This window comes from Cervus elaphus, chromosome 31 (assembly GCF_910594005.1).
Source record: "Cervus elaphus chromosome 31, mCerEla1.1, whole genome shotgun sequence".
Classification (NCBI taxonomy): domain Eukaryota; kingdom Metazoa; phylum Chordata; class Mammalia; order Artiodactyla; family Cervidae; genus Cervus; species Cervus elaphus.
In genome coordinates, this window is record NC_057845.1 from 35,228,323 (window position 1) to 35,300,411 (window position 72,089).

The 72,089-nt window shown below is 36.9% G+C and overlaps 1 protein-coding gene and 1 long non-coding RNA gene across 3 annotated transcripts; both read right to left on the reverse strand.

The window, feature by feature from the left end:
* Positions 1-259: 259 nt before the first annotated feature.
* POU1F1 (POU class 1 homeobox 1) lies at positions 260-16,206 on the reverse strand. 2 transcript variants are annotated; one of them, XM_043892957.1, is made up of 6 exons: positions 15,943-16,206; positions 12,432-12,503; positions 5,013-5,237; positions 2,394-2,558; positions 1,585-1,645; positions 260-738 (listed from the first exon to the last, which is right to left on the reverse strand). In XM_043892957.1, the coding sequence occupies exons 1-6, from the start codon at positions 16,082-16,084 to the stop codon at positions 528-530; spliced, it is 876 nt and encodes a 291-aa protein (XP_043748892.1). In that variant the 5' UTR covers positions 16,085-16,206; the 3' UTR covers positions 260-527. The 2 variants fall into 2 exon arrangements, with proteins under 2 accessions (XP_043748892.1, XP_043748891.1); XM_043892956.1 differs by having other exon boundaries at positions 274-738; positions 12,432-12,581; positions 15,943-16,204.
* A 34,390-nt stretch (positions 16,207-50,596) lies between these two features.
* LOC122687271 lies at positions 50,597-63,051 on the reverse strand. Its single transcript, XR_006339091.1, has 3 exons — positions 62,926-63,051; positions 51,632-51,720; positions 50,597-50,784 (listed from the first exon to the last, which is right to left on the reverse strand). It is a non-coding gene; the product is annotated as an uncharacterized LOC122687271 (long non-coding RNA).
* Positions 63,052-72,089: the final 9,038 nt, after the last annotated feature.

Here is a 72,089-nt window from a genome sequence, read left to right on the forward strand (position 1 = left end):
GTTCTTAAGTGCAAAACTTTTAGTTCAAACAAACTATTAAAGCTGATGTCAAGCAGAGCATCAGTAAAGGAATTTTCTAATTGGATCTTCTCTGGTGATATTCTTTATGTGACATAACTGACTAAAATATTAAAAAGCAGATATACAGCCTTTGGGAAATGAATCTTTAAACTAAAAGACCACATGTGCATACTCCTGTGTGTGTGTGTGTGTCTGTGTGTCTGTGTGTCTGTGTGTCTGTGTGTCTGTGTGTGTGTTAGGGAGAAATATAGCGAAAGATATAGTGAGAGGGACAGAATCATTGTTTTAATCCTATTAGTCTTTGGCTTAAAATGTATAACGTGCCTTCTGAGAATAATTCATTAACATAATTTAAATTGTATTTATTTTTAAAGTAGAAAAGAAACACTTCTGCAAACATTACTGATGTGATTTTTTGAAGCTAACCAAACAACTAATTTCTATTTTGGCTGGAGAAGAGAAAGGAATGAAAAATGGAAAAGCTAGCTATTACACAATAGGAGATCCTATCTGCATTCAAGATGCTCCTTAGAAATAGTAAATAAACTCTGATTCAGGCTTGTTTTCACCCGTTTTTCTCTCTGCCTTCGGTTACAAAACCAAACCCTCACCACTTCTTTCTCCAGGTTCAGTTCTTCAGCCATCCGCAGGATCTCCTGAGAGGAAGGCTTATTCTGTTCTCCAAAGTGTCTCTCCAGGGCGTCTTTAGCTGCAATACTGGGAGGTGGGGAGTTGGCAGGAAAGAAGGGAGATGATGGTTTAGGCACATCGAAATCAAGTTAGGTTAAATTTCCTAAATATTAGTATTAACATTAACGTAAAAAGGAAACCTAAAGGCTCTGAAAACACCTTCAAAGCTCTTCAACAATAATAAATGTGAAGTTTTTTTGAACATTTAGATGCTTGTCTCATGTAGGCTCCTTTTACCAGAGTCACAGGAAGAAATTAAGGAAACCCAGACATTGTTTATCCACTTTCTGCCACAAGAGGGCGCTGACTAACTGAGAAGAAAATAAACTATGCATTTCTAAATGTCCCCCGAACTCAGGTTATTGAAATGTTCAGTGTACAGCTAACCAACCAAAACAAAACCTGTATTTTAGCAATTCCTCCATGAGCCTCACGGAAACTACAAAAAGATAAATGAGCAATCTGGCTTGAAATGCTAGAAGTCACTTTGAACTTTAAGCAACTAGAATACTGGCGACCAGTTTTGTTATTTGTAATAACATAGATAACATATTTCCGGAGCAAGACTTACGTCTAAAAGGACAGTAGAAACAGTCATTCTTTTTAGCTGTGATTGTACAGCTTCTGCTTTATCCAAAACTTGCAGAGCAAAACTGTTTTGAATCAAACAATACATATTTTTCCATCAAATTTTAATTTCCAGCTGTTTCTCAGCAGTAATTTATTGAATGTTGTGCTTTTTCACCTAGCTTATTTTCTCAACTGGCTGTATTCATTTTTATGTTATATTGAACATATATTATACTCAAATGCTCATTCCATTTGTAAAATATCATTTCTTCTCCACTAACTTTTAATATCTCAAAAGTATACCTGATAGTTGTTCTCCGTTTCCTTTTTCTTTCATTTGCACCAACTTTCTCATTGTATAAAGCTGTGATGCAAACACAATGAATAATTACAAAAACAAAGCAGGTTTTTTTTTTTTTAACTATCAGATTTGGATTTAAAGTTTCTTTATAAAACAATACAAAATAAAATTACCATACATTTTGTTTTAAATTTTTGCAGTACACATCATTTTAGCTTACAAGCCCTAGATTAATATGTTAACACAGAAAAAATATTAACTTATAAATATTAACAGTTGTCTTTAAATCATACCCTATCTTTGTTGAAACAGTTGCTCTAAATGCTATCAAACCTTGCTCTTTAGCCAGCCTTGACATTAACATAAGTAGATAATTTTATCACAATAAATTGTTCATCTAGCAATTGCTTGTTATTCACTAGAAAGAATGGTGTGTGCAAATGGTCTGGCTACACTTATATTAGGTTATAAAGATGATTCATGTATAATTACTACAGTATATAGCCCAGCAGAAAAAAATCTGGATACATTAAAAAGAATCATTTCACCACTTTACACCTATGCCACATTGTCTAGAAACTTTCCCTATATATTTTATTCTCTGCCTATTTATCTTTTCAATAAATTTATTTCTACACTTTCACTGGCTTTGCTTTTCCTTTTAGTGTGATGAAACAAGATACTTATTTTTCATGTCAAAGAGAAAAATCAAACCAAACTTCAAACCTCTTGCTTTAGCACAAATCCAGTGGAGGGAAACCACTGTTTTTAGGTTAAAACATCATTGTTTCCAGAAACACAGCTTTTGTACCTCCTACTTGCTCGGCTTCCTCCAGCCATTTGGACAATATCGCTTTTAGTTTGCATGCGTTTTTGAAGCTGAGCTGCAGGTTTTCAAATCGGCAGATCGTTGTTTGACTGAATTCCGAGCCGTGCACAGCTGCCAGAGCTTCCCCAACATTTGTTTGGGTGTATCCTGTGAAAGAACAACAAGGCCATCAGCTTCAGTTTTGCAAGAAACACTGATTTTGGCCCACTATTGTACACATTTGTTCATGTATCTTTGTCAACTATTAAATATTGCTTTTAACCATATATCTGTTGGCAATTTAGAATAACAGTAAGGTTATTCAGTGTAGAATTGTCTAGTATTTTTAAAAATTCCTTCTAGTTAGTAAGTTAATATTTTAGAAGTCAAAAGAATTCAGATAAGAACATTTGCCATTCATATTTAGCCAAATTGGATAAATGTGTCATACACACTTTGCAAAAATATTTAAGAAAAGTTTCTAGACAATGTGGCATAGGTGTAAAGTAGTGAAATGATTCTTTTTAATGTATCCAGATTTTTTTTGCCACTGTGCTATGTACTGTAGTAATTATACATGAATCACTTTTATAACCTAATATAAGTGTGGCCAGACCATTCTTTGCAACCCCATGGACTATACAGTCCATGGAATTCTCCAGGCCAGAATAGCGGGGTGGGTTATCTGTTCCCTTCTCCAGGGGATCTTCCCAACCCAGGGACTGAACCCAGATCTCCCACATAGCAGTCAGATTCTTTACCAGCTGAGCCGCTGGGAAGCCGAAGAATACTGGAATGGGTAGCCTATCCCTTCTCCAAGGGATCTTCCTGACCTAGGAATCGAACTGGGGTCTCCTGCATTGCAGGTGGATTCTTTACCAGCTGTTCTACCAGGGAATCCCTCATACACACTTTAGAAGACATTTAAACATTCTCTCTAATCCTTATTATTAGACATCTGTTGAAATATGCTCAAAATCTATAGATATTAAAATATAATACATAAAATATATGGTGATATATCACAAATATTTTTATATCAACCGTAAGAGTGAAAAATTCAACATGTTGAAGTTACCAAATAAAACTAAGAACTGTGTTTACTTTCCCTAAAAGCATGCTTATTATTAGACTTTGGTCACACAACATTTTATGTATATTACCAAACATTTATTATGTTATTTGGTAATGCTTCTATCTCCAGGCAAAAAGTTTTCATAGATTGTCTCAAACATTCTCAGAATATAAGTTGATAAATGTCATCAATGTAGAATTTGAAACATTCACAGTCATATAAAAAGTAAATTGAAAATGAATGTTATAAAGATGCCTACTGCTGTGTTTATGACAAATAGTAACTACGTATTAATTCAGGGCCCAAGGCTATTTACCTGTATGCATAAAATGATTACATATGATACCCATCAATTGATATCATTAAAAGTCACCAATGGCTCAGTCCACAAAAGCAGAAGTTTGTACTCAGTTCAATCCATTAAAAATATATTTCATGCATTTAAATCAAGGTTAATTATATGATTATTTACATTAAAAACACTTCATCCTAGAAAGTGAGCAAAGCCTATGAAGAGATAGCTCACAGAAAAGGAATTACAAATGACTGTCCAACACATGAAAGAACTTCTTTCACTCTTCGCTCATAAGGGAAATTTAAAATGAAACTACTCCTTTCGCCTAACTGATTTGCAAAGGTCCAAAAGATTAATTGCATCTTTTTCCTTCAACAACTAATTTTTATTCTACATGCCAGTCGCTGTTCCAAGTGCCGAGGATATGCCATTAAGGAGAAAGCAAAAGGAAATAAACAAAAAACAAAAGACTTCAGCCTTAACAGAATTCATATTCTGAAGAGTGGCAAAGGAGATGCTCATGGTGGCAACAAAATGTGTTAGAACTTACACAGAGACCAATTTGACATCTATTGAAATTACAAATACACATACTCTTCAATAAAGCAATTTTGCTTTTAACACTTTTCCTACACATACATTTTTATAGGAGCAAAATGTTATTTATGAAGTTAATCATTGCATCATTGTCTTCAGTAACATAAGATTGAAGACCATCTAAATTCCATCAGTAGGAGACTGGTAATATATTCATAAAATGGAACTGAGAGATGCATTAAGAGGAAGAGCTCTCTAAAAAACTAATACTGAAAGCTCTCCAAAATAGTCAAATGAAAAACGTCTATATGAAGAAATACATGTATTTGCTTATATGAATATGCATAGAATAGAAGGATACACAGAAACTAATAACATTGATAAACAGGAAGGATAAGCAGAGGGATACAATTCACACAGCTTTTTAGCCTTTGAATCACACAGAAGTATTTATTCAAATAAAACAAAGCTATTTCTAAACTTATGTTTGAAAAAGAGACCATTAATTTAGAAATCTATGTATTTTGGCTGCTAAGAATTTACAAGGAAATGAAGGTTTCTGTAGGTTTTTATAATTCAAATAACTTACATCCACAGTAGAGATGTAGAATGAGAACTGTCTTGAATTTCTGAGCAGCGTGTAAGAGCCTAACAGTAATACAGTCAGACTTTGCAGACGGGGTTGTGTGTCCCACGGCTGTCAACAAGCACCTACCTAGCTTAATTCTTCTCACTTTAAACTCATTGGCAAACTTCTCAAGTTCTCGGATTTCTGGAGAATCCATGTCTATTGGCTCTTCAACCAATTTGCTTTTCCGCCTGAGCTCCTGCTTGAAATCAGCGGCAGTGGGGTCCTCTGAAAGGAGAGGCTGATGCATGGGAGGAAACCCATGGCTCAACGTGTGGTCAGGAAACTTGTAAAGACAAGGGGTTAAGCTCCCTGTAACAACAAGAAAAGGACCATTTGTAATCATCCCTCATTTTGATACATGGAAAATTTTGGCCCATCAAATTATTCTGTGACGGCCAGTCTCAGTTCTCAAAGGTTACCTGACATTCGGTTTTCCGAAGTAGAAGTCAATGTAGCTTAATAGAAATGCGATCATTTTTCCCACCTTCCTGGGAGCAGCAAAAACAAAGATAATGCAAAGCCAAAGGAAAGAACCAGGGACTTGCAAATAATTAAAATAGAAATAAGCAAATTTCAAAGAAGTGTGAGTTTTCCATCATTGTTTTTCTCATAAAAGACATCTAGGGACTTCCCTAGCGGTCCAGTGGTTACGACTTCATCTTTCCAGTATAGGGGACATGGGTTTGATTCCTGCTTATGGAATTCAGCATGGCTCCCCAAAAACAAACAAACAAAAACCTATTCATCCGTTCTTGTGAATCTGAGGTTCAACTCTACCAGAATGTATATTTTGATCTCTATTTTCTTAATTATAGAATCAAGGTTTATGTTAAGTGCTATGCTGGGAAATTTTCATAGCATTGAAAAATTGATTTTACAGCATTAAGAAATCCAATGTTTTATCAGTAAATGCTTAATTTAGTAAAGGCAGGTAAAAAGAAAATTATGAGAACACAAAACACATTAATAAGGTTTAAATAGATTTAATGTTAATGATGAATGTTGACAAAAAGTAACTTTTAAAGATCTATTAGAAAGTCAGCAACAAGATTCTTGCAAAACATACTATGATGGAATCATTTCTTGATTACTATTTAAGAAGAAAAAGTAAGTGTCAAGGAAGGGTGCAATTCTAGATATGATACATAATCCCTCATAAATGATGAAGTACTGAATCCATTGAGTTAGTTAAATGAGAAATCTCAAAAAACTACATGATTTAATTGTTTAATTGCTTCTAGATTTCACTCTTCATTTGGAAAGAAGAGACTGTCTCAGTCCGGGAGTATGGGTGACAGGATGGTATAAGCCAAATTCCTACACATTTTATTTCTGTTTTCTTCAGCAGTATATTACATTTTTATTCTTCAGGATTTCACTTTATCTTAAATGACACGGGTGTAACCAAGACATTTTGATATAAATAAAATATTCAATAATTAATCATTTTTCTTATGAGTATAAATTAAATATAAATGACTATAGAATATAGGCAGTAATCATTCTTAGAAACTTACTAAAAAATACATCAGTTTTATGCCATTTATAATTTCTCTATAAATACAGTCACAAATCAGACATGAGTAATAGTGTATTTTGCCAGAATATATAAATCTTACATTAATATATCAATATGTAATGAGCAGAGAATATTGCAAGTCAGTAAATTGTTGGCTCATATTATTTATATGAGAAAATATAATTTTGAAGTGTACCCCTATCCAGTAGACTATTATTTTTCTGAAGCAAAATACATACAAGTGAGAAATTAAGCAAAATACCATAAAATAAGTTTAGCTGTTTCATGGATATAAAAAATGTACAAAAGAAACTGTTTCTGTCTAAAGCAATTCATATTGCTTTCAAAAATCAAAACTATCCAGTTTTTTTTTGTTAATCATCCACTTTTTGCTTTAGTGGGTAGTACATTGAATAGACCAGATAAAATTTTAAAAAGCAATTTTATCAATTTTTAATTTATTACAAAATTCAATTTTTAAAATGTTTGTTATATTTTAACAAAGCTCATTTTTTTTCCATTTATTTTTATTAGTTGGAGGCTAATTACTTTACAATATTGTAGTGGTTTTTGCCATTCATTGACATGAATCAGCCATGGATTTACATGTGTTCCCCATCCTGATCCCCCCTCCCGCCTCCCTCCCCATCCCATCCCTCTGGGTCTTCCCAGTGCACCAGCCCTGAGCACTTGTCTCATGCATCCAACCTGGGCTGGTGATCTGTTTCACACTTGATAATATTCATGTTTCAATGCTGTTCAAAGCTCATTTTTTAGAGTTCATTTTTGGCCTAATATTAGTTTTAGATTTCTACTAGTTAAGTAAAATACTAATATATAAAAAAATTGATCACCTTTATGTTAACATTTACTTAATATTTATCTAAGGACTTCTGCTTTATTTTCAGGGGAAAAAAGTGTATTTATTTATTCACAATTTAAAATTTATATAAAAACAAATAACTCCTTGGGTGCTAAGATGAATTCACTATACAATTGAAACTAGAAGTGAAGCCCAGTGAACACCACAATAAGCCACATCAAAATAATCAGTTCATTTTTCAGGTAATCTGTACTCAGGGAAATCAAATGACTCAAAGATTTCCACATCTTAAGTATATTTGGCTACATTAAACAAATGCTTTCCAACAAAAGTATTATAAATACTTACTAAAATATTGGAAGTGTGCCATCTCTATTTATGGAAAAATTTAAAACTAGTGTATACATTATAAATACTCTGGAGAAATGGACATTTAGAAAATAAATTTGAACATGAGTCCATAAAGAGTACACAAGAAATACCATGTTCAAAAGTTCAGCATCCAGAGGAGAAAGGAAAACACGTGTGCTGCGTTATTTTTCATTATCTGAAAGTATCCACAGTTATCTGCAGGGACACAGTTTTCCTGAAACTAATGTTAAACAGAAATTTGGGACAGTCACAAGCACAGTCAGACAAATGATTTCTATTATATGATCCTATATTTGGGGGAAAATGGGGAGTGATTGGTACGGCATATGTGACAGGGTATTTTAAAAGGTTTTTCTAAAGCCTAGAATATTAAGAAGTCGGGATTTGAGCAGGGAGAGAAAAGATGCAGTGAGTTGTGTGCCACAGAAGTTTCGTGAACAATTTCCAAAACATTGATAAAGCAAACTTGTCTATAAGCCTAGAACAAATGCACGCCTAAATAGCTTGGAAGGGTTTGTATGTTCTTTACAGTCCAAGATGGATTTTCACCCTGCAGATTAATCCACCATAGCCTCTTTAACTGCTCTGCATGGACTTCTGGATGGTAGAGGAGGGAGAGAAACAGAGGGTAAGTCTTTTAAAGCAGATGATGGGAAGCTGAGGTCCACCTTGCCTTACAGGCACCTGATTCAAGGTCCTGTGATACTGGGCAGACTGCTTTTCTGCAGCACGTGGCTCAGCCAGATGCTGACAACATCTGAGGTTGTGGGCTGGAAGCTTTAAAAGAACAGACAGGGGAAGCAGAAGGACATAGTAAAATACCCCCACCTTGCTGTAGACATGCACAGCAAAGTTCATTTGAATATTTCCATTTATTTTCTTTTTTTACGTTCATGCTGACAATGTGAAACAAATCATAAATGTGAATTGCGATATTTTTTTCTCTTTTGTGCATTGCTACATCCTATCCACATATAAACAGGTCTTCTGCCTAGTTCTGTAAATTAGGTTGATTTGGAGCACAGCCATGGCCATTTGTTTACAGATTGCCTGTGGCTGCTTTTGAGTTGTGAAGTTGAGACAGATGCTACATAATTTAAGGAAAATACACAGCGTCCATGCTACTGCAGGTGCCTTTCATGATCCAGGGGCAAAAGATGGTCAGAATTACTTCTTCCTTTAGTGTCAACACATCCAGAATAAGTGAGGCAAAAATAAAACTAAATCAAAAAAGAAAAAAGGAAATAGAAAAAAAGACAACTTAAGAATGAAGAGATGGCCTCCAATGCAGACTGCTTTCCTCTGTAAATAGGAAACATATTTCTGGTACCTTTTGTCCTAGCCCAGGTGGAAAAGACAGCTTTCAGCTATACTCATCTTTTATTCTTATTCTTCACATCTCATAAAAAAAGAGCATTCATCTCCTTGAATAATTTTGCTATTTTGCTTTCCTCTTAAGATCAGTTTTTAATCAAGGACTCTTACTGCACATCTTGGGTGGCCATTACAACACATGACCTTGCTGGGTTTAGCCATCATTACCATGTAGCTGATTTGCCCAGTTTACACAGGATGGTGGACAAGGTACACAGCTCATTAAGTCTGTTTTCCAACTTTCACCCAGCTTTACAAATGAGAACAGACACCACCTTGTATACCCAGAAATCAGAATTTTGAAAGGTTTTTGTTTTTAGTTTTCTTTTGTGTTTATCTGGAAGAGATCTTTGAATAGTATTTGTAATTCCCTGTTTCCTATTATCCTTCCTGTAGGCTGTTGAATTATTTAATTACTTAGGAGAGAAGAGGTGGAAGAAGAAATTTAACTACAAATGTATCTGAAGAGACAATCAAGGAGAAAACCAGGGTGAGTTGGTAGAAAGCTGCCACAACTCAATTCCGATAGAGCTATGTATGGTATCCGTCACAACTTGGATATGAAGAGACTAACACTTTGAGATGCTAACTTGAACGAGGTTTATAATTAGTTCCTGGTGTGGCTAATTCATTTTACCCCACCAATCATTCTCTTTGATATCCCCACACCTGGACTATGAGGCACAGAGGATTCATCTGATGATTAGAATCCTTCCTACCAACCTTAGCTTAAAATACGAGCTATAGCTCTTGCTTTCCAGTGGGTTATTAATTTAATGAAATGCTCAGACTAAATGTAAGCATCAGAGCACAGGGATAAAATAACCATATTCAAATAAAGCAATTTCACACCCTTTGAAATATTGCTCTTTCTGTAGCTTCACTTTTATATGGAGTGTGTGACAATGAACCTTCCTTGTTGGTGATTAGTCGCTTCTGTGGATTGTGTGGAAGTGGCTGATTTGATGAACGCCTTGAGACTTCTCAGAAAATTCAAATGACATTACCAGGTTTCTCTGGTGTATTTTAAACCTTTTCTGAATTCCTGAATACTTCTGAATCCCTGTGTTTTATAACTCAATTTGTGTAGCTTCTCTGGGGATGACGGCAGAAAGGTTCAGATTCTCTGAGATTTAATCTGCCGTGATGCAAAGGCTAATACTGAATATATGTCAAAATGGTGACATTGTAACAAATTACAAAACACATCACATTTTAACGATCTCCCTCTCAAAAATATTCAAATATAATCTCTATGCTTGCCATGGTGAATTTTTCTTTCAGCAACAAAATATATGTAATTTTGGTTTAAGACTACAGTGATACCTACAAAGCTTAGGACATCCATTTTTTTTCATTATTATCATCAACCCAAGCTTTGAATCATTTTAAAAGGTTTTCCCAAAGACCTCTCCTTTTTAACTTTTAATGAAGATGAGAGTTTGCTGAGGGCCTGCTGAGGAACCTTGGACCAGCACAACCTGAGTTGCCTGTGGACTCTCAGTGTGGACCTGGGCTTGTTATCTGCAATCCTGGAAACGGGAAGGATGTCAGATTTCTCAGGCCAGCTGTGAACTCAGCAGCTTCTGTCTAGATCTGGTGGGAGGGAGGTAGTAGTAAAAACCATCTCACAGTGCTTGGTCTGAGTGCTCACCTCCACCCATTGCTGCCCTTGCTGGGTGCAGAGATGACTTCAGTTGTACCTGGGTTCCTAGGAATTACTATGAAGGAGCAGCAAGGACTCTCTCCTCCAAGAAAGAGCAGCACATGTCTATGAGCTCGTCATTTCTTGTCTCTGTAATCCAAGTGTGGTGGGGGCCACAGAAAGCATTTGACTGGCAGCTCTAGTGGCTAAATGCACATTGTTCTACTATTTTTATAATGAAAGTAGTTCATCTTCAACGAGAGATCCTCTCATTAACCATGGATACTGATTAACAGCTAAGTACACAAATCATAAATGGTCCATTTTCACAGAGGAAGAAAAATATGACTTTCCTTATTTTTTAATTATTGAAGAGAGACATTAGGATTTAAAGGTAACCATTAAGAACATCAGTTTTCACTTCATCATAAAGGTGAGAATATGAGTTTATGCAGAATACTTTCTAACAGAATGTAGGGAAAGCTTATTTGTTCTGGAATATATCATTTTAAAGTTTTAATGTTTTATTTAGTGTTAATCTGAGAAATTTTTAGAAATTAAAGGTTAGTGAACTAAATTCTGTGTTCAATTTAATTTCAAATTTATAGGCATAAAGCTATGTTTGATTTTTTCAATTACCTACGCTAGATAACAACTATCACACAAGCATGCACATACACATTTGTATTTTTCACATAGAACATTCATAGTTTATTGTCACTGAAATTATTTCTTACTGCAGAAATAAATATAAAAGATTAAGAGATACCTAAATAATTTCTGTGCACAAAAAAATTATTGTATAGCCATGGTCTAAAATTAAGTCATAAATTTTGTGATGAGTGGATAAGGGTCAGATTTTGTTTTCCTTAAGAAATTTGCTAACAATACCTTCATTTAAGTGTCAACAAACAAGATAGTTTATCTTGATCTAGTGATGCTTTCTTTATCCAGAGGGAAATATGTATGTAACTTATACTATTTCAATCTTTTCCAAGACTCAGAGCATCTCAGACAGGGCTGCCAAAGATTCAACTATTGCTAAAGCAGCTACAAATCTCTCTTAGCCTTCAATGTCTTCTTTATCTTTACAGACCGAATGGCCAAAAGAAATACTGGATGAGGAAAATGCTCTATAAGTTAGTCTATCTGCTTTGGTAGCCACCAAAGATTATTAAGCACTTTCCTGTTTCATTTTTTAAATTCAGGAACCTAAGGAACAGCCAAAATCTCAAGGGAAATGAGGACTATTAAGTTCCATACCTCATAATCGTTAACCCTGTTGGTATGGAGGTGGGCAATGAAGTGGTCATTTAAAGATTTTGCTGACTTGCTCGCTGTTGGCAACTAAGGAATTTTAAAGCTGACCTTATTTTGGTTAATTTACTTTTAAATTTAAATAGTTACATAAGGCTAGCAGCTACCTTATTATTACCAGAGGCAAGCCCACCAATGGCATAAACAAGTGACAATTAGCAGTTTGGCAACAGAGAATTAGAATAAAAATCATACAAAGCAAACACAAGAGTTAAGAAGCATAGCAGTTCATTTCAGGCTTGTGGAGAACAGCGGTGATCAGGTATAACTATTATGATCTCTGAAGGTGTCACAGATCAGGGACCATTATAGTAAGCGGTGGATTTAGCAGAAATTTCTAAGGTTAGGAGATCTGAATTTCATGACACACTCTGGTCAAGGTTCCCTTCGACCCAGAAAATGCATCCAAGCGTCCCCAAACTCAATCTTACATGTAAAGACAATTTTTCTTACCTGCCATCACGCCATAGGTTGATGACTGGTTTCCATAATGACAGGAAGGAACAGAATAATGAAGTCCTGTCGCTGTGTTTCCCAATGTTGTCACCACAAAACATGTGCACAGACATTTAGGAGTTTGGATCAAAGACAAAATAGACGGGACTGGTAAGAAAATGTATGAGGATTCAAGACACATTCGTTTCATTTCAGAAGTACAGATTTATGCTGTTCTTAAAGTTATATGCCAATAATTTGTTCTCATGTGGGGGCAGTTCTCTGATGAGTACACTAAAACTAGGGGTTGAAATTTTTCTCAAGTAACGAGTTCATGAATCATCACAGTGGACTAGAGCCTTCATTAATTATCTCCAGTGCTCTGGGTTGGCGTGACTGACCAGTTTTAACCTTGGTGGGCTACAGTCCATGAGGTTGCCAAGTGCTAGACATGACTGAGTGATGAACACATGCACACACTGGAAGCTGCAGAATTCTTGCAGGTTTCACCCAATATAGACATTGCAAAGAGCTGACCAGAGGATAGTCTCTTAAAATTCCTGAATAACCTGGTACTATAAAATTGTCTTTTTCTGTCTTTACTTTTACTTCTGCTTATTCACCTAACAAATTTCTTCCATCAAAGAGGAAGTGGCAGAGCCACTAGCCTTTTATTGGGTATGATCATAAAACTCCATTAAATTCAGAGGTTTACGCAAACTGTGACAATGTACGATGTATTTTAGGCTGGTATTGAAACCATGAGCTTGTAAATTTTCTGCACGCACACAATTAATTGAACAATTCTAATGATGAAGCTGGTCAAAAAATAAGTTCATTGATCATTGAGTAACTAGAGGTTTATAAAGGTTGAATCTAGCATATAACTTGGAGAAGGCAATGGCAACCCACTCCAGTATTCTTGCCTGGAGAATCCCAGGGACGGCAGAGCCTGGTGGGCTGCTGTCTGTGGGGTCGCACAGAGTCGGACACGACTGAAGCGACTTGGCAGCAGCAGCAGCATATAACTTAACTTCACTTGTAAATAGCTACAAGTCTCATTGAATTAAGGTGTACTTTGAAATTAAATTTGATTTACCTAACTTTTATCAAGCTTTAAACATGAATCACAATGAACTACGAACAATAAAATGACTAATCAATGTTTTCTTATGTATCTTATTTTCTACTTTTTCCCATTATATCCTGAATAGAGTGATGGATTTTCAAAAATATAATTGTATCTTCTTGAATAATATGAGATATTAGAAGAGATTTATAATCCTTTTTGAAAATACATAGTCTATCAATTAAAGACATAAAGTAAAACATTTTCTCTAACTATAACTCATTTTTAATATTTTAAAGTATCTATATAAATTTTCATTTTACAACTGACACATAGAGAGAATTGAAGTCATTTTGTGTTATAATGATTTCTATGCATTCCAAAATTAAACAAACATGAATTGCACTGAATATCCAATTTCTCCTCTCATTATAATCATTTCTAATTCTTTACCTAGACAATTAGATATATATAATTACAATTTGATGGAGAAATGATAAAATCAATGCTATTGCCATTTAAAACAATAACAATAGCCATGTAGGACATTTTTACTAATTATGAATTTTTTTACTTCCAAGGTTTAAATTCCTTTTGTTTTGCTGATTTGGGGAAGTCGTATAAATGACAAGTTAATTTACTAGATACATTATTTACTTTTAATTTTATTTATTTTAAAATAAATAGGGTTTGAGCTTAAACCTGCTTAATTTTAACCTCAATTCCAATTTTTATTCTAGCCAAATAGTATCCATGTACAGTATATTGTGCAAACAATGCATTATCCTTCTCATTCTCAATCTATTTAAATGCCCATTACTTAAAATATACAATTAGCTATGTGATAGTTGTATGGACAGACTTCAGGAGATAGTGAAGGACAGGGAGGTCTGGCATGCTGAAGTCCATGGGGTTGCAAAGAGTTGGACATGACTTAGCGACTGAACAATACAACAATATGTGATAATTGTTTAAATTTACTTATGCCACACCTCTTCATAAAAATACTGTGTTACATTGTTTTAAAACCATGTTTGAGGGTATTTGCATCAGTACACGTTTAACTAAATTCTGAGACTCTTCAGTAGATAAAAAACATCTCTACATTAATAATTTTCCCAAAATCTAGATGTATGATCTTCAGATACTTGAAAATTCTGTTGAAGATTAATACCAAACTTACATATAACTTTCAAAGCTGCTTAATTATAACAAAATATAAGGCTAAAATATTTTAAATTGGCATATAAATGTATCAACTCAAATTTGATTTTTAAATTTATAAAATTTAGTCCATATTTAGATTGCTTTACAAGTGAAAAGTGCTATTAAACAGAAATCTACCTAAGACTTTGTTTATTAATCAAAACCCTTTGTTACTAAATAAAAAGTGGACACATTAACAAAACATACTTATTTGCTTGGTTGTGTTTGAGACCATATATTTGAATTAAGCTTAATTTTCATCCACGAAAGTTATATAAGAAAATATAAAAACTTGGCTAAAGGTTGAAATCTCTTCAGAACTAAATTTTGAAAAAATTCAAATCAGCTCATGGGTTCTAAATATTATATTGCCTCTAGCCTAGATGGGAGGGGAGTTTGGGTAAAAATGGATATAGTATATGTATGGCTGAATTCTTCTGCTGTCCATCTGAAAATATCACAACATTGTTAACCGGCTATACTCCAATATAAAATAAAATGTTTTAAGAATAAACAAATATTATATTGCCTCTAGACTTGATTTCTGAGTTTTTAATTATTCTAAAGAAGTTAAGTGTATTTAAAGTGAAAGTGTTAGTTGTTCAACTGTATCTGACTCTTTGCGACTCCATGGACTGTAACCTGCCAGGCTCCTTTGTCCTTGGACTTTTCCAGGAAAGAATAGTGGAGGTTGCCATTCCCTTCTCCATGGGATCTGCCTGACCCAGGGATAAGACCTGGGTCTCCTACATTGTAGGCAGATTCTTTACTGTCTGAGTCAAGTGTATTTAAACATCTAATTATTTTATTCTTTGAAACGAACTGTTATTGGTATTAGGAATCATTTGGTTGTGTTTACTATGTGTATGCCATTTTTTAGACATGGTAGTAAATGTAATAAAAAACCAAATAAATCTCTAAGATGAAAGAAAATCACCTTTTAAATTATTTTACACTATTTCTTTAGTTTTACTCTTTATCCATACATGTTTGCATAGAAATGGTTTTCAGGCTCACTGTTTACTTATATAGAAGACAGAACTTTATGATAAAATCAACAATACTTGAAATTACTACACTTACTAATATTTCTTGAATATTTTCTTAGGCATTGGCTTCTTTAATATCCTGAATATTTAACTTAATAAACATTAAAATTTAAAAAAAAATGAGATTCTAAACTAACAAGATTCAAAGCACCCATCCTGACATCTTAAGGCGCAGCCGCATGTAGACCGTTATTGAAGTTAGTACCTGTGGACATCACGTTGGTGGCGTGGTTGGAGACCGGTAGACACTCCGCAGCACTGGGATGCATTATCAGAGGCAGAGTTGCAGAAGACTCAGAATTCAGAGGTATAAAGGTATCAGTCGAAGTAAAAGGTTGGCAACTCATTCCCACAAAAGAATAGAAAACGGAGGCGAGGTGCCACTCCTCAAGTCAGTTTTATTATATTACCATCTCAAAGGGCCGTTTCAAATCTCACTACCTGCATATATACATCAGGGAGGCTCTGAAGCACCAAGAGAGCGCATGCTGGTATTTATACTGCAGGGAAATCCCTTTATACATGTTAATCATCTTTTCCCAGGGGTATTGCTTTATCAATCTGGACAGTCTTCCTTGTTACCCAAACATAATCCATGCCCAAGAGGGGAAGCTGGTTCTTGGGTAGGGACTGAAGGCAAAGGAGAAATCTGAAACTTAATTTGACAACTTCAGTGATTCAGACCTTTCAGAAAGGAATCAAGAACTTAAAAAAAAAGTGTCCCTCAAAGAAATAATGTTGCAATGAATTGAAAAATACTGGGTGCCTCTTTGCTATGAACACAATGACAAACTTATATGAATGAGATTTTTTTTTTTCTGATAACTTCATTAAATCTGAAAAATAACATAAAAGTACAGGACACAATTTTAAGAAGCAGACTCTTTTTAATTTGAAAGAAGCATAGAAGATTAAATGTGAGAATGACTATATTACCAACTACTGATTCATACACTGTCCAATCCTGAACAACTGTAAGAACAATTGAACTTTTCCTATACCATAAATAGGTAATGATAAAATATTAAAGTTGGAGTCATTTGTAGACAAGATGAACAGTATCTCTCCCTTGATTTCAATTTGCTCAACCAGATGTACTTACTTAGTGAGCTTTTGCTAGATGTCAACACTGTTCTAGTCACTTTCCACAGTTATGTCAGCAAATTTCACATCTTTGTGAGATCTGTACCATTCTCACTAAGCTTAATTCTGCCAGAGCCTCTGATCTTAGCCATTCTGCTCCAGAACCTTCACTGGGCAGAAACTTTCCACACAAATTATTTTGACATTATAAGACTAAGAAAAAAAAATACTATAAATAATTGTTTTGAAGATATTTATCTGTATGACAAGTTCACAATGATCATGGTTTCTACATACAAGTAAATGAATGCAATACTATCTTTAGAATGTATACTAGGGACCATATAGGGATGAGATGTAACCTGACAAGCATAGATATTATTGACATAATCAAGAACTTGTGCTCCATTTGACTTATTTTGAAATTTTATATCATGGAGTTTTTAACTTGGAGTTGGCTGCTTCGTGCTAAATTTAATATTAATGTTGATGAGAATACTCTTTAAAAACTTGAAATTTGAATGCTTTGTCATTAACCAATTATTTTGTAGGAAAAAAAGATCATTAGATATTGCATGAAAAATATTTATTCTAAAAATGACATATTTTTCATTCTGAATTCTCTTTTAAGTTCCATTAGTCTTCACTAATGAGAGAAGAAGGTTACATAAAATCAAAACTATTTATTTTACTCTTGCATAATTCTTGCAATTTTTAGACTTCACATATACAAAAATGTATTTGAAATACATTTTAATTTAAAAAATTTAAGAAAATTTTTATAAAGAGAATTTGCTAAGAAAATCTAGTTAAAAACTTAAACTAAATGGTATTTAGAAAGAATAGCACTTACTTCAAAATTTCTCCTAACAATTTTGCTATAGTTTAGGTTATTGGAATATGTCAATAAGTTATATCAACCCAATAATAAAGAGGAGCACTGTAAAACTTGCCTGGAACAGCAACAAAGAACTTCACCAGTATTTGCCATGCTACCTAATATTCTAAAATTGCCATTTTATACATAATTTCTTTAATAATGATTTATTACTTTTTGACTATTTTTACTGTGAAGTGAAAACCACAGTTACAGTTAAAATTGTGTATAGCCAGGAAATAGATGTTCCCATTATAATCTTTATTTAGCACTGTAAATTATTAACTTATAAGACTTTTTAAATCAGCTTTTGTAAATAGTGTTCCTTTTGCTGATTATTGAACTATATAAATCTATTACAATTTAGCCAGTTGTCTACTTCTTTACTATTTCTTTATTGTTTGTATCGCTTTTTGCTTTCACTTCTGTATGTGTGTGTCAAGTTGCTTTAGTCATATCCAACTCTTTGTGATCCTATGGACTGTAGCCCACCAGGCTCCTCTGTCCAAGGGATTCTCCAGGCAAGAGCACTGGAGTGGGCTGCCATGCCCTCCTCCAGGGGATCATCCCGACCCAGGGATGGAACCCAGGTCTCTTATGTCTCCTGCATTGGCAGGCAGGTTCTTTACCACTAGCGCCACTTTTATACATAGATAGATAGATAGATAGATACACACAGACACACACATAACAATGCAGTTAACTCTTTGTCCAAAATCTTTTTTTTCACAATGCATTTTTACAATTTATCTGTAGGCTTGTTTTGAATATCCCTCCTTTAGGATGGGTTCTTAGAAATGGAATTATGAGTTTGCCTTACGAGATTTTTACAGTTCTTGAAAACAATCTCAAATTTCTATAACAACAAAAGATTTTTTAAAGGGCAATTTTAGGTTCATAGCAAAGTGGAGCAGAGGGTACTAAAGGTTCTTGTACGCACTCTGCCCCCACACATGCACAGTCCTCCTCACTATCAATATCTTGCACCAGAGTGATATATTTGTTACAACTGATGAACTGATGTGTTGTAACTGATTTGTTACAACTGATAATGGTACATCATTATCACCCAAATCCACAGTTTATAGAAACATTCACTCCTGTGTCTTCTACTATCTTGAACAAATGTTTAACGATGTGGATCAACTATTGTAGAATCATACAGAATAGTTTCACTGCCCTAAAAATCCTCCCCTTGCTCTGCCTGTCATTCTTCCCTTCCTCCTAAGCCCTGGCACACTGATCTCCATAGTTCTGTCTTTTCCAGAATGACACGTGTTTGGACTCAACAGTATATAGATTTTTCACATTGGCTTCTTTCACTTGGTAACTATGCATTTATGTTTCCCCTAGATCTTTTCAGGGTTTGTAGATCCGTTGTTTTTAGCTCTGAATAATGTTCCATTGTTCGGATGTACCGCAGTTTATCCGTTAACCTCCTGAAGGACATCTCCTTACTTCCAAGTTTTGATGGTTATGAATGTGTGCGCCCAGTTGCTTCAGCTCTTTGCTCTTTGTGTCCAACTCTTTGCTACCCTGTGGGCTATAGCCCACCAGGCTCCTCTGTCCGTGGAATTCTCCAGGCAAGAATACTGGAGTGGGTGGCCATGACCCTCCTCCAGGGGATCTTCCTGACCCAGAGATCGAACCTGCATCTCCTGTGTTTCTTTCATTGCAGGCGGATTCTTTACCCACTGAGCTATGACGGAAGCCTGGCAATTATGAATATGGCTACTATAAACCTCCGGCTTCCCTTGTGGCTCAGCGGGTAAAGAATCCGCCCGCAATGCGGGAGACCTGGGTTCGATCCCTGTGTTGAGAAGATCCTCTGGAGAAGGGAAAGGCTACACACTCCAGTATTCTGGCCTGGAGAATTCCATGGACTGTATAGTCTACTGAGAGACTTTCACCTCCACTTTCACTATAAACACCTGTGTGCAAGATTTTGTGTGCACATAAGTTTTCAGCTCTTTAGTGTACATACCAAGGAGGAAGATTGCTGGATTGTATGGTAAGAATGTGTAATTTTGTAAGAAACTGACAAAGTGTTTTCCAAAATGGCGGTACCATTTTTCATTCCCACCAGCAATGATGAGACTTCTTGTTGCCCTACACCCTCACCAGCATGCAGTAATGCCAGCATTTGGGATTTTGACCATCCTTTTGACATGAAGTGGTATTTCCTTGTTTTATTAATGTACTGTTTCTTTTGTTGAATTTTACGGGTTCTTTATATATTTTGGCTAGCAATCCATTATCAGGTATGTCTTTTCTCAGCCTGCAGCTTGTCTTTCAAGCTGCTTTTCAAACAGCTTGTTCTATGATGATTTGGTTCCTTTCAAATATCAGGATCAAGTTGAACAAAAAATAGTGGTTTGTTATTAAGTAACACAGAGGTTTCTTAGAACTCACAGAGGCGGGGCCATAGGGAGACACGGAACAGGAAATGAAAGTCATCCGCCATGTCGCTCTGATTCTCCTGTTTCCCGTCACTCTATGTCTCTCACCTTCCCACTCTTCACACCACAGCCTAGGCTGAGTACATCTACGGCCACCGCACAGATCTCCAGATCACACCTTAAACTTTTAACCAAAGAGATTATTCTCTGTTCCTCAGTCTACCTTTATGAGAGAGACAGTCTGACTGGCCAAGGCTTTTGTTGCGTTCCAAAAGAACAGCATAGTTCCCTCTATTCACATTTGTGAGTGGATTGGTTTGCCCCGAAAGCTTTCAGGCATTTGTAGACAATGAGGGATGGAAGGATTGTTAACTGGGAAGACATCCTCAAAATGTGACTGATGCTGTTCCACAACTTCAAAATAACATTAGTAAAATAAAACTTACACTTTTGCTGCATTCTCAGTGGTATTAATAAAGTTTAATCACTTAGCTCTATCTGTCTCTTAAGACAGTAGCATTTTATTAATTTAATTTGTATTTATTGCTAATATGCTACTTTTGCATATTTATATTAGCTATATGTATTTATTGTTTTGTTAACTAACATGTTATATTTGCATTTTTACTTAATATTTACTTTATTATCAATTTGTGATTTTAATATATACTAAGAATATTAGTTTTGATTGTTTCCATCATTTTACGGTTAAATTTTTTAAAAATTTCCTGTGTTTTACGTTTGTTTTGAGCATTGGCATAAATAATGTTTTTGCACTTGAACTAAATACGTTGATCATTTCCTTTGTGCATTTCTTAATGATTTTAAGTTTTAAAATTCATTTTTTGTCTAGAGGCTTTGTTTTTGTTCTTTTTATTATTATTATTTTGAAGGCTTAAAAAATTCCTGTAATATTTTAAGCTGGCACATGCGTTATGTTTCTAGAGTTGATTGATTTAAAATCTTTTTTTCCACTTTTACTGAGATACAATTGATATATAGCACTGTATAAGTTTAAGGTGTACAGCATTATGATTTGACTTAAATATAATACATAGTCAAAATACATAAGTCAAATCATAATGCTGTACACCTTAAACTTATACACATGTTTACCACAATAGGTTTACTGAACATCCATCATCCCATATAGATATAATATTAAAGAAATAGAAAAAAATTCCCTTGTGATGAGAACTCTTTAGATTTACACTTTTAACAACGTTCATATTTAACAAATAGCAGTGTGAATTATCTTTATCATGTTGTACATTATGCTCCTACTATTTATTTATTTTGTAACTGGTAGTTCGTACATTCTAACTGTGTTTGCTATGCTCAGTTGCTCAGCCATGTCTCTTTGCAACCTCTTGGGTTGTAGCTCACCAGGCTTCTCTGTCCATGGCGATTCTCCAGGCAGGAATAATGGAGTGGGCTGCCATTCCCTCCTCTAGGGAATCTTCCCAACCCGGGGATCAAAGCCAGGTCTCCAGCATTGCAAACAGATTCTTTACCGTCTGAACCACCAGGGAAGCCCTACGTTCAACCAGTTTCTCTTTCCCCTAACCCCCACCTCTAGTATCCTCAACCCGATCTCTTTTACTATGTTTTGTTTGTTTTTTAAGTATAATTGACCTGCAACACTGTTGGTTCCTGGTATACAACATAGTGATTTAATATTTCTATGCATTTCAAAATGATCACGTTGATAAAGATGGTTATCATCTGTTACCATGCAAAGTATTACATAATATTGACTATATTTCCCATACTATATATTTCATACCCATGACTGACTGACTTTGTAACTGAACTGTGCACCTCCTAATCTCCCTCACCTATTTCTCTCCTCCCTCCACTCACTGCCCTTCTGGTAACCACTTGTTTGTTCTCTGTATTATGACTCTGTTTCTGCTTGAAGTGAAGTGAAGTCGCTCAATCGTGTCTGACTCTTTGCAACCCCATGGATTGTATGTAGCCTACCAGGCTCCTCTGTCCATGGGATTCTCCAGGCAAGAATACTGGAGTGGGTTGCCATTTCCTTCTCCAGGCTGTTTCTGCTTAGTTCTGTTCATATGTTTTGTTTTTTAACTTTCACATATAAATGAAATCATGCAGTATGTGTCTCTCTCTGCATGTCTTATTTCACTTAGAATAATACACTCTTGGTCCATTCATGTTGCCACAAATGACAAGATTTCATTCTTTCTTATGGCAGAGTAGTATTTGACTGTATACAGATACCACACATTATTCATTCTTCTAATTATAGACACTTAAGTTGCTTCCATATCTTGGCCATTGTAAATATTGTTGCAATAGAGTTCATTTATAATTGCCTAGATACAAATAAAAATTACAACATAGTTTGAAAACTATCAGGTAAATAAGAAAAATTCACTTCAAATTAAGGTAATAAAATGGAGTAGATACTTTGGTCAGGCATATTTTTTAGTTTGGGTCATTCACTGTGGCTTCTCTTCAATTGAGTAAACAGTTATTTTTTAAAATACCTTAAGTTTTGACAGAATAATCGTATTTTGAAAAAAAATATATAAACCTAGAAAAAATGCTATTAGGAAATATTTAAACCTATTTACTTCCAGGTAATAGAATTTAAATAATTTTTTCCAGTTTCACATCTTTGTTTTTTTACTTGCCTATATTCTTGCATGAGTTGAGAAATGTAGTAGTCATTCAGCATGAATTGGGTTGGCCAAAATTTCTTTCAATTAGTGAATGTGTTGTTCAATAAAGTTCTTCATTTTTCTCCACACCCTCTCGCCATTCATTGTTTATAGATTTTTTGATGATGGCTATTCTGACCGGTGTGAGGTGATATCTCATTGTAGTTTTGATTTGCATTTCTCTAATAATGAGCCATGTTGAGCATCTTTTCATGTGTTTATAGCCACCTGTATGTCTTCTTTGGAGAAATGTCAGTTTAGATCTCCTACTCACTTTTTGTTTGGGTTGTTTGTTTTTCTGGTATTGAGTTGAATGAGGTGCGTGTATTTCGGAAATTAGTCCTTTGTCAGTTGTTTCATTTGCTATTATTTTCTTCCATTCTGAAGGTTGTCTTATCACCTTGTTTATAGCTTTCTTTGCTGTACAAAAGCTCTTAAGTTTAATTAGGTCCCACTTGCTTATTTTTGTTTTATTTCCATTACTCTAGGAGGTGGGTCATATAGGATTTTGCTGTGATTTATGTCATACAGTGTTGTACCTATGTTTTCCTGAAAGAGTTTCTGATCTTAATTTTAGGTTTTTAATTCATTTTGAGCTTATCTTTGTGTATGGTGTTAAGAAGAGTTCTAATTTCATTATTTTACACATAACTGTCCAGTTTCCACAACACCATATATTGAAAATATTATCTTTTCTCCACTGTATATTCTTTCCTCCTTTGTCAAAGATAAGGTGCCCATAGGTGCATGGGTTTATTTATGTGTTTTCTATCTCGTTCCATTGGTCTATACCTCTGTTTTTTTGCTAGTACCATACTGTATTCATGACTATAGCTTTGCAGTATAGTCTGAAGTCAGGAAAGTTGATTCCTCCTGCTCCATTCTTCTTTCTCAAGATTGCTTTGGCTATTCAGGGTCTTTTGTGTTTCCAAATGAATTGTGAAATTTTTTGTTTTAGTTCTGTGAAAAATACCAATGGAAAGCTATGACAAAGCTAGACAGCATATTAAAAACCACAGACATCATTTTTTATTCTTTTTTCCCAAAAATAGAGGCATCACTTTGCTAACAAAGGTCCATATGGTCAGAGCTATGGTTTTTTCAGCAGTCATGCATGGATGTGAGAGTTAGACCATAAAGAAGGCTGAATGCCAAAGAATTGATGCTTTCAATCTGTGGTGATGGAGAAGACACCTGAGAGTCCCTTGGACTGCAGGGAGATCAAGCCAGTCAATCCTAAAGGATATCAACCCTGAATATCCATTGGAAGGACTGATGCTGAATCTGAAGCTCCAATACTTGGCCAGCTGATGTGAAGAGCTGACTCACTGGAAAAGGCTCTCATTCTGAGAAAGATTGAGGACAGGAGGATAAAGGGGCAACAGAGGATGATATGGTTGGATGTCATCACTGACTCAATGGACATGAGTTTGAGAAAACTCCAGGAGATAGTGAAGGACAGGGAATCCTCATGTACTGCAGTTCATGGAATCACAAAGAATTGGACACGACCTAGGGACTATTGTATTTGGTAGTATAGTCATTTTCACAATATTCATTCTTCCAACCCAGGAACATGGAATATGTCTCCATCTATTTATGTCATCTTTGATGTCCCGCAATGTTGGTGGGAATGTAAATTGAAACAGGCACTATGGAAGGCAGTATGGAGTTTCCTTTAAAAAGCTAGGGGAAAAAATATCATATGACCCAACAGTCCCACTATTGGGCATATGCACTGAGAAAATAATAAGTGGAAATGACACATGTACCACAATATTCATTCCAGCACTATTTACAATAGCCAGGACATGAAAGCAACCTAGATGTCCACCGACAGATGAATAGATAAAGAAGCTATAAAGAAGCCATACACAATGGAATATTACTCAGCCACAACAAGGAACACATCTGAGTCAGTTCTAATGAGGTAGATGAACCTAGAATCTATTATACAGAGTGAAGTAAGTTAGAAAGAGAAAAACAATATTGTATATTAATGCATATATGTAGAATCTAGAAAGATGGCACTGATGAACCTATTTGCAGGGCATAGGCATAGAAAACAGACTCTTGGACACAGGTGGGGAAGGAGAGGGTAGGATGAATGCAAAGAATCATGGAAACATATAGATTAACATGTGGGAAATAACCAGGGGGAATTTGCTGTATGGCTCAAGGAACTCAAACCAGGGCTCTGTGACAACCCAGAGGGGTGGAATAGGGTGGGAGGAAGGTTCAAGAGGGAGAAGATGTATTCATATCTATGACTACTTCATGCTGATGTATGGCAGAAACCAACACAATATTTTAAAGCAATTATCCTTCAATTTGGAGAAGGAAATGGCAACCCACTCCAGTATTCTTGCCTGGAGAATTCCATGAACAGAAGAGCCTGGCAGGCTGCAGCCCATGGGGTCACAAAGAGTTGGACACAACTGAGAAACTTTTACTATCCTTCAGTTAAAAATAAATCAGTTTAAAAATAACAAAGTTCCTCATGAAAATGAAAAATGTCTTTTCTTTTTACTTAAAACAAAAGGAAGTTTTTGGTCAACTCAGTAGATACATATTAAAGACAAACTCTTTGACCTTGAACTCAAGATTGACACCTTAATATCTGTATAATGACAGGGAAGTAACATCACCTTACAGTGTCTCAGTTTACCTTTCCTGCAAAATGGATATAATACTAGCATCCATTTTATTTAAGATAATGCCAGGCAGCTAATTAGTTCTCAATAAATGTTAACAATTATTAATCAATGAATTTTGAAGTAATAAATATTCATGTTTATTAAGCCTATGTGCTGTATGGATATTACTTCATTTGATTCTCACATTAATCTATTTAGCTAGGCAACATTTTACAGACTGGGAAACTGAGGAATAGAAAGGGTGAAGACTTACCAAAAGTCATACAGTAAGTAGTGGAGCTGATCTAGAAATCCAAGACCTTCATTTGAAGCTACATAATACCGTCTTTTATTATATAAGGGAAAGGTATGATTTTGAGACTTATTGAACTCTAGTTCGCTATCTCTAGTTATGTATCTCTATATCCAGAATTTTGCTTGCCACATGACTTCAGGGAGAAAACATTGAAAAAGAGCTAATTCTCTATAAGATGCAGTTTTCTCATCTTTTCAATATGTGGATCTCTCTTAAAACCTATATTGGGTTTATTATTATAGTATATTACCAGTATGTGCATGTGTGCATGCTAAGTCACTTCAGTCATGTCTGACTCTGTGACCCTATGGACTGTAGCCCACCAGGCTCCCCTGTGCATAAGATTCTCTAGGCAAGAGTACTGGAGTGGGTTGCCACGCCCTCTTCCAGGGGATCTTCCTGACCCAGGGATCGAACCCAGGTCTCTTATGTCTCTTGCATTGGCAGGTGGGTTCTCTACAACTGGTGCTGCCTGGGTAACCCCATATTACCAGTATACTACATGACTAATATAAATATTATTTCTTGTTGGGTAATGGACTGGCACTGCTGAGTAATTTAACCCTATTCAATAATGTGTTCAATTGGTGTTAATATTCTTTCTTTACCAACTTGTAATTTAAGTCACTCTGAACTAATTAGAATTTGTAGATATATGTTACATACATATATATATATATATATACACACATACATATGTATATATAATATATATAGAGGGAGATTTATTGAGAGCAGTGAGAGAAAGGAGTTAAGACAGGGGACTCCCATCAGGATATGAAAATGAATCTAAATTAATTTATTCAGTTAGTCTAAGTGAAAGTGTAGTATTCCCACAACTGAAAAAGATGATAAATTTTACTCAAAGCAGTTTTTAAAGAAAAGATTATACAGCCATATGGCTTGAAAAGAAACTTTGCTACATTGGAAGCAGACATTATTCAAAACATGCATCCATCATGCGTGTCATATTTAGCTCTTTATTGATAGTGAAAGCAGCAACGAATGTGTGCATTATGCACTTTATTCTCACTTAAATCCTTTCATATCTAGAAATCAAGGTTCTTTATGGCCCAAGGAAGAGATAATGTCAATGACTTGCAGCCTTGCTGAAGATGAATGCTTTCTTAATACTGTCTAAAGGGTAAACTGGGTACTTATGGAAAATAAACGTCAAGGTGAGACACTGACTTAGGAATGATGGTCGCCCACAGAGGTAGTATCCCTGTTGTACTGCCGTTTATGGGTAGATTTATTATTTCCCTCACTCACTTAAACCAGAGTAAGTCTAGTCTAAACAACGGACTGCTGTGCTTGAATTAATTTAGTTGAAAAATCTCTTTGCTCTGAGTTTAATTATACCATATTAACACACGATGCTTGTACATTTTAGAGTGAGTAAATCTTTCATGAGAGATGTTTGCTATTTGAACCTAAATTAGAAGTTATATTGTTATTCCTTATACTCACGGTGTTAAAAAAAAAAAAAAAAAAGATTAGCTCCTTAGTAGCCTTATTGGGTGACACAAGGATATCATGTGGTGTAACAAGAAATGTATATAGAGCACAACAAATTAATTGATACCGTGCCGAGTAAGTCTGACTCCTTTTTTTCATTTAGGCATCTCTGAAGATGAAAGCAGCAAATGCTTTCCTTAGTTACCGCAGTGAGATTATTTAATTATCATCATCTGGCTGCGGCTTAGTTCATGACACAAGATAATCTATTGTAGGGATTCTAAAGGGAGGACAAGGTAAACAGGGGTACAAAGTAGGAGAAGCCAAGGTGTTTCATTTCCTCTGATAGAGATCAAAGGCTCCCTTTGCTTACTTGGGATAGCCTCAGTGTTTTGTGCTGTTTTTGAGGGGGGCTGAAATATGTCCACTGAAAAATCCAGTCATTTATGTGTAATTCACAACATTTGCTAAAAAAATACTTCCGTAATGTCAATGTGGTAATCATTTCACAGTGCACATAAATAGTCAAATCATTATACTGTACACCTTAAACAGTGCTGTCTGTCAATTATATTTCAATAAAACTGGAAGAAAAATGTTCATAAAAGTGAAGGTAAGCAAGGTATTACAGATCATGATGAAAAATTAGAAGGTTTTCAAAAAACAAATTCATACTATGTGCTGCTTTAAGACTACCTAGACTGAAACATCAACTATACCATCTCCTCTTATGCTTATCCTTGTTTTATTATTATTATTTTTTTTACTACCATGTTTAGGCTGCCTTTATATTCTCTACTTATCAGATAGTGGAGGACAGTGAAGCCTGGCGTGCTGCAGTTCATGGGGTCACAAAGACTCATGCATGGCTTAGCAACAGAAAAACAAAAACGACTTAGCAGGCAGTAATGTCATGAGCAGATAAAGTGTTTTCAAAACTTTCATAAATCTATACTATTCTAAATCAGATGTGGCTAAATCTTTCAATTAATGATTAAAATGGGGGAAAACTGAATGGCTTAGTGAATGTGGAGAAATAAGTAAATTTACTGAAAAACCTCCATGTCTGAGGGCCTCTCTTGGCCCAAGGGCACATAGTACTGCTTGGAGCCCAATTATTAGGATAAAACATTCTTGTATTGTAAATAATAAGACTTTTTTCTAATTTGAATTCAGATTCAATTATTGTTTATTGTATTTTGTGACCCATTTGTGCTGTGCTTTGAAGTATGTTTTCCCATCATAAGTTATTTAAATGACTGTAGTTTTATAATATCCAAGTGATTTTTTATTGATCTCTGTTCTATATTTTCCCAACATTGTCAGATATATAGATTATTAAATATAAATTTTCTATTTACATTTCTTTAGTTGAAAATATTTCCTTTATTTTTTTTTTTAGTGTTACTATCACAGAAATATCCAAATATTCTGATTTGTACTTGCTTTGACAATCTTAATCCCTTCATATATTTTCATCAAGTACAAGAACCCTTTCAATGTAGTAACTGAACAAGTCTGTGGAGGTAATTTCAATTCTTTATTAGGCTTCTTATTAAGCAAGTAAGATGCACTTTTTTCTTCAGGGGAAAATGGAGACAACAGATTAAAACAATTTATAGAATTCTTTCCTATGCCCTGAAAAATAGCAATTTAGCATATATGTGTGTGTCATGTGTATGTATGGGTATACACATATATTTTTATGACTTATTAGCTGCCTAGATCTTAGATCTCTGAATAAAAATGAAAGTAATTACATGACTCTTGACAGGAACCTAGAAGTTTAATTACGAAAAATGAAGGTTTCAATAAAGGGTAAATAAAATTAGAATTTCTTTCAGTGAGACACCTGCCCTGCACCAGACTGATTCTGCAAATGAAAACCACTCTGTTGTACATTAAAGAAAGGAGCTATCTCTGAGGATAAAGCTGTTCTTCCCACGGTTCTCAGAGAACATGTGAAGTATAAACAAAGTGTTTTGACAGAATTTTTTAAAGCCAGATCAGCTAAATTTTGCATTTTAAATCATGATAAATAATGAATCACAGTACAACAATAACTGACCTGGATTGTTTATGACTATAAAGTTGAACACATAAAATAAATAAAACCAATAAAAGTTATAAAACCAATGACACTGATATTGTTAGGATCTTTGAAAATTAAAAAGTGAGTTTTAATGGAATCATCTATGAAATTAAATATGGTCAGAATCACCTAATTACTTCACTCTATGAAATAAGATCACTTAAAAATACATTATACATTAAACTGAATGTGATCATTATATTTATAATGAAATTGAATCAATGATTGAAAAGTCATGAATGATGAGTGATAAAAATATTGATAATACATACAAGACATAAAAAATACATGACAATTATTTTGCACAATAGATATACCTTTAATAAACAAATGTATTGACTAGTTGATATACAGTGGAATAAACATGTTTCTTACTTGTCTTTCTTTAACTCTATATATTTTCCAAGGGGTCAAATAGGTTGGAAAGGGTGAGAGGAAATGTGAAGGGGATGGTAAGGAAGAGAGAGTTAGGAGACGGGAGATGGATGGACCAGAGACGGTTAATGATAAACTATGTGTTTAAAAGATCTGCTCCTATAATGAGAGAATCTAGTGTAACGTTAGGTAGAAACAGACACATGAGGCATATATAGCAGGGAATTCTGGCCATTCTTCACATTTGATAAATATTAACATAAAAGATAAGTACATCACATCATATGATTCACTTAATTATGATATAGTAAGCATAATGTAAAATATTACAAAGAATTTTGTCTTTTAAAATTTTTCTTAGTATATCCTTTACTAGCAGTTGATTTCCATAATCTAGATAGAAATTTTAGGGAAATAAGAAGGATGAAAATAGGAATAGAACACGTTCCTAGAATTAGCCAATTGCGCAAATTTGCAAAGCTAACTAACTACAGAATTCCAGTTTCAAAATGGTTAGTAATGAGAACAAAAGTTCTTCAGAGTTCACAGAAGCTTTGTAATATTTTAATTGCTTTTTTATATTGAAGAACAAAGTACAAATCATAAAGGTATTGAGAAATGATGACCTAATGGAGATTAACATGTAAGCAACAGAGAAAATCCATTTCATTTTTATTCATACCTGAACTTTGGACACATATTTCTGTTTAATGAATATTGGTGCATTAGGCAGAAAAACATCATCTGTTCAAACACAGTTGGTAGTTTAAGGTTTCATTTTTTTATCAAACATCTCTCAAACCAAGTGATTTCATCAGCATATTCAACTCAATACCCATCACCTGTAAAAGGTCACTTGTAACACTTTGAAAAATAAAAGAGAAGGTAAGATTTTTAACCTAAAAACATTATAATAGAATTATTTTCTGATAAAACATTTTTAATATTTTATATTTACAATAATTTGTCAAATTCTATTAATTTCAAAATCATTTATATATAATATAAATAATCAAGTATCAACCTGAAAATTTTGTTTCTGATGTTAGATACTTTACAAATCAGTAGGGAAATAAAACAGTATTTAATAAATGGCTCTGTGACACGACTTACTTTTGAAAAATATGTTGGAAAAAGAGCTTCACTCTGAATCATTTATCAAGTAAGTAAACATGGACTAAAGTGCCTATTATTTTTAAAAATGTAGTCTTACAAGTAGAATATGTAAGTGATTATTTTATCTCATGATAGAAAATTTAAAGAAAAAATAAAAGGATCTTTTAAAGACATTCAGATTTATCTTTCTATACATATATAAAAGTCTGTATACAAAAATCATCATAAATACACTAATTTGAATACTTTCAGTTCTGAAAAAAATGGTACCGAACCCAGAAAAATTTCTGCCACAGATGGAAATGCTATATAAGGGTTTCTTAAACATATATAACTAAGATTGAGAGAGAGAAAGAAGGAAGGAAGAGAAATAAAGAAAGAGAAAGCAAATCTCAAGATAATAGCAACAAACCAGGATAAATGCATTGTTGATGCTATGCCAGACTTGTGTTGCTATTATGGTAAAGTGAATGTTTGGCTTCATAATTGTTGGGACCCTGGGTTTAGGGACCACACTAAACTATTGGGTTGGCCAAATGTTCGTTTGGGTTTTTCCATAACATCTTACAGGAAAAATTGAAGGAATGTTTTGGCCAATCCAATACATATATTCACATAAGGAACAGAAGGTATAACCATCCAAAGAAATATTGAAGTTAAATTAAAGAAAATAAGGATGTTGGGCAAGAAAAATCAGGAGTTATCCAACACAAAACTGGATCACTTAGAGTGAAAGAGAGATTAGAAATAGGAAGCAGAAATTCAGACTTTTTAAGAGAAGTTTTATCCAATTAAAAAAAAAAATCCTGGGGAGAAAAAAAACGTTTGGAGTAGAGGAAAGTAAAGAAACTGCATGGTAATTGGTGTAGGTGAGGATATTCATCAACAGCAAACCACATAAGAGACTCAGGATGGGAGCCTAGAAATCTTTGAGCTATCACTCTTCCATGTTTCTCTTCCACTCCACTCTCGCCACAAGGACCCACCTCCACTTCGTGCATTTGGAGGTGGCATGATCTGGGAGACACTTGCCCACTACTTCCAGGAAGAACAACAGTACCTGTGACATTGGGAATGGAGCATCTCCAAGGCAAAGTCAGTTCAATCAAAAACAGCAATCACCTGCCAGAACAAAACTCCAGTGAGCACTTCTTCTAAAAGACTTCTCTCCCCACCCACATCACCTACTAGAAGTTGGAAGAAATACATTCGTGGGGAAGGGATCTGAGATTTGGCCTTATCCATGTAACATAGAACAAGAGATCAAACACAACAGGTCTGGAGAGGTTAAACAGCGTCATCAAATTCTCACAATGAGGAAATGGCAGACCTGGATTACCACCCAGGTGTCTGAACTCTGAAGTTGGTGTACTTCCTTCCTCAGGATGGGACTTAAAGCATCAAGGAATTTGTTAGAAACTGCTTCCCACTAGCTCTACTTTAATGTGAAGAATGATAAGGCACAATTTCTTCCCAAACAAGGCTCTATAATACAATTTCAAACAATACATTTCAAACAATTTCAAACTAAACAGTACATTTCCATTCAGAAATTCAGCTGTACAAGAAAGACTGTAATTGATCATTTCTGTAAGTAGTGTCCTTTTAAACTCAAAGATCTCATCTCATAAGGCTGGAAGGAATGTAATTTAAGACATTCTTGAAAATCCTCACCCCCTCTGTTTTTCAGAGGTCCTTAGTCCCTGAAGATGTGATCATCCAATCACACTGGTTACTGTGTAGATATGTTTTGTTCCAATCTACATGGTCACTTCAAGTCTTCATTGTTACACTTATGTCATTACTGAGAAACAGAAATCTTTGGTGCAGAGCTCTGGATATGAACTGAACCTCTTCAAGCACTTCTGTGTATCCTTCCTGATGTCCTTGGCTCCCACCAGAGACTTGTCTGCAAGTCCTCTTTTCAATACCAACACCACTCTATTCTCTTGGCCTGAAGACTTTGAAGGCTCACCTCTCCCCTCCCGCAAATGCGTAGAGTTTTGGAAACATAACCCACAAAGCTTTGCCATAAAAGTCATGGAAGCACCTGAAGAGATGTTAGAAAAAGATGGAAAATGTAAGAACAATACAAATTCTTCAAAAAGTATTTCAGTCTAAATTCTAAGACTTACTCACAGGAGATTATGAAAAGAAAATATTGTCCAAGTTGAAGTCATTATGAAAGTTATATATGGCTGAAATGCAGCATTAAAAATGAGCAGTAATTGAACTGGAGGAAAGGCAATTAGGATACCATAACTCTAAGACCAAATGAGAAAAGTTGCAGAGGATGTTTGGAGAAGGCAATGGCACCCCACTCCAGTGCTCTTGCCTGGAAACTCCCATGGACGGAGGAGCCTGGTAGGCTGCAGTCCATGGGGTCGCTAAGAGTCGGACACGACTGAGCGACTTCACTTTCACTTTTCACTTGCACACATTGGAGAAGGAAATGGCAACCCACTCCAGTGTTCTTGCCTGGAGAATCCCAGGGACGGGGCAGGCTGGTGGGCTGCCGTCTATGGGGTCGCACAGAGTCAGACATGACTGAAGTGACTTAGCAGCAGCAGCAGCAGCAGAGGATGTTGGAGGAAATGCAGGGAGCAATGGGACTGCTCTCCACCTGCCTTCATGGCCACTTGGGCAATATCCTAATTACACTGCCATGTTCAAACACTGATTCTTTTTTAAAAACCCAAATGTAACTTTATCCAAGTAAATAAGCAAAGAAATAATCTGGGATGTGGAGAGGAGCTGGAGTTTGTTGAATATTTTTTTTAAAAAAGACTACAAAGAATATTACTATCATACAACTCTTTAAAAATCTCTTCATATGTATTTTTTTCTTTAGAATAAAAGTTTTTCTATGTTTTCTAAATTATACCTTTGAGATAAGTAGGAATCCCGCCTGTTTCTACCTACTCCCTGGCCTCATTGATTGCACTAGAAGGAGCTAGATGCTGGCATCTGGTGGTTTTAAATGTGCATTTGTGATGCTGTATTATCCTATTTACTGAATGCATAGCTTGGAGAGAAAGAACATCTACACTCTGTTCAATTAATATTTAGCATTAAAATCTAAAAGATTATATTTGAAAATGAAATGAATAATTTCATAGGAAGTTTAAAAACCTCTAACTTAACCCCTTTGGCTAGTAGGAAATTAGGCTTCTTAGGAAGATACAGAATAAATTATAATGCTTCATGGAAGTACAAAGAATGAGATGCATTAATTAAAACTAGAAGTAACCAAAGTAGATGTGACAGAAAGAGGCAAGTCTTTGAAAATAATGTTACATACTTTCTCTTCCAATGAACATAAGATGAACAGTTTACTAAACTATACAATTCATTGGGGGTAATTAGTATGAGAGCTATTAGTCTTAGTTAAAGATGAGGAAATCAAGCTTCAAAATTTTAATCAGTTACAAAAAATAGAATGAAAAGTCATCATAATGCACTGCATAATTCAATTTCTAACACTAAGCCAATGTCAAGACTAGTTCTACATAAAAGATTTTAACACTTGTTTTACATTATGTTACTGACCACACCTTTCTTACACCCTGGTAATTACCTCCATTGACAAGTCTTTGATGATAACAACTAGTTATCTGTTTATTAAAATAGTCCCTTTTGTTATGATTAAGGTGATCATATAACTTATAATCCAAATATGGACAGCCTTTAGAAATAAAATGGATTATATTAAAAATTATCTTGTGTAACAGGTGTGAACTGAATAAACTGGGATAGAGGGCTCTATGTGAGGCATCTCTGGCATGGTTGAAGAAACATAATTAGGGACCATCATAACCATAACCTGTCAGAAGTATCTAGAATAGAAGTTCAAGTAGACATATATCAGGCATATACTCACTTGGATTTTAGGATTAAATGGTGGGAACACTTAATTTGGGCACCCTGGTGGCACAGCTCGTGACTGCTAAGAACACAGGTGATGCATGGAGGAAGGCAATGACCTTCACCTTCTAAAGCTTAATGAGAACAAACTAAAAGCAACCTAACCATTATCAACCTCAGATATGCAGATGACACCACTCTTTTGGCAGAAAGTGAAGAACTAAAGAGCCTCTTGATGAAAGTGAATGAGGAGAGTGAAAAAGTTGGCTTAAAGCTCATCATTCAGAAAACTAAGATCATGGCATCTGGTCCCATCACTTCATGGCAAATAGATGGGGCAACAGTGGCTGACTTAATTTTTTGGGGCCCCAAAATCACTGCAGATGGTGACTGCAGCCATGAAATTAAAAGACGCTTACTCCTTGAAAGGAAAGTTATGACCAACCTAGACAGCATATTAAAAAGCAGAGACATTACTTTGCCAACAAAATCCGTCTAGTCAAGGCTATGGTTTTTCCAGTAATCATATATGGATGTGAGAGTTGGACTGTAAAGAAAGCTGAGCACCAAAGAATTGATGCTTTTGAACTGTGGTGTTGGAGAAGACTCTTGAGAGTCCCTTGGACTGCAAGGAGATCCAACCAGTCCATCCTAAAAGAGCTCAGTCCTGGGTGTTCATTGGAAGGACTGATGTGGAAGCTAAAAACCCAATACTTTGGCCACCTGATGAGAAGAACTGACTCATTGGAAAAGACCCTGATTCAGGGAAGGATTGAGGGCAGGAGGAGAAGGGGACGACAGAGGGTGAGATGGTTGGATGGTATCACTGATTCAATGGACATGAGTTTGGGTGAACTCCGGGAGTTGGTGATGGACAGGGAGGCCTGGCGTGCTGTGGTTCACGGGGTTGCAAAGAGTTGGACACGACTGAGCGACTGAACTGAACTGAACTGAACCATTATCAAGACTCGCCTGTGTAAATTTTTAACACATTTAGTGTTTGAGATCTAATTGTATGTAAATATACATCAGTTTTTAATTATAGCCTATTTCATTTGTCCAGTAATTTCAGAGTTTCACACATCCTTAATGAAGACCACCTCTACAACACAACTCTCCTATCTCTTAGACGGGTATCCCTTCATCCCTGGAGAGAAGGATAGCATAGATTTTATATATACACGTGTGTGTGTGTGTGTGTGTGTGTGTGTGTGTAATATATATGTGTGTGTGGTATATATATATATGGCTTATTGACAAGTAAAAGTAAATATAATTATTAGCAAACAAAGTGTTAAGGGTAAAGGAAGATTTTGATTAAAGAAACTAAAGTCCTAAATTTTTTTTCTCCATAGTTGTAATATATATATTTATTATTATACATACATTTTGTATATGTGTATATAATTGATGCGACTTACCTAATGCTTTCACACTGGTTTTTTTCTTCTCTGTTCAAGATTAAAGTTAGGTGCTTAGTTGGAGCATATGATCTGGCACTGTTGGGAGCAATAGTGACCATCTTTGTAGGCCTTGTAACCATCCTTGTAACCACTGTAGGCCCCTTCTCTGGTGATCAGAAAGGCTATTTTTAACTTCTTCCATTCCAGTCTCCTGTCTAATAGCCTTTACCTTCCCAAATGACATTTCCCTTGTAAGGAAGGAAAGACCAAGACAGGAGAGCCATGATAAACATTTAAGATATATCTGTTTAGTCAGTCAAATAGAACTTGGTTAATTTCTGTCACTATATATTTGTATCATTTTTTATGTAACACTACGAGCATTTCTCTATTTCTTAAAAGTCTGAAAAACATATCAAATGCCTACATCATGTTTCCTCATTATTAACTTATCTGTCAATAATTATTGAACATTTAAAGCAAGTTCAATATTTAATTATACTTATGCTGCAATGAAAATTTTGTATGTAAACATTTGCTAATATCTATGATTGCTTCCTTCAACTAGACTACTAAACAAGAATTGTTATGAAAATGAAAACAAATTCTTCAAAAGATAGGAATATTTTAAGAGTTGAGATGTGTATTACCAAATTACATTCATAAAGACCTTTTAAATTTACTCTCTGACTGGCTATTTATGTGTGTGAAGTTTTCAACATACTCTTGAAGTATAGAACAATAGGTATAGAGAGATGGAAAGAATACAGTATCTGATTATTGCTCTTTGATTCTTTTTCATCACTAATGAGGATGTTTATTGATTATTTGTTTATTGGTAATTAATTTGTTTGGCCTTTCAATTATTTAATTTGTTTTTTGGTCTCAATTTTGATCTGAAGAGACTAATATGGAAGAATATCAAACACTGTCAATATTATTATGTATGTAATTTCATCAGTCTTCCCTCTCCAATGATATAAATATAACTAATCTTGAAGGCTGACATTCAGGAAGGAAATATTAAAAATATCTGACAGGCACAATCATGTTAATATTGCTTAGGAACATTAAAGCCAGAAGGGACTTTTGAAGTTATCTAGACCTCTGAGAAATCATCAGATTCCTTAGATGATAAACTCAGTTTGAGAAGACTTTTCAGGAGGAATCTTCTACCCTAGTCCCACAGTTTTTGTCGTTGTTAAAAGGGTCTTTAGATGTTAATTATCATACTCGCTAATACCGAACTATTTGGTTGCAGCATCGGCATCAGGGAAGAAAGAAAATTGGAGAGATGAGGTTTCAGTGAGGGTGAAAGGAGAATTGGTAGTTTGAGTCTGTTCAATGTTTTCAGTTGTGACACGGGGGGAGCAAGCAAGGGAGCCAAGATGGATTTTCAGGCTCTCGCTCCGATGTTGTGCTCGGCTGCGTCCTCTTTGGAATCCCCTGGACCGCAGCCCGCCAGGCTCCTCTGTCGACGGGGATTCTCCAGGCAGGAACACTGGAGTGAGTTGCCATTTCCTTCTTCGGGGCATCTTCCCAACCCCAGAGATCGAACCAAGGTCTCCTGCATTGCAGGGGGATTCTTTACCGATCGAGCCACCAGGGAAGCCTTTGTAAATAATGACTGTGTTAACAGCCGAGTTCATTTGTAGCACTGCGCATGTGCGTCAGGAGGTACTCGCCAGGTCATGGGTTGGGATTGTGCGCGGTATGCATTTGTGAGCTCCACCTAGGAAGTGGTGGAATTTTACTGCCGCTTCACTGCTCCTGTGTCCGTTGAGTCAACCGTGAGAGGAGAGAATACAGCAAGTCTGCTAGTATAGTTGATGCGTCAGCTAGGAGAGAATACGCTATGGCTGGTGTGCCAGCCAGCAGAGAATAAACTTGTCTGTAGTTCCTACAACTCCTCAAGTCTCCTCCTAGCCTCTTAGCTCGCCCTTTGCCCACCATGGGTTCAGTGAACAGTGAAGACAATGTGAAAAGCAAGACAATTGGCGTCTAAACAGGATCAGCAATACGTGATAGCATCAGAAATATTCTTTTACAAGTGTTCTAACAGTAAGTTCATTTACCATCCTGGGATATTAATAAAAGCTCACAATATTTGTCTCAGAGACTTTGCAGAGGTGAATCCTGGGGCATGCACATATTTTCAGAATGCTAGTTGAATCAAACCATCATGATAATGCAGAGCAGGTGTAAAGAATGCCATCTGTGCCATGTAGGAATTAGTTCTTATTTAGAAAGTGAAACAAACTTACATATTTCTCAACATTTGGTCTAACCAAATATTCCCAACTCTCTACTGCCCCAATAAAAAGAAAATACAGAGATTAGGGGAAAAAAAAACAGGGTATTTGTCCTATAAGTCATGCCACTGACCAGTTCAGTTCCTACATTTGAATAACTGCTCTTCTAAAGTTTCTATTTTTGCAACTTGTTAAAAACAGACTCTTCTTTCCACAATGGTGTCTTTTAGATTAGTTGTTGCATTTTCAGAGCATTTATCATTTTCTATTTTTCACTTCTGCCCAAACCAGTTTTTTAAACAAAAATCAAGTAACATAATTATTATTTAAGGAAAGTAACTTCATTTTAAAGAAAACTGAAGTGTAGCAGCTTTTCGAAAGTAGCAACCTGCCCTTCTGAGATACTATTTTGTCATTTCACTCAAGTTTTGGAGAAATTAACAGAAAAAAAATGGTAATAAAGAGAAATTAATCCCATTAGGTACTATGATGGTTATTTTTCTATGTCATTTTGGCGAGGTTGTAGCTTCCCTGGTGGTTCAGATGGTAAAAAATCCTCCTACAATGTGGAAGGCCTGTGTTCAATCCCTGGGTCAGGAAGATCCCCTGGAGAAGGGCATGGCAACCTACTCCAGTATTCTCGCCTGGAGAATCCCATGGACAGAGGAGCCTGGCGGCCTGCAGTCCATGGGGTCACAGAGAATCGGACATGACTGATGCATGCATGCATGCATCCTAAGTCGCTTCAGTCTTGTCTGACTCTGAGACCCTTGGACTGTAGCCTGACAGGGTCCTCTGTCCATGGGATTCTCCGAGCAAGAATAATGGAGTGGGTTGCCATGCCCTCCTCCAGGGGATCTTCCTGACACAGGGATCGAACCTGTGTCTCTTTGTCTTCTGCATTGGCAGAAGGGTTCTTTACCACTAGCACCACCTGGGAAGCCCATACCCCAACAATGATAGTGACATATTCCAGATGATCAGATATGTGATTGTTTCTTCTATTTGTCAATGTCTTATGTCATATCACATCTAGAGAGTTGTAAATCTTACAGTAGAACAAGGCAATACATGCATTCATGATAAAACAAGCTTAAGCCAAAATATTACTATGAAAAAGGATTTGAAATTAAAAAAAAAAAACAAACTGCCACCAATGTTACCATATCATCCTACAATCTGGTCTTACAAATATGTGCTTAGAATGAAGCACTGTCCAAAGCTAATTTTTCATCGTCTTCCCTAAGGTATGACTCAAGTCATCTATATGGCTACTTGAAACATTTTTGCAATTTCCTCTCAAACTGCAAATATTGCTAAAGCATTACCAAGTCAAATGCAACTCAGGAAAGGTCCCTTTTGTGGACACAGATGTCAGAAAGAGGATAGGCTTATTTATAGACTGCACAGTTATTGCTTGAGGGAAGAACAGATTAACACTGTCACATTTGTCCATCTTGTAAATATTCCATCAAAATATTTTTAAAAGTAACTATGAATAAGAAAATTACTTAAATACTGCCACTCTTGGTAAACATAATACATAAAACATAATATGAATGTCTACCTAGGTGAGCTGGCAGTTTTAAGCTGCTAACAACTTGATTTGAACACTCGAGAAAACATATCATTTCAAAGTCAAGGGTTGTTTACCACAATGTCATTAATTGCATTTAAATTTGGTAGGTTCTATATTTGTGTGAACCATGAACTTCCAGATGTTCAAGCTGGATTTAGAAAAGGCAGAGGAACCAGAGATCAAATTGCTAACACCCAGTGGATCATCAAAAAAGCAAGAGTTCCAGAAAAACATCTACTTCTGCTTTGTTGACCACACCAAAACCTTTAACTGTGTGGATCACAACAATCTGTGGAAAATTCTTCAAGAAATGGGAATACCAGACCACCTGACCTGCCTCTTAAGAAATCTGCATGCAATTCAAGAAGCAACAGTTAGGATTGGACATGCAACAATGGACTGGTTCAAAATCGGGAAAGGAGTACATCAAGGCTGTATATTGTCACCAGTCTTATTTAATTTACAAGCAGAGTACATCATGAGAAACACTGGGCTGGATGAAGCACAAACTGGAATCAAGATTGCAGGGAGAAATATTAATAACCTCAGATATGCAGATGACACCACCCTTATGGCAGAAAGTGAAGAACTAAAGAACCTCTTGATGAAAGTGAAAGAGGAGACTGAAAAACCTGGCTTAAAACTCAACATTCAGAAAACTAAGATCATGGCATCTGGTCCCATCACTTCATGACACATAGATGGGAAACAATGGAAACACTGAAAAACTTTATTTTCTTGGGCTCCAAAATCGCTGCAGATGGTGACTTTAGCCATGGAAGTAAAAGACGCTTGCTCCTTGGAAGAAAAGCTGTGACCAACATAGACAGCGTATTAAGAAACAGAGACATTTCTTTGCCAACAAAGGTCCGTCTAGTCAAAGCCATGGTTTTTCCAGTAGTCATATGAATATGACAGTTGGACCATAAATAAAGCTGAGCACTTAAGAACTGATGCTTTTGAAATGTGGTGATGGAGAAAAATCTTGAGAGCCCCTTACAGTGCAAGGAGATCAAACCAGCCAATCCTAAAAGAAATCAATCCTGAATATTCATTGGAAGGACTGATGCTGAAGCTGAAACTCCAATAGTTTGACCACCTGATGGGAAGAACTGACTCATTGAAAAAGATCCTGATGCTGGGAAAGATTGAAGGTGGGAGTAGAAAGGGATGATAGAGGATGAGATGGTTGGATGGCATTACCTACTTGATGAACATGAGTTTGAGCAAGCTCCAGGAGCTGGTGATGGACAGGAAAGCCTGGTGTGCTGCAGTCCATGGGGTCAGTTAGAGTCAGACAGGACTGAGCAACTGAACTGAATGGATATTTACCTATAATCTCCAAGGTAAGTTGGTGTTAAAACTTCACATACCAAATCAGCATTCACAATGGCAAAGTATACTAGCATTGATCACAGCTTAGGTAGGCAAGGGCTTCCCTGGTGGCTCAGACGGTAAAGAGCCTGTTTTGACAAAACAGGGTATCCTGCCTGCAATGCGGGATACCCGGGTTTGATCCCTGGGTGGGGAAGATCCCCTGGAGAAGGCAATGGCAACCCACTCCAGTTGCTCTTGCCTGGAAAATTCCATGGACTGAGGAGCCTGGTAGGCTACAGTCCCAGGGGCTCGCAAAGAGTCGAACATGACTGAGTGACTTCACCTTCACTTAGGTAGGCAAATGGGCCAACAACTGAGTCTTTGTAATTCCTAGCATAGGACTTTTATGATTTGGGAAAAACTTAGTGTGCTTTGGGAGGTCCCAAGTTTTGGCATTTGGCCATCAGGATGTTGACTGGACATTCACTTCTGTAGGCACTCTTGCACTTAACCTCCCTGCCTTTGAAGTAGTCTACGACTACTAGTTACTCAATAAGCATTAATAACACACAAGCAGAAAATCTGTCATCATCTCCTTATAGTAAATAACCTTTTGTCAGATAGGCACTTCTTGATAAATTAGTATTCATTTTTACTAAATCTCATTCTGCTAGTTTTGGTAGTCCACACATCTTCAAAGGTATCCAATTTACTCTGACAGAGTGATTTTTCATGACGCGATTGTACATTGTGTCCAGTCAAGGATAGGCTAAGCAGTTTCCAAGGACAGATTTAGAATTTTAAATGTAATGGATACACTGAAGCTTTTACTTGAGACTAAGCCTATTTTATAAAATAGTTATTTGCTGCTGCTGCTGCTAAGTTGCTTTAGTCGTGTCTGTCTCTGTGTGACCCCATAGACAGCAGCCCACCAGACTCCCCAGTCCCTGGGATTCTCCAGGCAAGAACACTGGAGTGGGTTGCCATTTCCTTCTCCAATGCATGAAAGTGAAAAGTGAAAGTGAAGTCGCTCAGTCGTATCCGACTCTTCGGGACCCCATGGACTGCGGCCTACCAGGCTCCTCTGTCCATGGGATTTTCCAGGCAGGACTACTGGAGTGGGGTGCCATTGCCTTCTCCAAAAATAGTTCTTTAGAGACAGAAAAAAGTACTATTAGCAAACTTACATATAAAGATAAGTTGTTTAGGAAATGAAAGAAGGCTTCCTCAATGACGTGCCAACTCAATTCCTCAACAAATTAACATCAAATAGAATTAGTCACTTTTCCCGTTGCTCACCAAGCAGATGGCCAGCATTGACTACCATTTAATGATAAAGCAACACAGGATAAGAGTGTGAGTTTTCTCCTCCAAAGGAGATTAATGCTTTGAATCAATACACAGTATTTTCTATTCAGGTCAAGCCATGTCTCTCCACAGTGATAGGTGATGATGCATGGCTTTGCTGCATTTTGGTAGATTTAATGCTTTGCATAAGAATTACAAAGTGTTAAATATTTTTTCCCGTAAAAATCTCATTAGATTTGGTTTACATTAGCAAGCCTATGGAAGTTTCAAAATTCTGCTTGTTTGTTTTGTCAAAACAGGCTGTGATGACAATAGAAACCAAGATGAGGTAAAGCCTGGCAACTTCACTGTTAAATTCCTGTAGGGTCAGCTCTGATTTGGGGTTCTAAAAGCAATAAACAAATTGTGGACTTCCACAAGACCTTGTTTCCTACCCAAAACCTGCTACTAGCATATCAAGTAGATAAAAAACTCACATTCATTTAACTCCTTTTGGTTTATGCAAAGTTTTGAAAAGGGTCAACCATACAAAGCCTTAGCCAGGAATTTATTAATTCACTAGTCCTAAGGATCATTTTTCAGGAGAAGGTTTTCAGGGGAAATAAAAGCCTACAACAGGTATTTATTTATTGACTATGTTTAATCTTTATACCTAGGCTATTTTTAAAGGAATTTAAGGTAGCTTATGGCAAAAGCACTTAAAATTTTACTATTAAAAATGGAGTAGGGGATTTTCCTGGCAGTACAGTTGTTAAGACTCCATGCTTTGGAGGTGGGGGGGTGGGGTGGGCAGGCAGTTCAACCCCTGCTCATGGAATTAAGATCCCTCTCGGGGAGCAGCTAAAACAAATCCTCAAAAATGGAGTAAAAAAAAAATATTGGAAGCCATGTAGCAAAAGGAAGGCAGAGTACCATAGTTTTTGGTCCAAGGAAGGTAATGACATCCTGACGACGGCATTGATGGAGACAGTGAATGTTCCAGTGGTGGGTATTTAGTGAAGGTCACTGGGAAACTGGAGAGCAGGATAAAGGCATGGATACTAAATGCAGAATCGTTACCAGAGAGGGTTCTAGAAAGGCTCAGAAAGTTGATGTGAGGAAACTATTACATTTATATAAACTTGTCTGCTACACTATTTTACCTTCAGGGTGAATCTGATCTGTCGTTTTTTCCTCTATTTTTCTGCCCCAAGAAAAGAGCAGTTAACTGTTGTTGGAAAGATGTTGAAGGATTGGGGAGAGTGAAAATTGGAGTCAGTTACTAAAAGTGAATGGGCTTCCCTGCTGGCTCAGCAGTAAGGAATCTGCCTGCAATACAGGAGAAGATCCCTGGGTCAGGAAGATCCCCTGGAGAAGGAAATGGCAACCCACTCTAATATTCTTGCCTGGAGAATCCCATAGACATAGGAACCTGGTGGGCTAGAGTCCATAGGGTCACAAACACAGTGACTTAGCATGCAATGAGGTTGAACATATGGTGCTAAAACTTTTGGTTCCTTCATCTATTACAAAAAGAGAAAAGATGCAAACTTTCTAAGGTAGAGATCGGTCTTCTCTCCTCCTTCTACCAATACTCTACTATTAAATTGAACCTTTTTTTTTTTTTTTTTTTTTTTGCATTCTGACACTAATACTTCCATTACGATTGTTTAAGATTTTATTTTAAAAGCAGTTGTTCACTGGTTAGGTAGTTTCCATGAATATAAGAGGTTATAAAAAGAAGATTTAAGGGAAAGAGAGTGGCTAGTATTATGAAAAACTCTGATTGGCAGGCAGTGATTGCTCATCAGTTGACTTGGCAAATAGAGTGGAAAGTTGATTGAGGGCATGCTTGCCATTGATGAGTAAGCATTGGCTAAATTATGTTCTGAATTTTCTGTTTGAGAAAGCTGAGAAGTATAGAGAAATATTTAAAAAATTTCAGAGCAAAAAGTCTGAATGAAAACAGTTTTAGTAACTAAAGTTGGAAACTACTCATGAAGAAATTTAGAAAGTTTTACAGTTATGAAAAACTTTGCCAAAGGTCTAAGATAGACAATTTCACTGCATTTAAAAGTGAACCTCTGGAAAATAAAATACATACTAACTAGGTGAAGTAACTTTACATACCTCAAGTTCGTATTCAAGATTATTCAATTTTCTAGCTCCTCCTAATGCATTTTAAAAGCATTTCTAACTCCTCCTAATGCATACTAAAAAGCAGAGACATTACTTTGTCAACAAAGGTCTGTCTAGTCAAAGCTATGGTTTTTCCAGTAGTCGTGTCTGGATGTGAGAATTGGACTATAAAGAAAGCTGAGTGCCGAAGAACTGATGCTTTTGAACTGTGGTGTTGGAGAAGACTCTTGAGAGTCCCTTGGACTTCAAGCAGACCCAACCAGTCAATCCTAAAGGAAATCAGTCCTGAATATTCTTTGGAAGGACTGATGCTGAAGCTGAAACTAAAATACTGATTCATTGGAATAGACCCTGATGTTGGGAAAGATTGAAGGCAAGGGAAGATGACAGAGGATGAGATGGTCGGATGGCATCACCAACTCGATGGACAAGCGTTTGAGTAAGTTCCAGGAGTTGGTGATGGACAGGGAAACCCAGCGTGCTGCAGTCCATGGGTTCGCAAAGAGTTGAACATGACTGAGCGACTGAACTGAAAGCATTTTTACACTATGTTCCACATGTAATTGCTTTTATTCGTGATACTGACATTTCTTCAAATATACCAGCAGGTGGCAGTACCACACATGGAGAGCCAAGAAAACAGAAATTATTAAAATTTACCTGGAGCTATTGATTACTGTCAGGAAAACAAACTTTTCTCAAAAATGAGACTAATATTATTTTTTAAATAATACCTGTAAATAAATGTCAAAGCTTAACTTTGGACAAACTCAGTATGTTTTGAATTAAGCAGATGATTGTCTAACTGTGATCTTCTCTGAAGAAAATCCGGAGCCACTTCAGAGAGAGACAAAGAATGCACATCAGATGTCCTTCTAAGACAAACAGGATGAAGGGAGATAGTTGTATAGTTTTCCTGGTGCTTAGAATAACCCTTAAAGTGGCATTTGTTTAATTTAATAGATTCCCAAATGTATTTATTAATTAATAAAAAAAATGATGTTTTTCAGTCACTCAGTAATGTCTGACTCTTTGCAACCCCATGGACTGCAGCACGCCAGACTTCTCTGTCCTTCACTGTCTCCCTGAGTCTGTTCAAACTCATGTCCATCGAGTCAGTGATGCTATCCAACCATCTCATCCTCTGTCGTCCTCTTCTCCTCCTGCCTTCAGTCTTTCCCAGCAGCAAGGTCTTTTCCAATGAATTGGCTCTTTGCATCTGGTGGCCAGAGTATTGGAGCTTCAGCTTCAGCATCAGTCCTTTCAATGAATATTCAGGATTGATTTCTTTTAAGATTGACTTGATCTCCTTGCAGTCCAAGGGACTCTCAAGAATCTTTTCCAACTCCACAGTTCAAACACATCAGTTCTTTGGCACTCAGCCTCATTTATGGTTCAATTCTCACATCCATACATGACTACTGGAAAAACCATGCATTTGGCATGCTAAGTCGCTTCAGTTGTGTCTGACTCTTTGCGACTCTACGGACTGTATCCAACCAGGCTCCTATATCCATGGGATTCCCCAGGCAAGAATACTGAAGTGGGCTGCTGTTTCCTTTTCCAGGGGATCTTCCTGACCCAGGGATCAAACCCGAGTCTCTTATGTCTCCTGCATTGGCAGGCAGGTTGTTTATCACTAGGGCCATCTGGAACGTGTGATTTTGGAACCCAAGAAAATAAAGTTTGTCACTGTTTCCATTATTTCTCCACTTATTTGCCATGAAGTATAATTAAAAAATATATTTAATGATTAAAATGAACTCTGAATCAGGAGTAAATATCAAGTGGCTGTTTCAATTCTCAGTAGCACTTATTTTATTATTTTACATGAATAATCTTACCACTAAAACCATAGGCTCATGAGGGAGCATACTTTTAAAACAAAGAAAAGTTATGTTGTACACAAGGTATTTTCAAAAGTTGCAATTCCAAAGCCTGCATTAAACTTGTTTGCTAGCATAAACTTTGCTGAATATGAGGGAGCATGTGAGAAAAACTCTACTGAGTGAACACTGGTTAATATATTCCATAGATCTAAGTGAAGTGAAGTGTTAGTTGCTTAGTCGTGTCCAACTTTTTGTGACGCCATGGACTGTAGCTCTCCAGGCTCCTCTGTTCATGGAATTCTCCAGGCAAGAATACTGGAGTGGGTTGCCATTTCCTTCTCCAGGGGATCTTCCAGATCCAGGGATTGAACTCAGGTCTCCTACATTCCAGGCAGATTCTTGACCAGCTGAGCCAACAGGGAAGTACTAAGTACAAATGAAATAAGATGTATTTTTTTGGGTTTAATATATCCTGGTCAACACTCTAGAACCACACACTAGGTTAGGCAGAAGAATCTATTCTACCACCTGCTTTGGTTAATATAGTTTTATTGGAAAATAGCTCTGCTCATTTCTTTGTGCAAGGTCTGTGGATGTTCTCACACTTAACAGCTGAGCTGAGCAGTTGCAACAGAGATAAAACAGCTGGCAAAATCTAAAATATTTATTATCTGACCCTGTAGAGAATTTACCAAACTAGCTCTAAAATATACATTTTATTTCTCTTTTCCCCCTCAAATTACATGAAGAAATTACATAAACAAAAGTACAACAATAAAGTATGTATATGTGTATTTGTGATTTCTCTTTATCAATCATCATACAATTTAATGAATGAAGCCTCAAAATCCATTACTCTGTAATGAACTCCTCTGACTTCCAATAATCACAATTGGATACCATGTGAGGCCCAGGGGATACAGTTATGACTCAGTTCCCAAGATCCAAGAGTTTATGATCTTTGGGGAGAGACATAACACATAAAAGATGAGTAAGTGGGTGTTAGTCATTCAGTCGTGTCCGACTCTTTGTGACCCCATGGACTATAGTCCACCAGGCTCCTCTGTCCATGGAATTTCCCAGGCAAGAATACTGGAGTGGGTTGCCATTCCCTTTTCCACGGGATCTTCCTGATCCAGCCAGAGATTGTATCCGGGTTCTCACATTGTGGGCAGATTCTTTACTGTCTGAGCCCCCAGAGAAGCCCCTATGAAAGATAACTAAAACACTAACCAACATCAGCTAAATTTCACAGAGAAGGCATAGTCAATAAACACTCTAAGAATTCAGGGAAATGAAAGAATTATTTAAGGTAAGTAAATTTAGAGGTTTCATTATCAATAACTATCTAAGCCACCAGGGAAGACCCATCCCTGTTCAATCTCTGGGTCAGGAAGATCCCTCGGAGAAAGGAATGGCTACCAACTCCAGTGTTCTTGCCTGGAGAATTCCATGGATAGAGGACCCTGGCAGGCTACAGTCCATGGGGTCTCAAAGAGTCAGACATGACTGAGTGACTAACATTTATTATCAATAACAATTTTAAAGGTGAAAAATAAACCTGTTCATCACTAATAAGATTCACAGTTTTGGCAAGATAAGGAAAGAAAATTCCAAAGAAAGGAAATAGCTTGAATGATTTTGATACGTGTACATATATTCTGAACTTATTACAGTTTTATCATTAATATGTTAATATATACTTTAGTTTGGGGGTATTTGTTGGTATTTCAACTTACAATATAAATTCATGTCCAATTTATAAGGAATAACACATACAATAAATATATTTTATAGAAATATAATGATTGCATTGTGACTATAAAAACCTTTAACTTGTAACTAAATTTCTCCTTTTCTCTTTGCAAAATGAATAGCTTTTCAATTCAGTGAAATATACTTTAAATAATATTAGTACAGCTTGTCATGCAATTTGCCCTAATTTTTAAATACAGCCATACCTCAGAGATAATTGCTGGTTCAGTTCTAGACCACTACAATAAAACAAATATTGTTAATAAAGTAAATTGCTTTTTAACTAAATTTCAGCACATATAAAAGTTATGTTTACCTTATGTTGTAGTCTGTTAAATGTACAATAACATTATGCCTAAAAATACATATATCTTAATTTAAAAATACTTTATTGCTTAAAAATGCTAAGCATCATCTAAATCTTTAGCAAGTCATAGTCTTTTTCGCTGGTGGAGGGTCTTCCCTTGATGTTGATTGCTGATGACTGATTAAGATGATGGCTGGTAAAGATTAGAATGGCTGTGGCATTTTCTCAGTGGAGTGACTGTGACATCAACTAAGTTTATTTCATATTCTAAACACTGTGATGCTATTTCCACAGTCTTCACAGCATCTTTACCAGGAGTAGATTTCATCTCAAGAAACCACTTTCTTTGCTAATCTAGAAGAAGCAACTCCTTGTCCATTCAAATTCTATCATGAGATTGCATCAATTCAGTCACATCACCAGGCTCCATTTCTAATTTTAGTTCTCCTGCGGTTTCCACCACATCTGCAGTTACTTCCTCCACTAAAGTCTTGCATCCCTCAAAGTCATCCATCAGAGTTGGAATCAATTTCTTTCAAACCCCTGTTAATGTTGATATTTTGGCCTCTTCCCATGAATCACAAGTGTTCTTAAAAGCATCTGGAATGGTAAATCCTTTCCAGAAGGTTTTCAATTTACTCTGGCCTGAATTCATCAGATAAATCACTACGTATGGCAGCTATAACCCTACAAAATATACTTCTTAAATAATAAGATTCAAAAATCAAAATGACTCCTTGATCTATGGTTGCAGAATGGATGCTTTGCTAGCAAGAATGAAAATGACATTAATCTTGTACATCTCCATCAGAGCTCTTGGGTGACCAGGTGCATTGTCAATGTGCAGGAATATTTGGAAAGGAATCTTCTTTTCTGAGCAATAGGTCTCAAATTTGTGGCTAAAATATTTAGCAGGCTATATTATAAGCAGATGTGCTGTCCTTCAGGTTTTGTGGTTTCATTTATAGAGCACAGACAGAGTAGATTTAGCACAATTCTTAAAGGCGCTAGGATTTTCACAATGATAAGTGAGCACTGGCTTCAACTTCAAGTCACCAGCTGCATTAGCCCCAAACAGGACAGTTAACCTGTCTTTTGATACTCTGAAATCAAGCACTGACTTCTCTTGAGAGAACTAGAATGGCATCTTCTTCCAATACAAGGCTGTTTTGTATACATTGAAAATCTGTTGTTTGAAAGTGAAAGTGAAAGCATTAGTCACTCAGTTGTGTCCCATTCTTTGCAACCCCATGGGCTGTAGCCTGCCAGGCTCCTCTGTCCTTGGGATTCTCCAAGCAAGAATACTGGAGTGGGTTGCCTTGCCTTCCCCAGGGGATATTCCCTACTCAGGGATCCAACCTGGGTTTTCCACATTTCAGGCAGATTCTTTACTGTTGGAGCGTAGCCCTAATTATCTTAGCTAGATCTTCTGGATAACACACTTTAACTTCTACATTAGCACTTGCTGCTTCACCTTGTACTTTTATGTTATGGAGATGTCTTCTTTCCTTAAATCTCATGAACTAAACTCGGGGAGTTTCAGACTTTCTTCTGCTTCACCTTCACAGTCTTAACAGAAATAGAGTTAAGACCTTCTCTGAATTAGGCTTTGACTTAAGGGAAAGTTGAGGCTGGTTTGATCTTCTATCCAAACAATTAAAACTTTCTTCATGTCAGTAAGAAGACTGTTTTATTTTCTTATCATTCATGTGATCACTAGAGTAACACTTCTAATTTCCTTTCAGAACTTTTCCTTTTCATTCATAAATTGGCTAACTCTTTGGTACAGGAGGGCAACTTTTGGTCTACCTTTGCTTTCCGTGTCTTCCTCACTAAGCTTAATCATTTCTGGCTTTTGATTGAAAGTGAGGGGTGTGTGACTGTTCCTTTCACTTGGTTATCTAGAGGCCATTTTATGGTTGTTAATTGGCCCAGTTTTAATATTGTTGTATTTCAGGGAACAGAAAGGCCCAAGGAGAGGTAGAAAGATGGAGGAATGGCCAGTTGGTGGAGTAGTCAGAACTCACACAACATTTACTGGATAAGTTCACTGTCTTTTATGGGTGGCATGGCTCATGACTCCCCTAAACAATTACAGTAGTAAAATCAAAGGTCATGGATTACAGATCACCATAGCAAATACAATAATAATGGGGAAGCTTGAAATATTTGGGGAATTACCAAAATGTGACACAGAAACATGAAGTGAGCAAATGCTGTTGGAAAAATGGTGCTGACGTCCTTGCTTGAAGTAAGTGTTGCCACAAACATTCAACCTGGGGGAAAAAAAAGAAAAGGCCCTCAGTATCTGCAAAGCACAATAAAGTGAAGCACAGACCCAGGTATTCCTGTAGCTAGGCATGTGTGCTGAGTTGCTTCATTCACGTCAGAATCTTTGTGACCTTATGGACTGTAACTCACCAGGCTCCTCTGTCCATGGGATTCTCCAGGCAAGAGTACTGCAGTGGGTTACTGTGCCCTCCTCCAGGGAGGCTTCCCAACCCAGGGGTAGAACCCCCATCTCTTATGTCTCCAGCATTGGCAGGCGGGTTCTTTACCACTAGAGCCAACTAGGAACCTTAACTGTATTCTATCCTAGCACATCAAAAGAGACAAGGGGCTAGAGAGACCAGTAGTATGTATTTTATTTTCAACTTAATTCATGTGTTTTAATTTCATGGACCACAATTCAAAATATGGTAACATTTTGGCATGGTAATATGTAAAATGAATTATTATTAGAGTGAAATTTATGGCATTACAATCTTTGAAAATGTTGTTTTGTTACTCCTGGTTGACAACCTTGGGAGTTCCCCAGGTGGGAATGGCCCCTACATATGGGAGGCAAGTAGAGACAGGAGAAAGAGGGAGATCATTTTAGATTTGTGGGTGTCAGGTTTAATAAGCAAGGGAACGGACAGACTAAAAAGGTTTGTTTGGGGCAGGTGCAAGACAAGTATATCTTGGCACTTGCCGATCAGAATCTGTATATAAAAGTTTATACAGAGGTCTTAATACTGGATTCGGTCGCACAAACCATCCAGATGGTTTCAACAACGTATTGCTCTTTCATGGCTATGTCGCATCAGCAACTCCTAGACAGGGAAAGTGGGCAGAACTTACAATCCAAGGAGAAGGAGCAGGTGAGGAGATTCCAATTCCCCAGGTCACATTCAAGCATCAGAAGACAGTCAGGTCTTCTTGGTGATTCTCTACAAAAGTTACAAATTCAAAGGAAAAGAAACATATTAAAAGCATATTAAATGCTGTTTCAGTGTGGTGGAGTGGAAGTATGGGCAGTTTTGAATGCTTATGCTTTCCTTACTTTAGAATATATTTCTAGAATTTCCTTAGATAAAATTAAAATTAAGAAAATATCTCTTTTTTAAAGTTCTGCTTTACTACAGTTTTAGTGTGAATATAGAGAAAAATCTGAATAATATGATTTTGGAGTATAGGAATCACAGTCTTAAATAGGATATTAGCAGGAGGTTTTAATTAACTACATAGTGTCAATTATATGGCATCGTAACAGGACGTGTTCAACAAAAAATAATTGCTTGGTGAAATTAGAGACAATCTTTTGGTGTTAAAATGTTTTAAAAACATTTTGGTTTGCTAAAGAACTAAAATTATTGAACATTATGCAATGTTTTCTAGATGATTCAAGATCATTGTTATTAACATCAACTATCTTTAGCTCGTTACATACCATATATGCCACTCCAAGTCTGTCCACAGATTTGGTCAATCTAATGGATTTGTCCTGCTGTGAGTACATGGGAATACTGTTTGCTATTCTTTGCTTCTCTCCTCCGCATGTGACCTTGCAGGGACCATGAGTCTGTGAAATACAGTGCCCTCTCCTGTGCATGTTAGTTTTGACTTGTTTCAGCAAGTGCAGTATGGTTTGTCTTGCCATGCATGCCACGTCACTCCAGTCATATCCGACTCTTTGCAACCCCATGATCTATAGCCCATCAGGCTCCTCTGTCTATGGAATTCTCCAGGCAAGAATACTGGAGTGCATGGCCATTCCCTTTTCCAGGCCTTACCAGGTCTTAACAAATATTGTACACTTCTGCTTGCCCGTATTAGCTCTCCAAAGAAGCATATACCTTGGATACCTGCTGGTCCTAGAATGAGACCCCCAGAGAATGGGAACCCCCTCCATAGCCCAGCTGACCCACACCCTGAGTCAGAGCTGCCCTGGTGACCCCATAGGTCTGTGAGCAACAAGAATAAACATAATTTTAATATTATTACATATTATGTTTATTATAATGTATAATCTGTTGCTGCCAACTGAATTTCAGCAATAGCTGTCTAATACATGAAGATATTCTGCATGAGCCCAAAATTTTATTTTTATTGACCTCAGCATATATAGATTATGAAAAAATCATGATGCCTGCTATTGAAATTTGATGGTGGTAAGTCACTTAGATTTTATACATAAATAATGCAAAATGGAACTGTTAGTGGGGAAAGTCCTGAGTATTTTTCTAGATAAAGAATTAGCTTTGCCTCCTGTGTTAGTCAGCCTTATTGCTATAAGGAAATTTATAGACTGACTGGCTTAAATAACAGACATTTACTTCTCACAATTTGGGGGCTGGGGAGTCCAAGATCAAGGTGTCAACAGATTTGGTTTCTGTGACAGTCCTCTTCCAGACTTGAAGACAAATGGCTTTTCTCTGTCTTTACATGGAAGGGAAAACAAGCTCTGGTCTTCTTTTTTCTTCTTATTATAAAGACACTAATCCATCATGGAAGCTCCATCCTCATTACCTCATCTAAACCTGATTACCTCCCAAAGACCTCACTTCTAAACACCACCATAATGGGAGTTAGAACTTCAACATGTGAATTCTGGGGAACACAAATATGGTCTATAAAACCTATATCTTGATTAGATGGTTCCAGGGAGTATCCACTATCTCTAAAAAATTCTGCTAATTTGATAACATTTGGAATTTCTTTAAGGGAACACAGTAATATTTTTATTTCACAATTATAAATAAAGTTGAAATTGAATTATAGAAAAAGATTCTTTTTTTGTAGATTATTTCCAAAAATGGGCAACAGAAATAACTTCCACTCCTGCACATGTATGCTGTTCTTCTCATCATGAAATAGAGTTAATTTCCCCTTTCTTTAATATATGTTGCCATGCAACTTGTTTTGACAAAAAGAATATGGCAAAGTGATCCTATATCAGTCTGGGACAAGCGAATAATAGACCTGATAGCTTTCACTTTTGCTGTTTGGAAAGCTGGGCCCCATGTTAGAAGCTGAATCTTGTTGGGAAGAAAAGACCAGTCAAACTCAAGCAGTTTCATCCACCCACCCCAGCTGAGGTACCAGACATGTAACTGCTGCTGCTGCTGCTAAGTCACTTCAGTCGTGTCTGACTCTGTGCGACCCCATAGACGGCAGCCCACCAGGCTTCCCTGTCCCTGGGATTCTCCAGGCAAGAACACTGGAGTGGGTTGCCTTTTCCTTCTCCAATGCATGAAAGCGAAAAGTGAAAGTGAAGTCGTTCAGTCATGTCTGACTCTTCGCGACCCCATGGACTGCAGCCCACCAGGCTCCTCCATCCATGGGATTTTCCAGGCAAGAGTACTGGAGTGGGTTGCCATTGCCTTCTCTGAGACTTGTAACTGATACCGCCTCAAATATCCACTTATAGCCCAATTCTCAGTGGAAGGCAGAGACATAAATTACCTCAGCTGATACTTTCTAGACCTGAAGAACCATCCAGTTGAACCCAGACAATCCAAAAAATCATGAAAACAATATATCACTTTTGTTCTATGCCATTAAGTTTTCCAAAACAATTGAAACTTTATTTAAACGGTAGTGTCAGAACATTTCTGGGAATTTGAATAGGAAAGAATACAATGGAGGCAGGGAAAGGCCAAAATTCTAGGCCTGGGGTATTTGAAGTCGAAGTTCACTTCCTTCATGGTTTGTCTTGCTATTCTGTGGAATTTTCCTAAGAAGAAAGACTAGGCTGAACCACAGGAGCCTTGGAGCTTCTGAGTCTTGCATTATACAATTCAAATGTTTCCAACCCTTGTGTTCTGTGAGAATATACTTAATGTCATATATTCAAGTTGCCAAGTCATACGAAAGCCACAAAAGAAAGAGAACCTGACTTTCTTTAACTTGACCAGCATCCTACATGAAATAGCTATAGGTTAACATCCAACTGGATACGTATAGGAACTACCTTGGATTGGAAGGGCCTCAGTTTTTCGAAGCTCTCATCTTGTACAAGTTTTTCTTATAGAATAACTTCTCCTTTATGTGAGGAGATAAGCATCTATGAATTGATAAGTAACTCTCAACATAGACTTGGCATGCCTTTATTCTCATTAAGATTCTGAGAATGTATGCAATCAACAATTCTCTTTTTGGTTACTAGGGCTATAACTCCATGAGTTAATCACAGATCAGTTCAGTTCAGTCACTCAGTTGTGTCTGACTCTTTGTGACCCCATGGACTGCAGCACACCAGGCTTCTCTGTCCATCACCAACTCCTGGAGCTTGCTCAAACTCATGTCCATTGGGTAGGTGATGCACAAGAAAAAGAGCAAATGAGACAATACTTTTTAAAGGATAAATCAAGTATGTACAGTTGGCACTCTTTTAAATTTTAATTTTTAAGAAAAATGTATACTTCTAGCTTACTAAAACCAAGTCAACATATTTTCTCATAGCAAATAGGGATCTTGGGAATTTGCACATGTTTAAAGAAGTTCTAAATTTATTGCCCACCATTTGTAGGAGAAATGAAAATCTGAAATATAAAAGGCCATCTTTGCTATACATGTACATATATCCTTTTTAAAAAATTTTTTCCCATATTTTGCTGTACATTTTCCCCATATGTTGCCTGAAACTAATGCAGCATTGTAAATCAACTATACTACAGTAATAAAAAAAAGAACATTTTTGCATTCTTTTTTTCTGCAAACATTCAGAGTTGAAAAAGTCTACATTTCCTCCATAAAAACAGAAATTGATGACGGGAAGAATGTTTCTTGCTTACTTGAGCATTTTAACAATGTATTAAAAGATTCAGTAAGGATCTAAAAAATGGCAATGATACAGCAAGCAGTTATTTAAAAGCTGAAAGGAATGTGTTGTACGTTAAGAATGCTAAGCCACTATTTACTTCACCATGATAACACTGGAAAAGAGGAATCTAATGCAGTGAGGTTCACAGAATGTTCAATCATATTTTACAGTGTGCACAATGGAAGCCAATAGGAACTTTTAGAAGATGACTTGATTGAACTTATGCTTTTAAAGATCATTCTGAAAACAGTGAAGAGAATGGGTCAGAGACTAGTACAAGTGGAAAGAGGCCCTCTGCAATGGCCCAAAGTTAGAACTCAGGCTGTAGGGATGGCGAAAAGGAGTCAAACATCTTCAATCTGGAATCCTTTTTGCTACTTTTGCGTCTCATGCAAGGGTTCAAATGTCACTTTATCAGAAAGGTTCATCCTGACCACCCTATTAAATAGTTTAAGTAGCACTCTCTTCTCCCTTTATACTATGCCTATTTACTTCTTTTTTTTTTTTTCACAATGTCTATTTTTTCTGTATATCTGTTCATTTTCGGGCTTCCCTGGTGGCTCAGACGGTAAAAAGCCTTCCTGCAGTGCAGAAGACCCGGGGTTGATCCCTGGGTAGGGAAGATCCCCTGGAGAAGGAAATGGCAACCCACTCCAGTATTCTTGCCTGGAAAATCCCACTGACAGAGGAGCCTGGCAGGCTACAGTCCACGGGGTCGCGAAGAGTCAGACATAACTGAGCGACTTCACTTTCTTTCTTTATTTTATTACAGCGTAAGCTACTTGAGGCCATGACCTCAGGTTACTGTAGCATCTTGGCTCCTAGATTTCCTAGCATCTTGCTACTCCAATTATAGCCTGTGGACCAGACTCTTTGGCATCTTTTTGGAGCTTATGAAAAATGAAGAATTTCTCAGAACTACCTCAATTAGTAGCCAAACAAGATCTCAGTGATTTGTATACACATTAAAGAATGTGAAGTACTGGCCTAGAAAGTTTAGATTCTAAATAAATGGTGGAAGACAGCATGAACTAAGAATAGAGGGTAGTAATCAGCTAAACAAATAAACCGAGAGGGAGAAAGATTGTAACTGAGTTTCTGGGTTTCTTGTTGTTGTTCACTCAGTCATGTCCAACTCTTTGGGACTACATGGTCTGCAGCAGATTTCCCTGTCCTTCACTATCTCCCAGAGTTTGCTCAAACTCATGTCCATTGAATCGGTGATGTCATCCCACCATCTCACCCTCTGTCGTCCCCTTCTCCTCCTGCCTTCAATCTTTCCCAGCATCAGGGTCTTTTCCAATGAGTAAGTTCATCGCATTTGGTGGCCAAAATATTGGAAATTCAGCTTTAGCGTCAGTCCTTCCAATGAATATTCAGGGTTGATTTTCTCTAGGATTGACTGGTTTGATCTCCTTCCTATCAAAGGGACTCTCAAGAGTCTTCTCCGGTACCACAGTGTGAAAACATCAATTCTTCGGTGCCTTTCTTACAATCCAATCTCACATCCATATATGACTACTGGAAAAACCATAGCTTTTATTATATGGATATTTGTTGGCAAAGTGCTTTTTAATATACTGTCTAGGTTGGTCATAGCTTTTCTTCCAAGGAGTAAGCATCTTTTAATTTCATGGCTGCAATCACCATCTGCAGTGATTTTGGAGGCCAAGAAAATAAAATCTGTTACTGTTTCCATTGTTTCCCCATCTATTTGCCATGAAGTGATGGGACAGGATGCCATGATCTTAGTTTTCTGAACGCTGAGTTTTAAGCCATCTCTTTCACTCTCCTCCTTCACTTTCATCAAGAGGCTCTTTAGTTCTTCACTTTCTGCCGTAAGGATGGTGTCATCTCCATATCTGAGGTTATTGATATTTCTCCTGGCAATCTTGATTCCAGCTTGTGTTTCACCAACCTGGCATTTCACATAGTGTACTCAGAATATACATTAAATAAGCAAGGTGGCAATATAGAGGCTCAACGTACTTCTTTCCCAATTTGGAACCAGTCTGCTGTTCCATGTCCAGTTCTATCTGTTGCTTCTTGACCTGCATACAGATTTCTTGGGAGGCAGGTCAGGTGGTCTGGTGTTCCCATCTCTTGAAGAATTTTCCAGCTTGTTGTGATCCACACAGTCAAAGGCTTTAGTGTAGTCAATGAAGCAGTAGATGTTTTTCTGGAACTCTCTTGCTTTTTCTATGGTCCAATGGACATTGGCAATTTGATCTGGTTCCTCTGCCTTTTCTAAATCCAGCTTGAACAACTGGAAGTTCTCAAATCATATACTGCTGAAGCCTGGGTTAGAGAATTTTGAGCATTATTCTGCTAATGTGTGAGATAAGTATGATTGTGTGGTAGTCTGAACAATTTTTTTGCATTGCCTTTCTTAGGGATTGGAATGAAAACTGACCTTTTCCAGTCCTGTGGCCACTGCTGAGTTTTCCAAATTTGCTGGAATATTGAATGCAGCACTTTCACAGCATCATCTTTCAGGATTTGAAATAGCTCAACTGGAATTTCATCACCTCCACTAGCTTTGTTTATAGTAATGTTTCCTAAGTGCCACCTGACTTCACACTCCAGGATGTCTGACTCTAGGTGAATGATCACACCATCATGGTTATCTGGTGGTTATACAGACCAGATGGTGGTTATACACCATGGTTATACAGATAACCATGTATCCTTCTTCTGGGTTCTGAATTAAGCAATTAGGAAGGTGATGAAGCCACTCAGTGAGATAGGGAATACTAGGCATAAGCAAAGTTGTGAGTGGACAGATGAAAATTCAACTTTGAATATTTGTAATTTGATTCTCTTAAGAACAGCCACTAGGTAATTGAATACAGAATTCAAAAGGGAGATCAAGATTATTCAGATTTTCTATAGGCATAGAGTAGAAAAATTCTGAGACACACTTTGCAAGTCTCCCAACATGTACGTGTATCGTGGGCATATGGAGATAAACAGGAGCAGTCACAAAAAACTACTATTTAAATGTTGAACTAATAGGAATGTGGTTTCAGCTGTAAATCCCATGGATTTAACTTTGCACTTTATGATTTCAAAGGAGAGAAAACTTCTGCTACTCATTACTCAAAATCTTGAATCATTGTAATTTACTGTTTATACTATTTAGTCAGTCTTATCTGATACTAATTAAATTTGTGGTCATCACTGACTACTTGATGCTAAGATTTAGAGAGACAGGTCTGCTCAGGGTTGTTATTCTGAAACTCATGTCTTAGCTATGTATACATTATACTCTTGGCGTGTAATCATGATAAATATTTAGGGGGCAATTCTTTCAGCTCCACTGAAGCATTTAACTTAATTGATTACACTTGGCTTTTACAGATAATGAGGAATCCCTGGTTGTAAATTGCTCAGAGGACTATTCTCAATGGATGATGATATAATTGAACAATAATTTTTGTTTCAAATGAGAAATGTTCACAAACAATAGGAGGCTTCCACTTACTTTTTGACAAAATAATTTAGGAAAAGTACAGAACATCATATCAAAAAGCAGTGGGTGTAAGAGAGGATGCTCATCATTCTGAGGTCAGTTTTTACTTTAACTACTAAATCAGCAAACTTAAAAAAAAAAGCAATGCTGGTTATAATGAAGACAGTCTGGTGTGTTAATTAATCTCTGTGAGTACATTATGGAGTTCAATTTGTTAGCATGTCTCAAACAGTAAATGTTTTTTTCTCTAACTTTGCTTCATCTCTTCAAGAAAATTTGAAATACCAAGGGAACATTTCATGCAAAGATAGGCACGATAAAGAACAGAAATGGTATGGACCTAACAGAAGCAGAAGATATTAAGAAAAGGTAGCAAGAATACACAGAAGAACTATACAAAAAAGATCTTCATGACCCAGATAACCACGATGGTGTGATCACTCACCTAGAGCCAGACATCCTGGAGTGTGAAGTCAAGTGGGCCTTAGGAAGCATCACTACAAACAAAGCTAGTGGAAGTGATGAATTCCAGTTGAGTTATTTCAAATTCTTAAAAGTGTTGCCGTGAAAGTGATGCACTCAATATGCCAGCAAATTTGGAAAACTCAGCAGTGGCCACAGGACTGGAAAAGGTCAGTTTTCATTCCAATTCCAAAGAAAGGCAATGCCAAAGAATGCTCAAACTACCGCACAATTGCACTCATCTAACAGCTAGCAAAGTAGTGCTCAAAATTCTCCAAGTCAGGCTTCAACAGTAGGTGAACCGTGAACTTCCAAATGTTCAAGCTGAATTTAGAAAAGGCAGAGGAACCAGAGATCAAAATGCAAACATCTGTTGGACCATTGAAAAAGCAAGAGAGTTCCAGAAAAACATCTACTTCTGCTTTATTGACTACTCAAAGCCTTTGACTGTGTGGATCACAATAAACTGTGTGGAAAATTCTTCAAGAGATGGGAATTCCAGACCACCTGACCTGCCTCCTGAGAAACCTGTATGCAGGTCAAGAAGCAACAGTTAGAACTGGACATGGAACAACAGACTGGCTCCAAATCAGGAAAGGAGTACGTCAAGGCTGTATATTGTCAACCTGCTTATTTAACTTATATGCAGAGTACATCATGCGAAATGCAGGGCCGGATGAAGCACAAGCCAGAATTAAGATTGCCGGGAGAACTATCAATAACCTTAGATATGCAGATGACACCCCACTTATGGCAGAAAGCAAAGAAGAACCTAAAGAGCCTCTTGATGAAAGTGAAAAAGGAGAGTGAAAAAGTTGGCTTAAAACTCAACATTCAGAAAACTAAGCTCATGTCATCTGGTCCCATCACTTCATGGCAAATAGAAGGGGAAGCAACAGAACCAGTGACAGATTTTATTTTCTTGGGCTCCAAAATCACTGCAGATGGTGACTACAGCCATGAAATTAATAGACATTTGCTCCTTGGAAGAAAAGCTATGACCAACCTAGACAGCATATTAAAAAGTAGAGACATTACTTGCCAACAAAGGTCCATCTGGTCATGGCTATGGTTTTTCCAGTGGTCATGTATGGATGTGAGAGTTGGACTGTGAAGAAAGCTGAGCACCGAAAAATTGATGCTTTTGAACTGTGGTGTTGGAGAAGACTCTTGAGAGTCCCTTGGACTGCAAGGAGATCCAACCAGTCCATCCTAAAGGAGATGAGTCCTGGGTGTTCATTGGAAGCTGAAACTCCAATAGTTTGGCCACCTGATGGGAAGAACTGACTCATTGGAAAAGACCCTGATGCTGGGAGGGATTGGGGGCAGGAGGAGAAGGGAGCGACAGAGGATGAGATGATCGGATGGCATCACCGACTCAATGGACATGGGTTTCAGTAATGGGTTTGGAATGGGTTTCACCCATTCCAGTCCATCTTAGTTCACTGATTCCTAAAATGTTGATGTTCACTCTTGCCATCTCCTGTTTGACCTCTTCCAATTTGCCTTGATTCATGGACCTAACATTCCAGGTTCCTATGCAATATTGCTCTTTATAGCATCGGACTTTACTCCCATCACCAGTCACATCCACAACTGGGTGTTGTTTTTGCTTTGGCTCCATCTCTTCATTCTTTCTGGAATTATTTCTCCACTGATCTCCAGTAGCACTTGGGGCACCTACCGACCTGGGGAGTTCATCTTTCAGCGTCCTATCTGTTTGCCTTTTCACATTGTTCATGGAGTTCTCAAGGCAAGAATACTGAAGTGTTTGCCATTCCCTTTTCCAGTGGACGCTGTTTTGTCAGAACTCTCCACCATGACCCGTCCATCTTGGGTGGCACTATATGGCATGGCTCATGGTTTCACTGAATTAGACAAGGCTGTGGTCCCTGTGACCAATTTGATTAGCTTTCTGTGATTGTGGTTTTTGTTCTATGTGCCCTCTGATGGATAAAGATAAGAGGTTTATGGAAGCTTTTACTGTTTAGCAGGTGAATAAAAATGAGTGAGGAATTTCTAACTTTGTTAAATGACATTTCAATAATAAAATTTATAATACTATTTCCTTACAGCTGTTGATTAGCTATTATTAGGCTACACAGTCACCTTTTTAACATTAAGTAGTCATCAAGTGACCTATGGTTTATAATAAGGAGAAAATGACTTAAATTACAAGAGATTTGCACTTGGTGCCATTAGAAGGTTCATAAAAGTGCAATTTGCTTTAAATTTAAGCATTAGCATTTTCTAATCTTGAGCACTTTGATTACCTCCTCTAAGAGCATTAACATATAATAGTTAATGCAAAAAGGTAAGCCCTTTTGTTCCTTGATTTCCAGCTTTTGAACCTGAGTAATTATCTGAATCGAAACACATGAAACAAAAAGACAGAACTTGCCCTCAAAGACTGCTTAAAATGTTTATCAGTTAACAAGTCAAAGGTCCCCAAAGAGCTCCCATCCTATAGATCAGGGATGGGAGGCCAGGTTATAATGATAAACACAAATAATAAGAGTGAAGGTAAATTTAAAGGTAATATTTGCCAAGAGACGAAAAAAACAGAAAGGCTTAGGGACTGAGTTTGTGAGGGATCAAAGCTGCGAGGGTTTGAGAGTGTTGACTTGAAACAAACAGCCTGAAGATATTTCTCCAGCAAAGATGGATGCATTCAAAATCAGTGTGTTTCTGTGTGTGTGTGTGTGTGTGTGTGTTAGTTGCTCAGTCGTGTCCAACTCTTTGTGACCTCATGGATTGTAGCCCAACCGGCTTTTCTATCCACGGAATTCTCCAAGCAAAAATACTGGAGTGGGAAGTGATTCCCTTCTCCAGGGGATCTTCCCAACTCAGGGATCGAATCCAGATCTGCAATCCGGGTGGACTCTTTAATCATCTGAGCCACTAGGGAAGCCCCGTTCAAGATCAGCAGAGAATTGCAAATCAGAGTCTGCCAGTCCTCTCCTCACAAAGGAAGAAGACTTCTATAAAGAGGAAAGGGAAGTTGGCAGGGCTGTAACACACACAGAGGCTGTGGCTTTTCACTGACTTGAGTCCACTGAGCCTTTCTTTCTGTTGGGCTCTGCTACGGTCACAGGATGTGTGATTTCTGTTTATTCACTTTTTCCAACACTTTGGGGTGTAGGGCAGAGGGGGAAGGGCATTGTTGTGATTTTCACGAGAGCAGTCAGTATCTGTCTTTTAGAAATGCAATCTGAACAACGAGTTGAAGAAACCTAAGGAAATAGCATTTCACACAGACAGAGAAATTGAAGCAAATGCCTTAAGGCAGCTGGTGCCTGGTTTGGTGAAGGACTGCCAAAGAAAGGGAGATAGCAGAGAGGAGCTCAGAGAGGCGTTGTGTGTGTGGCGGGGTGGGTGAGTGCCATGAATACTTACATCTTCTTGGTCTTGTTCCTCTGTAGCCCTGGCCATTGCTGCTTCAGCTGAGCTAGTGGGGCCTGTATCACTGCACCTAGAGCTGCTTGGTGGGAGGACTCCTGTAGGCCCTGCTTTGCTCTCTTGGCTTCTGAACACACCTTGAAGTGCTACGGTATCACCCCCTGGAGCAGCCCATGACTAATGGGCTGTGACTGCTGATGAATAAATCTTCCCCCATCACACGCAGGCACAGAGGACCTGGGACCTCAAAGGAGCCTGGCAGGATGGAGCTGCAGTTGCCCCCAGAGAAAACCACCTCCAAGCGTATGCCCTTGGTCACGCTTCTCCATTTTGCTGTCTCTAGTTCCCTTACTCTCTGCTTCTCTGGAATCACGTCGCCAAGTAAACTTCTTGCTTGTAAGCATTTTTTCAGGCTTTGCTTTTTGGGAAAATGGAAGTGAAGACAGAGCTGAGTGACCAGGTCATGTAGGACCATGTGAGTGATTTAAAATCTGTGACTCTGGCCATCTTCCAGTGTGGGGCTTTGGACCAAGGAAGTGAGATGATCTGACTGAACGAAGTAGAAATGGAGGAAAAAGAGAAAGCGAGGTGACTGCAGATCAATCAGTGACTGCAGACAGCTATTTGCCCCCACATGCAAGAGCACAAACAATCTCTAGTCCTTATTATCTGAGGAAAGTTTGAGCTAAGATTCAGAGCAGCCCTACTTCAAGTTTCTTTGGCCCTGTGGAGAAAAAGAAACTGTTCCTTTTTTTCTCATATTGGTACCAGCCAAGTGAAAAATGTCCTAAGTAGGCTCTTGAGAATTTGTAAAATGGATGAAGGAGGAAGCAGATTGTAAATGAGACCAATTACTTTTAATTCTCTCAACCCCTGGATGTTACTATTGGTCATAAAAGCAGAAAGCATTTTCAATATACAAAGTATGCAAATCATTCAAAAAAACAATGTTAATAAGAAGCTTGTTTCTTATTTAATGTCTCTGCAATAGTTTCTTAAAAATGACTATTTTCCTTTAGTCTTTAAGAATCTGTTACTAGAACTCCCCCCAAAAATCTGAATTGTCTTTTTTGTAGAAATACATGGAATTTTGATGCTTATTATATTAAAGTAAAGTAAACTAGTTGCTCAGTCGTGTCCGACTCTTTGCAGCCCCATGGACTATAGCCTACCAGGCTCCTCCATCCATGGGATTTCCCAGGCAAGAGTACTGGAGTGGGTTGCCATTTCCTTCTCCAGGGGATCTTCCCAACCCAGGGATTGAACCCAGGTCTCCTGCATTGCTGGCAGACGCTTTACCATCTGAGCCACAAGGGAAGCCCCTTATTACATTACTACCCGTCAAATAGTCTATTGATATATTATATTCTACTACTACATATTTTTTCCCCAATATAATGCTAATAGTTGGGGATGTTGGTTTCTGACACATTAAATCAAAAACATGCTACCGTATGTCAGAGACTATTTTAAGTGAACCTCTTTTGGGATACCAATAACCTGGATGCTACATGCTTCCTTTTTGTCTCCTAATGGACAATTTGATCATTCAGGGTATTTCATTTAACTTTGTATGTCAAATGTTAAGTTTATTTATAAAGTCAATTTTTATATAACAGATTACAATTTTGTGTAACTTATTTTAATCAAATTTTGTGTCGAGAGCCATGAAGGGGTTTCACTTCTCTTGGAAACTAACAGCTGAACCTACAGTTTCATGGTCACTGGCAGAAGGCGCAGCCACTGGGGTTGGAGACAAAAGACTTTTTTACCCAAGGTACAGCAAGCAGGATGAGCCTTACGTTTGCATCGGTGCTTCTTCCCCTTGCCCCCACCACGTCCACAGGGCTGAGGTGCAGGTGACTACAGGGGCTTCTGAACATGCAGCGAGTCTGTCTCACAGCTGGAGAATCCAGAGCTGGGGAAGCCTCAATCTTTCATAAGGAGACAGCAAGCAAATTATCTCAATCTTTGCACCAGAGAGAGACATTATTTTTTATCACATAGGCAGTAAATAAATCTGTCCTCTGCTTCGGAGAGAGACGTTATTTCTGTCTTCGAAGGCTGTTCACTATACAAATATCCTTGAAAGAATAGTCTGGCACAAAAAGTTGCCAATGCCTCTGCTTACAAAATGTTAAGAAATGTGAGCGGCATATATTGTGTTATATTTGGTTTTGTAATTGAACTAATCCTTGCTTATGACAAAGAAAAACACAATACTGTAGAGAAGTATGTAAAATAAACAAAACTTTTTCACAAATATGAGATCATGGGATTCTGTGTGTGTGCATGCGTGTGGGTGTGTGTGGGTGTGTGTGGGTGTGACATAAAAGAATAAAAATGTTTTATCACAGTTTTAGAGTCCAGAAGCCCCAAATTAAGGTGTCGACAGAGCCATGCTACCCCTGAAAATGTAGGGAAGAAACCCTTCCCTCTTCGAGCTTCTGGTAGTAGCCATCAATCCTCAGTTCCCAACTACATCACTCTCATCTCTGCCTCATTGTCTAGAGCATTCTCCTTGTCTCTCTGTTTACATTTCTCTCTTCTTATACGGTATCAGTCATATTAGATTAAGGTCCACCCTAATTAGTATTACCTCATCTTAACTTAATTACATTTGCAAAGACCCTATTTTTAAATAAGGTCATGTCAACAGAATTATGTAACTTGACATTTGCAACTAGTTCTGTATTTCAAGTTTTTTATATTAAGACATAAAAATATTCCACAATATTTTATAAAAATATTGAAAACCATTACACAGATTTATTATAATTTATTAAATGACTCCCTGATCAGTGAATAGTTCATTCTTAAAAGTTTTGCCTACTACAAACAATATTGTACTAAACTCCTTGTACTTTTATCTTTTTAATCTTTTTAGAGTGTAGATCCAACCAGTCCATTCTAAAGGCGATCAGTCTTGGGTGCTCATTGGAGGGACTGATGTTAAAGCTGAAACTCCAATACTTTGACCACCTGATGCGAAAAGCTGACTCATTTGAAAAGACCCTGATGCTGGGGAAGATTGAGGGCAGGAGGAGGAGACGACAGAGGATGAGATGGTTGGATGGCATCACCAACTCAATGGACATGAGTTTGGGTAAACTCCAGCGGTTGGTGATAGACAGGGAAGCCTGGTGTGCTGCAGTCCATGGGGTCACAAAGAGTCAGACACAACTGAGCAACTGAACTGAACTGAACTGAGAGTATAGATATAGGATTCAAAAGTAGGAGGATGTATGGTTTCCTACTGAGTCAAAGTGTTTGTGGGATTTTAATTTGAGGGCTCTAAAATGGATCTATTAAAAATTGCATCAATTTTTCTGTTTCCTTACAACCTTGTCATTTTTGGGTGCTATCAAAATAATAGCTATCAAAATAATGTTCCCCTGAAGACATCCACGTTCTAATCCCCAGAATCTGAGAATATGTTATCTTACTTATAAGAGAGACTTATAAAGGACTTTGCAGGTGTGATCCAGTTAAAGATCACGAGATGGGAGACTGTCTTGTACTTAATTGGGCCCCATGCAAACACAAGGATCTTTATAAGTGAAAGGAGAAGAGAAGGAAAATTGAGGAGGGAAGAGGTTGTCCTGATGTAGGTGCTGGCTGGGGCCATGGGTGAAGGAATGCGGGCAACCTCTAGAAGCTGAAAAAGGCCAAGAAACAAATTCTTCCCTAGAGTCTCCAAAAAGAATACAATTCTGCCAAGTCTTGATCTTTAGCTCAAGGAAACTCATTTCAGACCTCTAACCTCCAGAAGAGTAACATAATAAATGAATAAATGTGTGTTGTTTTAAGCTACTCAGTTTGTGACAATTTGCCACAACAGCAATAGAAAACTAGTACATTCAGATTATTTAGTATTTGCCACTATAACAAGTAAATGGCAGAATCTCATTGTTAAATTTTTCATTATTTAAATATGACTTAAACTGAATTCCTTTAGTGTGTTGTGTACTTTTTGGTTAGTCTTTTCATATTCTACTAAAAATACTCTTTGGGGGGATCTCTGTGGTGTTCCAGTGCAGACAATATGGGTTCAATCCCTGGTCTGGGAGGTAAAATCCTACATGCCTTGTGGCCAAAAAACCAAAACATGGAACAGAAGCAATAGTGCGACAAGTTCAATAAAGATGTAAAAATGGTGCATATCAAAAATTAAAAAAAACTTTTTGTATTTAGGAAATTATTTCTCTTTCACAAATACTGGAAACATTTTTGCCATTCTGATTTTTGTGTGAATTGTAATTACATTCCTGACAGGCCTGTGTGAGTGTTTGTTTTTTTTTTTTTCCTGGCAGACATTTGTATAGTTATGTGTATATTTTGTATAGAAAGGAACCCAGGTGTCCCACACTGTAGGAAGATTATTTACCAGCTGAGCCACAAGGGGACCCCAAGAATACTGGAGTGGGTACCCTATCCCTTCATCAGATTTTCCTGACCCAGGAATCTAACCTGGGGTCTCCTGCACTGCAGGCAGATTCTCTACCAACTGAGCTATAAGGGAAGCCCTACTTGCTATGAAGTAACAGAAAACTGTGTGTCCTAAAATGTGGTTTTTGGTTTGTTTTTAGTAATAAGAAAATAAAATGTTTATGCTACAGTTAAATGAACATTATAGGATTTAAACCTTAAATATCACTTATATTCATAAAGTGACCATAAAAAATAAATTTGGAAAAATATAGATAAAACAGTGACTTGTATAGTAAGGAAATTGGGGGTTCTCGTTGTCTCTGGAGAGTTAGTTGGATCTCCCACACCCTGTTCTTTGAAATCTGTTAACTACAGCTGTTTTTGAAGATCTAGGTTTTAGATGTACCTGTTGGTAGGCTCCTGACCCAAACTAAATCAAGTAATTCCTCTGTCCTTGGGAGTTTGAAACCAGATTCATGATAAAACTAAGACTGGCTCAGTTATTTTTTTAACTACATACATATGTGCTCAGTCACTCAGTCACGTCCGACTCTTTGTGGCCCCATGGACTCTCTATCTACCAGGCTCCTCGATCCATGGAATTTTCCAGGCAAGGATATTGGAGTGCGTAGCTACTTCCTTTTCTGGGGATCTTCCCAATCCAAGGATTGAACCTTTGTGTCTTGTGTCTCCATCATTGGCAGGCAGATTATTTACCACTGGTGCCACCTGGGAATGTATACCAAAGCAGCAAGGCCAAATTTAGAGAAAGGAGATAAAGCTGACCAAAAGAAAGGGGAAATGAGATCCCTATAGCTCCTGATTCTTCCCTTTTAAGCATCATCTGTCTTTTCTTGTTCTAGTTTCGTGATAGCCCCTGTATATGTGCACAGGTCCCTCATGGCTTTAGCTTGTTTGAGTAGGTTCATGTTTTTTTAACAACCAAAAAAATCACAAAAATTATGGATAATTTAAATTTTCTTTTGTGTACTTTTTGGAATTATCCAAAACTTTTATATTAAAAATATAGAATTTTTTAATCAGGCCAAATATTTATTTAAAAGTCTGTGCAGAAATATTCAATTTAAAAACTTTAAAAAATCAAACAGTTTTAGCTGGATGGTCAAAGTGAAAATAGGTTTATACATATTTATGTTGCATCTAAGTCCCAAAAGATCTGAGGTGATGAGAGTAAAATACATATACTGTAGGCAAAGTTTATGTTAAAAAAAAAATTAAGCCAAGAAAAGAGCTGGTAGATATTATGCCAGGAAACTGGGGAAAAGAAACCATAGCAACTGAACATAAAATTTGATTGAAAGTTTTATAGCTGTCAATGGGGAGAGAAAGCATAATGGGTGATTTTCTATTTTCTAATTAAAGGAAGCATTCAGTTTTTTAGAATATACAAGTTTTCCCATTTTTTTAGTCTGAATAGAGATTCTGTAATATATGACATTATAAAATAATAGAAGTAGAACATTAGAAAATTTTAAAACTGTGTCATCTAAGACTTTAATTTTTCCCCCTAGAAATTTGTGTCTTAGCAAGGTAAAACAATATCTTTGGGTCAGATAGAAATGAGAGTATGTTGGTAGATGATGCAGAAATATTTTCTTAGATGACTGCCTCTTTACATTGAGTTATTTAAATTACCATTTATTGAAGTCATTTGTAGGGCAATACAAGTGAATAATCTCGGTGGATAGCTTTGCAGTTATGTATATATGAAGCTTAGAAAATCAAAGAGACAGTTACTTGATATGCATTTTGTTTTATCTAGCTCAGAAATAAACTTGGCTCCTAACTTGGTCTTGAATCGATGGCTCCCACCTTTATCAAATAAGACAGTTAATCTCTCAATGACTATCCGGAGTCCAAACATTTTGTGTTCTTGATTAAAGTGGGAGCCAAGTACTGTAAATCACAGGTGTGCAGGTGGCAAGGTAACTTGCATATGATAAAAAAAAAATTGAAAAAAATTGTTTGCATTCTTGCTCAGGCAGAGGGTACTTCCACTGATCAATCTGGGTGAAAATGGTGTATGTGTTAAGAGAAAAAGATAACACTGCAGAGAGTGTGGCCTTTGAAAGTGAATCCATAATGCTCAGCATTAAAACTAAAATCCATTAAGGTGAACTCATAAGAAATGTTTTTAGTTTGTTTATAAGATATAAGATCCAAAGTTGGTGGAAAATAAAATATATGTGCAGTTTTTTAAAAAAGGACATACATTGATCTGAAGCTTATCAAGTTTCACAGACAGTTTTCCTTTTCTCTTTAGCAAGACTTTAAGCTTCATCTGAATGGTTTATAGGTCTGAGTTTTCAAGGGAGCTGAGGGAAAGCAACAGTTTTATTTCTGTTTCACAGACATTACCTTCTTATTACTGCCAAAAAGCAAGGTCATAGAGGTGACTTGGCCAAAGGCCCAGTGTAATCAAAGCCACTGCAGGTAAAGTGAAACGTTTAATTATAACCTTCATTTTCCAAATGCCTTCTTCACTAAATGGTTGATTAAACATGGACACAGGCTGCCAGAGGCGATTGTGGTCTCTGTGCAGATAGATGAAGGAAATTAAAGAAACAAAACTGTTCAAGTAATTCTTAGCTGAATGAGAATCATTCTTGAACAAACATATAAGTGAGTAAAAATGAAGGATAAATGTGAAAAAATAGAGGACAGAGACTAACAGATAAACCAAGGGTGGGCATGGCTTTCTTTGACAATATTACATTAATGGTAATAGAAGGTGAGAAGAAATAGGATTGGGTTTTAATATGCAGGAACTATGCCAAGGCCATTGCTGCAAAAATCAATAAAGCATGGATGATATTAAAATTCATATAAAAAGAGAGAGGAGTTAGCACAAATCAATATGGGTACAAAGTTGGTGAAAATTCTTAATGTATTTTGAGTTTAGAGAGTGAGAATGTGATTTGGGAAACAAAAATATGAGAAAAGCAAAATTACATTTATACTTATTTCTAAAATCAGAAAATATTGGGAAGAAAAGATAGAAATATAAAAATACATATCTCATGATCCAACAGTTCCTATTGTAATACATTAATAGTAGCATATGATGCATAATTATTGGTAGGTATATATAGACATACACATACACCTGTACATACATATATATGAATTTAATGTAATTTTTTAATTGTAATATTGTTTGTATTAACAAAGACTTGAAACAATCTAATGTATCATCAATGTACTATGTATCTTTTTAAAGAAAATGTACCATATGGAATAAACCACTTTTAAGTAAAAAAAAAAAGTTGCATGGTGATATATAATAAGAAATATGTATAAATATATGCCAGGTTGGGTGAATCACAAGCTGGAATCAAGATTGCTGGGAGAAATACTAACAACCTCAGATAATGCTGATGATACCACTCTAATGGCAGATAGTGAAGAGGAACTAAAGAGCCTCTTGATGAAGATGAAAGAGGAGAGTGAAAAGCTGGCTTGAAACTCAATATTCAAAAACTAAGATCATGGCATCTAGATGCACCACTTCATGGCAAATAGAAAGGAAAAAGTGGAAGCAGTGACAAATTTTATTTTCTTGGGCCCTAAAATCATTGCAGATGGTGACTTTAGCCACGAAAATAAAAGACACTTGCTCCTTGGAAGGAAAGCTATAACAAACCTAGACAGCATGTTAAAAAGCAGAGACATCACTTTGCTGACAAAGGTCCATAGAGTCAAAACTACAGTTTTTTCCTGTAGTTATGTGTAGATATGAGAGCTGAACACCAAAGGATTGATGCTTTTGAATTGTGGTAATAGAGAAGACTCTTTGAGAGTCCTTTGGACAGCAAGGAGATCAAAATAGTAAATCCTAAAGGAAATCAACCCTGAATATCCATTGGAAGGACTGTTGCTGAAGCTCCAAGACTTTGGCCACCAGATGCAAAGCGCTGACTCACTGGAAAAGACCCAGATGCTTGGAAAGATTGAAGGCAGAAGGAGAAGGAGGCAGCAGAGGAAGAGATGGTTAGATAGCATCACTAACTCAATGAATATGAATTTAAGCAAACTCCAGGAGATAGTGGAGGACAGAGGAGCCTGGTGTGCTGCAGTCCAGGAGTTAGCAAAAAGTTGGACACAATTTGGACATGACTTGGACACAACTTAGCAACTGAACAACAGAACTATACCCATACGTGTGTATGGGAGGAGAGATGTGTATAAATAGATATGTGTATTGATACGCATATTGGCATATCTGTATAAGTAGAGAAAGTGGAGAAGGTTGTACAAACCTTATCAGCTGTGATCTAGGAAAGTGGAATTGGAAGGATTGAAAAGAATGGGTTTTAATTCCTTCAATAATTTTTAAATTAATAGTATGGTTAAATATTTTGTTTTTATAATATCAACATTTTTAGTCTCAAAAATTGATTTTGAGTTAGACATCAGCTGCATATTAGCTATCTGATTTCTATCAATAGATTGTGTAGTTTTAGAGATTTTCTTATGATGCTATGAGACAAACATCTATATCTTCCACTAGAGAAAGGCCATGATTTTTATATGAATATATAATTTTTTTAATAATTTAATAAAAGCATGGAGAAAGGGAAAAGAATTCAGGTAAGAATTATTGAATACACAAAGACTTAAACGCTGGTAAGAAGATAGCTATTTCTTAAAATATTAAAATGTGACAAAAGGAATTTAAGCCAAATTCATGGAAAAAACCATATTCAGAA

Excerpts from the sequence above, each read along its gene's own strand:
- POU1F1 (XM_043892956.1), bottom strand. The coding sequence starts at position 16,084 with ATGAGTTGCCAACCTTTTACTTCGACTGATACCTTTATACCTCTGAAT. Across the intron at positions 12,582-15,942 it reads CACCAACGTGATGTCCACAG|TCCCGTCTATTTTGTCTTTG; the intron begins GTACTAACTTCA and ends TTTTCTTACCAG. Across the intron at positions 739-1,584 it reads AAACGGAGAACAACTATCAG|TATTGCAGCTAAAGACGCCC; the intron begins GTATACTTTTGA and ends CCCACCTCCCAG.